The following is a 61,429-nucleotide window of genomic DNA, read 5'->3' as shown; positions in this document are numbered from 1 at the left end:
GACCTCAATGGTTTTATAAACCAATATCATTCCATTAAATTCAATTAAAAAAATAAGGTAGAAATTTTGAGGCAAGAGCAGTGATAATCTGGACTCTGATTACTTGGAGTATTGTGTATAGCAGCACCCAGGGGAGGGAGACATGTATGGAGAAGAAAGCAGACCAACAGCAGGTTGGCCAGAGACTTCTGGAGGTGCGAGTCAGCTGGAGGGGTAGAAGCGCAGCCTGAGGCTGGCCGGTGGCCATTTCCCTGCAGCCACAGTGCTCGTGTGGACAAAACAGAATAGCTGAGCCTCCTGTGGCCCAGCTACGCGAGATCGAGCCAGGGCTAGTGGGAAAAGCTGGAAGGTGGAGACAGAAGTTCCAACAGTCCTGTGATGGATTCCTCTTCTTGCAAACATCAGTGCTCATGCTGAGGTTACTGTAAAAAGGAAATGAAGGACCTCAGTCAAGGCGCTGGAGATCAGTGGGAAAATCATGAGGTCAGCAACCCAGTGGTCAGTGAGCCAGCATGTTCAAATGGAAAGAAGTTGTTTTTTTTTTTTAAGATTTTGTTTACTTTTTAGAGAGAGGGATAGGGAGGGAGAAAGAGAAGGAGAGAAACATCAATTGGTTGCCTCTTGCATGTCCTCATGCCCACTGAGATCTGGCCCGCAACCCAGGCATCTGCCCTGGCCAGGAATCGTATCGGTGACCTCTTGGTTTGCAGACCTGTACTCTCTCCACTGAGCCACACCAGCCAGGGCTGGAAAGAAGCTTTGACATCAATCAGCCCAACTGCCTCCGCTTTGTTTATGCATGGCCCATGACGTTCACATGCTCCCATGGGTCCTCGATAAGATGACCCAGGGTTATGCAGAATTCTCAGTGCACTCCACATAACCCCATCCCTTTTTTTCTCACTCAGTAAGGCAATGTGAATTCCAGGGACTGGGGTTTATCCTATTATAGAAATAATCTTGAATCTGTTCTAATTTAATCACCTGTGAGCTTCAGATCAATGATTAGGGACACGTTACTTGGTGCAATGCTCCTCGTAACTAACTGCCACATACCTGCTTCTCATCCAACCCTTTAATTTCACAATGGGGAAAACGAGGCCCAGAGAGGGAAAAGGACCATAGTCAAGTGACTATGAAGGATGGGAGCCAGGCGTCAGGCCTCCTATGACACTTTCTGTGACTGAGAGTTGCCTGTCCCCAACTTAGATTTTGGTGATGCGAGGGATAGGCTGGCGGGAGGACAAAAAAGGTGAAGGAAGGAAGTGAGTTGTGAATTTGCTGTGTTCCATCCAGGCTACGTCACCAGGAGATGTCTTAGTTCAACATATACTTAATGTTCCCCTTGGCTATCCCTGACGAGGTTTGGAGGTGAGCTGGGGCTGGTAGGGTGGTGGTATAGGTCGACCTGAGTACCCCAGAAAGGTATGCTGAAGTCCTAACCACCAGTAGCTCAGAATGACCTTATTTAAAAATAGGGTCTTTACAGAGACTTAAAATGAAGTCGTTAGGGTGGCCCTAGTCCAATGTGATTGATATCTTTATAAAAAGAAGTTTGGACACAGAGACAGACACACGCACAGGGAGAAGATGTGAAGATGAAGGCAGGTGAAGTTTCTACAAGCCAAGGAACATCAGATTGCCAGCAACCCACCAGAAGCGAGGGGAGAGGCAGGGAACAGATCTCCCTTACAGCTCCCAGAAGGAACCAACCCTGTCCACACCTCGATCTTGAACTTCAAGTCTCTAGAACTACGAGAGAGTAAGTGTCTGTCATGGAGACCCCTAGTCTGTGGGACTTTGTTAAAACAGCTCTAGGAAGTGAACACAGATGGGATGAAGCTTGCAGTCACTCTTCATTGGATATCTGCAGCATCACCCCCATCCCACTCCGTGTAGTCCTCTGTCCCCAATACACTACCCCCACCCTTAACCCCCCAGCCCATTTGCCATTGTGTTTGTGTTGCCATCAGTTTAGGACCCAACCCCAGCTTTGCCAAAGGTCCAAATGCCTGGGCCCTGGACTGACCACAGCCACAACAGCAAGCTCAGAGCTGATGAGCTTTGAGGGAGAGGAAGGATGCCCTCCTCACTCACCTCAACCTGTCTTCTTCTACCTTTATGAGCCAGAACAGGTAGGGAACACCAGAAACACAGGCTCGCAAGGCCCTCAGGATGAGCTGGCTCTAACACACCAAGCTTTAACCAACAGGTCTGGCCTCTCACCCTAACTGGGGGTGAATCCTTAGAAGAGAACATCAGCCTCCTGGATCACGCCCTTCCAATGCGTGAACAGCCTACTTTCTGCCCAGTCTAACTCAATCCCTTATCATAGTCGAAGTGAATACAAGGCTAGGCCCATGGGGGATAGAACTGTCTCCCTGACAATTCTTAAAGACTGACTGGGGAGCTGAAACAGACTCATGCTAAGCAGTGGTCCAGGTTCCTGAGAGGTACAGATTATCACTTCAGATGGGCTAGAGTCAGGGAGGGCTTCCAGGAGAAAGAACTTATGATGACCTTGCTGGAGAAGATGAGGTGAATTTTTTATTGCATGAGTTCTAGGAACCAGGCATACTCAAATGCTTTCTCTTATTTTTATTTCTTGTCACTTGTGAGGCCGGTGATGTTATCTAAATTTTATAGATGAGAAAATGGAGACCCAGGGAAGCAAAATGATTGACCTAAGACCACATGGCCTTGTACATGTCAGAGGCATCATTTACATTGAGGATCCTCTGATGTCCCAGCTCGTCATACTCTTGCTTCTGCACCCAGGCTCTGCCTTTTCCAGGGTCCAGTAGTGTTTAAAGGACTGATGGAATCTGGAAGTGTGTGGGAAGAGGACTCCAGGTTGACAAAGGAGCAGGGTGAGAATGTATCAGGTGAGCTTGGGGAGCCAGGAGGCGGCTTGCCTATTGGATCTCAGGGATTCAGAGGCAACAATGGGAACCAAAGCTGGAAGAATAAGAGGGCTGGTAATTTATCAGGCTGAGCATTCAGACTCGATGGGTAAGTGAGTGAATGAGCTCTGGGGTGAGGGATACAGAGCTGGCATTTTGGAGATCTACCTTGATGAAAGAGGGGCCCAGTTGCCAACCTTCTGGAGTCTCTCAAAGAGGAGCATGTGGCCATGTAAGATGGACCCCATTCCCTCCTCCAATCCCAGCTCCGGATCTCCCTGAGTAGGGGAGGATGACCAGCTTGCCTCCAAGGACCACTACCTGAGTGCTCCCCCTACCTGGGTCACCTGCCACATACATGGAAGGTCAGCTCTACCAATACAGGGCTCATCCTCAACATTCCTCCGGGTTTCCTAGAGGGCTCATCAGGCCCTAAGCACCTTCCACAACCGCCTGGTCCTTCCCCTCCTCCATGTGCCTTTGCACAAACTGTTTCCTCGCCCCAACACTCAGTGTCTTCTTCCCCTCCCCACCTTGACTGGTGAGCTCCTTTTCACCAGTCAAGGTCCAGTTCAATTGTTCATTTTTTTCCCCTGCAACTTTTGTAACTCAGAGGCAGAGATTTGATCCCTCCACAGTCCCTTCTACCTCTCTATACTGCCATTGTCTGTTCTTCCTGAGTGAGTTTTAGGTGCGTGGTGGGGAGATATGATGCAGGCCCTTGAGTTGCTCATTCTGATGGGCAGAAATGGCCAAGGTAGAAGGGGGCAAATGATCTAAACCTGCCTCCCGAATACCAAGAGGCCGGGATGAGGTGGGATGAGGTACAGGGCTCACTGGAGCAGGGCTCAGCTGGCAGGCTGGCTTCGGGAACAGGGGGCGCCCAGTGAGGGAGCACACTACTGGGGGCAGAGTGGCTGGGGCACTGGAGGCCATGGGACAGGGTGGGAGCAGACACTGCTTTGGCTACTGATTAATGGGCAGCTTGAGGGAGCTGGGGCAGTGGGGATGAAATGGGAGTGGTGCCCGAGGCATTTCAAAAGGCAGAATGTTTAGGACTTGGGACAGCTGAGAGGCAGGATGCATGAGTTTGAAGGTTTAAGGTGCTAGCCAGAGTTGGGGTTGCAGCGGCCAAAGCCAGATGATGCAGGATGGAAAAGAAAGCCTGGGGAGAGCGACTGCAGCCCTCAGCTCCCACCCTGATGTATATCACGGCAGCATCAATGTACACACCTCGCTTGTGTTCAAGTCCTGTTTATTTTAGAAGCATAAACAGTGGAACTAGGAAGGAGTGATGAGAAAAAGATGTCCCCTGACAGGGCCAGATCCCACACAGGCTCTGTGTGTAATCGAGGCCGACCCAGCAGCCTCGACCAGCTTTTTCCTGCAAGGACAGGGTGTGAGGGCAACCAGGGTGGAAGAGAATCTTCCATGATGGTGGGGGTGGAGTCACTTGGCTGCCGGTTCCTCCGAACCAAGTGAAAGAGGCCAAAGGGCCCACACCTTCAGCCAAGAGCACCCCAAGCTGGCTCTGTCTGTGCCTAGGGCAAAGCCAGTTTCTGGAGGGAAAACCATGGTGTCCTCTAGTGACCAGGAAGGCCCCAGTTGTTCAAGAACAACCTACAGCAAGGCCGTATGGCCAGCAAGCACTCACTTTCCCCAGCCCTAGTCATCTCTGCAGAGCCTTCAAGGAGGAGGCACCCAAGGCAGCCAGACTTCCCAGGCCCTGCGGCTGGGTGACTTAAGCCTCAGGTTCCTACAGATACTGCTTCTTGGAAGCATTGCTGATGCAGCTATTAGGGGATTTCTGGCTACCCTGGGGGTACGGGTCCAGGAAGGGAGGGGGCCTGGAAGAAGCCAGCCTCTCCTTAGACAGGTTGGCCCAATTCTGCTCACTGAATGGGGGCCCGCTATATGTGGGGCATGGCTCAGATGAGGGCTCCGGGTCCATGGGGAGGTAGAAGATCTGGTCCGCGTGAGGACCCGAGGCGGCATCGTGCGCTGGAGGGGCATCCTGGCCCTGCCGGGCCCTCAGTTTCCGGACGAGGTAGCGGCACAGCAGGTGCACCAGCTCCAGCAAGTTGAGCAGCAGGGAGATGAATCCAACCACCTGCATGAAGATGATAAAGATAGTTTTCTCTGTGGGACGAGAGACAAAGCAGTCCACATGGTGGGGGCAAGGTGGGCGCTGGCACACAAACACGGGCTTCATGGTCCAGCCGTAGAGATGCCACTGTCCATACAGGAAGCCCGCCTCCAGCAAGCTCTTGCAGATCACGCTGACTACATAAGTGCCCATCAGTGACCCTTGGATTCGCATGCGACCATCTTCCGTCACTGAAATCTTGGCCATCTGACGTTCCACGGCTGCCAGCGCCCGCTCCACGTTTGGGTCCTTGCCCATCAGTAACCGCAGCTCCGCCTCCTTCTGTCGCAGCCGCTCTTCGCGCCGAGACAGGTAAATGACATGGCCCAGGTAGATGAGGGTGGGCGTGCTGACGAAGAGGAACTGCAGCACCCAGTAGCGGATGTGGGAGATGGGGAAGGCCTTGTCGTAACAGACATTGGTGCAGCCCGGCTGGGCTGTGTTACACTGGAAATCCGACTGCTCGTCGCCCCACACCGACTCACCGGCCAGGCCCAAGATGAGGATGCGGAAGATGAAGAGCACCGACAGCCAGATCTTGCCCACTACAGTTGAGTGCTCCTGGACTTGGTCCAGCAGCTTTTCGAGGAAGCCCCAGTCTCCCATGGCTCCTGGGCCTCCTTCTGCAGGGAGACAGGGGACACCTCAGCATGACATCCTTCTCAGCTATCCTAGCAACAAGGCTGCAGTGAGGTCCGCCATGCCCTGTACAGCTACAGGGAAACTGAGGCTCAAGGCGGGGAAGGGACTGGCCCCGGGGCTCACACCCAGCAGGATGGTCAGGACTAAAAGCAGATCTTTGGGTGATGGCTGCCAAGCTCTGGTAAGGGTACAGCTAGGGCCCTGGCTAGTCACACATGTGTGTCCCTCTTGTTCCCAGCCGGAGTCCCAGGATGTCCGCAGCCCCCAGAAACATTCAGATCAAGTTGAGCCTCCTGAGCCTACGGGAACAGGGAATTTTAGGTACTTCTCCAAGGTCACACAGCTGTGCCATGTCCCTCCTCCCTTTTGCCTAGGACAGGCTGTCCCCAGACAGTGGAAGGGGGTGGTGGTACTATCTTCATCTTCTCAGGGGGTCCAAAGCTTCAGGTCCCTCCTCCCTTCCTCATATCTCCTTCTCCCCTTGGGGTTTGGGGAGGAGGGGTGCTAGACCCTAAAGGCAGCACCCTGCACTAGGTCCCCCTGCCAGCAATAGTGACCTGCACTTACTTGTGGATACCTGATCCTGTCCCCTTTCTGCATCCCTCCTAACCCTCCCATTCCTCCCCTCCCCCAGCCAAGTTGTTAATGCCAAATTCTAGACTCTCTAATTGTCATAGCAGGGTGGAGGCACAGGCCACAAAGTTCCCAGAACATCTTGGGGGAGGGGGCGTGGGGAGTACAGGGAAGAAGGAGCAAAGCTGTCTAGAGCCAGCCTCTGGAAGCAGACCTGGGTTCCAATCCCGCCTCCCTCTTACAAACTGGGACCTTGCTAAGTGACCAGCTCTTAGCACCTCAGTCTCCTCTCCTGTAAAATGGAAAGAATAATATTCCTTCCTTCTGGGGTTGTAAGAAAGATACAAATAAGGAATGTAGGACTCTTGCTTAGCACAAAGCCTGGCAGACTGAAGGGTGCGGTCGTGGTGGTTCTCCCGTCCCCGCCTCTTGATCCCCCCACTGCGCAGCAACCCTTAGCTCCTGTCAGGTGGCAGGTGGCGCCCCGGCTCCCCTCCCCGCCCCCCGCCCCCAGGAGAACTCACCGCCTGCCTGCCAGGCGGCCCAGGTGGCAGTAGGGACGCGCGGTGGCCAGGGAAGCCCTGCTGGATCGCGCCTCGAGCCTGGGGCGCCTTAAATAGAGCGGCGGGGCGGGGCGGGGCAGGAAGCGCGGCGGGAAGGCCGGGCAAAGCTTTTCAGAAGCGGGGGATGGGAGGAGAGGTGCCGAGTCCTTCTCGTGACTCTCTAAGAAGGGGCTGCGGAGGTTGGCCCTAGGAGCCGGGAGTTGCAGGGGGCTCTCTCCTCCCCGCACCGATATTCCAGGCGGCCAACTCTCTGAGCCGCTGCGGTTTCTTGGGTGATGGAACAGGACTTCTCGAAGGCAAAGTTTTTCAGGGCGGGGTGTTGCGGGGGTGGGGGTGGAGGTGGAATTGGAAAGGATAACAAGAATTTACTGATTCCTGCCACTGGCCTGAGGGGCTGTGAGGGTGGGCAGATGGTGATGAGGGGGAGTGTGGAGGAGGCTGTCCTAAGGCATGACTGGTGCCGGATGCTGTAGCTAGATGCCACCCCAAGGGAGACTGCTTCTCCTAAATCCCCTCGGAGACTGGGACGGACCCCTCCCCTACGCTCCACGCGGCTCCTTCCAGGCACAGCTGTTGCCCTGCCCCTCGCCAGTGCGTAAGGCCTGCGCCTTGCCTTCCCCCTACCGGCGGTGGGTCATGCCCCAGCACCGCATCCTTCCTTACCTGTCCTAGACGACACTTTAGCGACTGCCCTGAGGTGGAGGATGTCCACGTTCTCTTTCCCCACAAGAGGTGCCTCCTCCTCCTTTGTAAGTCCCCGTAGTAAACTCTTGATGTCGTTAATGCCGAGGTCTCAGAGCCGGCGGGGGGTGGGGGGATTTATGGAACGGGGCCTCCAGGGCAGGGCCTTCCCTTTGCCCTGTGGGTCTATCGTCCCAGGTGGGAAGAAGGGAGACCACTGTGTTAGGCAGCCGGTGTGCCCCGCACTGTGCCAGAAACTGGCAAGAACAGCTCATTAGGACTTGGGGAACCACAGTGCCCTCCCTGGAGTCTGGGGTGGAGCCCCGGTCTCAACCCAGGCTGTGTCCTTGCACGATTCTCAAACATCCCCCGCTCCTGGGCGGCTACACGGTCAGAGGCCGCTGAGCAACTCCCATGGGCCACTTGACACTGGGGAGGGGGGATTCTCCACCTTTAGCTTGGGTCCCATTTTCATGGCTCTACGTGGTGGTGGGGGGCAGAGCCCACCATCGTTCATCCAGGCTTCCCCCTGTTGATAAACATTCATGAGGGTCTGCGTGCAGCCTGCGCGGCCTCTGGCCACCAGCTCTCACTGGCTGGGGCAGGAGGTGGGAACGGAGCATATCAGCCCTTGGGTCACAGCACTATGGTCAGGGTGGAACGTTCTCCTGAGAAGGACAGGGCGACTTGGTTAAGAATGTTTCCTGGAGATTGCATTTTTAGCCAGGTTGGGGGTGGGAGTGAAGTGGGGGAAGAAGTTCTAGGCAGAAGCAATAGAAAGAGCAAAGGCCCAAGGACCTGGGGCTGCCAGGCCCCGAGACCTTGGCCATCACTTCCAGGGTGCTGAGCCTTCACTGCCTTGGTGGGTGGAAGCAGCAGAGCTGGAGCTGAGACTTTGTTGTTGACACTTGTGCCCTTAGACAAGCTGCATAAACCCCTGGGCCTCCGTTTCTTCCTCTGCAGAATGGGGATAAGCAGTAACATCGTGTAGGGTTGGTAGGAGATTGTACACAAGAAAGCCCTTAAGTGAGTGTTGGCTAAAAACATGTGACAAAAGGTCTGTGGCACAAAGGGTTTGTGAGTTGGTCTTGGTGGGAGCTGTGGACAGAGAACAAAGGGGGGAGGTTCCTATGGAAAGTAACCTCACAGGGTGATCTGACCATAAATTCCTAATTAGGCAGGACATGGTGAGTAGCCATATCTGAGGCCTATGACTTCATTAGTTAAAGGCTTATCTTTGCCTTAAGTAAGCCCTGTTCATTGTTTCTGTGAATCAAGGTTGATGCCTCTTCCAAATGCCTCTTTTCAGAGCCCTCCTCCCAAAGGGCGACCACTCTCCAGAGAGCACATAACGCCTTAGCTATGCTGTGATCTCATACTTACCTGGCTTGGCTTTCTCCCAGCTTTGAGTAATCTTTCTTAGGTTCCCTCCTTAATTCCAAATGCATTAAAAAAAAGAGCTGCAAACTGTCACGACTCGGAAGCATTTATCTTATAGTCTGTTGAGATCTTGCTTCCGGGCGTATCTTTTGTTTGACTCAAACTCATAAAAATTCTTTACAGGTTTGGACCTTTCTTCTGTCAACAGAGCAGATAGGGGCAGGGAGGCGGGTGGGGCAGGGAGAGGGAGCTCCTGGGCCTAGTGGTGGCAGGGATGGCTCAGGTTGGGGACAAGGCCTGGGGCTGGTGGCAGAAAGGTCCTTGTTGCTCCATGACAGGATTTAGTCACTGGACTCCTTGCGCCCCAGGGTCCCGGAGGGTTGTGCCTTCAGCAGTAGCAGGATTTTGGGGCAGCAAGTGGGGTGGGCTCAGCTCAGACCTCACAAGGATCAGTCTGAGCTGAGTCTTCTGGTTTCGCAAAGCTGTCAGCTGCACCCACTTGGTTGTGACCCGTGAGGGCGTGAGAACAGAGGTCCCTAGAGGCAGGCTCTTGTCACGCCCCACTGCAACCTCTGCTCCCAGAACTCTCCTGTGGTTGGGCCCAGGCTCTCGCAAAGCCTTTTGGATCCGTCGGCTGGGAAGGAGGGAGGAGTGAGTCAGGGTGCCAAGGGCGCCCTCACCCTGTTCTGCTCCATGAGACGCTCTAGAAGTCAGGGTTTGAATGATTCCGCCCCTTCCCAGGAAAAGGAAGATGAGCGAGACAGCAATCCCCGTAACCTGGCCATTGCCACTGGAAAGCATCCCCAGAACCCCACCTCTCCCTCCGCTCCCTCTGCCCTGACCCTGTTCAGGCCACCATCTCAGCGGCCTCCCAGATGGGCTTCCAGCCTCCAGCCCCACCCCTTCCAACCCAGCCTCCACCCTTCCCTGACCAGATAGCCACCCTGCTTAAACCCTTCTACGGAGTCCTATTGCCTCCTGGCCTCGGCCCCTTCTCCCGCCTCCTCCCTCTCCCCTTTCACTTGGTGATCCAGCCAGACTCGTCTGTGGTTCTCGGGGCGCTCTCCTGTGTCCGCACTGTTCCCTCCGCCTGGAGCCCCTCACACGCGGAAAGGCCTGTTCCGGCCTTTCTCTCAGAAGCCTCCTGGCTGTCCCGTGCGGGCTTAGGTGTTCCTTTGTGCTCCCAGGGGCTCCGGTACTGCCCCGGATGCATTTTTAAAAGTTTCCCTTATGTTAAGAAAAACACAGAATATTTACCATCGTAACCATTTTCAAATGTACCATTTAATAGTGTTAAGTATGTTTACATTGTGATACAACAAATCTCCACAGCTTTTTCATCTTGCCAAATTGAAACTCCATACCCCCTTGAACAAGTCCCCACTTCCCCTCCCCCAGCCTTAGTGCATTGCTTGCTTGTGTTTACCGCCGGCCTCCGTTAGACTGCACGACCCTTGGGGGCGGGCAGGGCCTTGTTTAAACCTCCAGGGCCTAGCAGGGCACCAGGCCCATGTATGAATTTGTTACCAAACGGAAGGGCCGGGGGAGGGGGATGGGTTGCCCAGATGCTATTACCGAAAAAACGACACCCTCCTTTCCCAGGATCCCTTGGTTGTGGGTCCTTTGCCCGCTGCCCTTGGAATTATGGCTCTGAATGGCAGTTTGGTGAAAAGGAAAGGAACTATTTATTCAAAAGTTATACAGGTTTGATTAATGGCTCAATGTCACCCTTAAACCTCAAAATCCCTTCAAAACAATCACCAGCACACACACTGTCCTGCCTTCCCCACTTTGCCCAGTTACGCCAGTCAGGCCAGTCAGGGGGACCGTCCTTCAGAAGGAAAAGAACGGAAGTCCGGGGCTCGGCTAGGCAGGCCTCTCGCTGGTCTCAGCACCCTCCGCTGTGTCGCTGCGCTCTCCAGCTCTTAATCCATAACCATGTGGCACCTTCCCATGGCCCACTAGCAAGAATCCTTTCTCCCCTTTTTCTTCCTGTGTGGTCTTCACACTGTTCCTCAGAGCCTGTGTCCCTTTGTCTCTCCTGCAGGCCCCTGTCTCCCCTCTTTCTCTCAGTTACATTTTGTATTGAGTCTTTTAAACCTTCTTGATTAGCTTTGGTGATATGTCAAATAATCCTCTTTGCAAATGAGGAAAGAAGCTATCCTGTTATTGACATGCAAACTGACTCTCAAAGGCCCTGCTCAAGGCTCCCATCCCCCATGGCGGCCCGCCCTGGGGTGGGGAGAATATATTTTTCTTGGACACCCCAATCTCTGGACCCTGTTACAAAATACCCTTTGTGGGGGGGCCTGGCTGTACCCTGTTACAAATTTATTAATGCAACAAATATGTATTGCCCCCTGGTGATGTGGCACTGTCCTAGGCACTGAAGAGCAGCAATCAGGGGACAAAAATCCCTGTCCTAGTGGATTTTAGATTCCAGCTGGGGGGAGAGATGAAATAAAATGTGGAAGCTGCTAGATGGTAATAAATGCTACGTGGCAAGTACAGTAGGGAGAGAAGATTGAGGGTGCAGGTGGCGGCAGTTTCTGTTCTGAAGAGAACGGAGGAGGCAGTCTCACCAAGGGGCTGACATCCCTTTGTTGAAAGCCCTGAACGGAGGGGAGCCCTGTGGCCCCGAGGGGAAAGAGCATCATTCCAGGCTAAGGAGCCCACAGAGCAAAGCTCCCGAGGCAGAAACGTGCCTGGGGTTTCCTACCTGGGGACCTGCAAGGAGGTCCTTGTGGCTGGGGCGAGGTGGGCAAAGAGAAGGAATGGGTTCCGAAAGGGAACAGCTGGGGTGTGGGCTGGCGTAGAGCTTGCAGGCGGCTGAAAAGCCCTCTGTGAGAAGCTTCCGAGGTTTTGGGCAGAGGCGTGACACAGCCTGACTTCAGTGTAGACAGGATCACCCTGACCGCTGTGCTGGGAATAGACTATGGGGGTGGGTGGTGAACAGTGGGTGCCCCCCTGTACTAAAGGCCTTGCTGGGCAGCCGTGCGAGGTCTGGTCAGCTTCCAGCTGTTAATGACAGGGGAGCTCAAAAGTGAAAGATTTTAGCTTTGCTGATAGATTTAAGTGATTATTGCATGTGGAAGTTTGTTGTTGCAGGGACTGGAGTGCAGGGACACACTGCAGAAGGTGACAAGCGGTTCAACCACTGTGCCCCAGGGGCTCTGCGGGCCCGGGAGACGGTGTCTGAGCCGCTGCATTCCCGGGAGGGGAAGGCCAGGGATGCGGATAATCGACCAAGGACCAACGGGTAAAGAAGTACTAGGGAAATCACCTCCAGACTGCAACTCTAATCCAATTAACCCAAACTCCTTACCTACCCTTTCTTCTCCTTATAAAAAGGTCAGCTTGAAATGAGATATTAAGACATACCGCTGCCTTTTCAGATCGCCAACCATCTGAATACAGCGCCCATCAACATTCAGTCCTTGTTTCTACTCGTGGGTTCTGGTAGCGACAGGCAGCTCGAACCCAGACTTCCCCCATTTCATTAGCACTTTCAGGCCTGCGTCCGCTGCCCCGGCGTGGCCCCAGGCCCTGCGCAAGCCCAACCCTGTGCGCTCAGTGCAGGCTTCTCTGAGAAACAGTCTTTGTCCAGACACAGAGCTCCCTGTCTTGTTGCTCAGTCTACTTTGTCCCCTTTCTGTTCACAGGTCTTACCCCCAGAACATTCTTTGTACTCTTAACTCTTCCCCAGAGTCTGCTTCCCAGGGGGGCAGGAGGGAGGCTGTTGCCACAATCCAGGTGAGAGATGATGAGGGTGCCCCGGTCAGCTCAGGCTATGACAGAGTACTACAGACTGGGGGGCCTCAGCAACAGAAATAGGTTTCTCAGCTTCCTGGGGGCTGGAAGTCTGAGGTCAGGGTGCTTGTATGGTTGGGTTCTTGGTGACTGCCCTCTTTCTGGTTTACACTGGGCTGTCTTCTCAACCTGATCTCACATGGTGGAGAGAAAAAGATCATCCTTCTCATGGATCTTTTTTTAAAGATTTTATTCATTTATTTTCAAACAGAGGGGAAGGGAGGGAGAAAGAGAGGGAGAGAAACATCTGTGTGCGAGAGAAACATCAGTTGGTTGTCTCTTGCCTGCCCCCAGCCAGGGACCTGGCCTGCAACCCAGGCATGTGCCCTGAGAGTCGAACTAGCGACATTTAAGTTTGCAGGCAAGAGCGCAATCCACTGAGCCACACCAGCCAGGGCTCCTGTCTGTTCTTAGAAGGATACTAATCCCATTCATGAGAGCTCCACCCTCACGACCTAGTCACCCCCGAAGGTGCTATCTCCTAATACCAACACATTGAGGGTTAGGGTTTCAACATATGAATTTTGGGAAAACCCAAACATTTAGTCCATAATGAGACTAAGACCACTGTGATGAATACAAAACAATCTCCTGTTCGCCTAAGGCTGCAGGGTGGCTGTTACATCATGCAGTAGATATAGACTTGAAGGACATGTATATGAAATCGAAATCTATCACATGCATGACTGAAGGAAGCGTGCAATGAATTCTCATGCAATAGGGGAGGAAGATATAGAGGTGTGTACCCTGAGCAGAGAAGACCAAGGGGACATGAGTGCTATCTTGTGGTAACAGTGATGTGAGCTGGGAACTCTGGGTGATGAACATTAGCCCAACACATACTGGATGAGAATAGTAAGCTGTGATGCTCAAAACAGCTCTCAGGCCAAAGGCAGGACGTCCAGGGCTGGAACATCCTCATCCATGGTCCTGGCCTTCAGCCTGGAGAAGCAGGGTCAGGTTGGAAGCTCAACCCATGCCGGGGTAGCCCATCATGTTCTCTGATTGCCCTGATCTCTAAACCCCCCTTGGCCAGGCAGCTGAAATGTCCTGGAAGATGCTGGAATGCATGGTGGTAAGTAGATAGAGATCACCTGTCCCTGAGACCTTTGCAACCATCTGTTCAATCGGGGCCTGTGGTACTACAGGGCCCCGGCAGCAGGCCGAGACTTTCCTAAGCATGGCTGTCTCTGGATATTTACTGGATATGTCAGTTCTACTAACGTTTTACCAACAGCATCTCCTTTTATTGCTACAACAGTCCGAGGTGCTGTCCTGACTGCTGGCACGGATATGTTCCCTTTGCCTGTCTGCTCTACTCTTCCCTCTGCCCCCCCCCCGCCCCCCCGCCCCGCCCCCAGCCTGCTCTGTGACTGGGAGGCTGACTGCTTCAATAGGCGCCCTTACCCTCTGGCTTCTGGTTGGGCTGGGTCAGGGGGAGCCACCAGCACATGAGCAAGAGATGAGAGAGTGAAGCTGCGGAGTTTACCTGGTTGCAACCCACAGCTCCTGTGTGGCAATCCTGTCCATTGCTGCCCTGGTGCCAGCCCAGAGATACCACAGTGACCCTTTGTGCGTTTTCTTAATCATGCCCATGGCTTCTAAAACAGTCTCACCCCGGAAACTCTTTAAAGTTATTTGGTTTGAATGTGTCACCAGTTTCCTGCCAGAACCCTGCTTGATAAGCTTCCCATTGTATTGGTGACAAGACTAAGGTTCTGCAAGCTTGCCAAGGTGTAGCACGGCAAAGCTGTGGTCGTGAAGTGGTTGAGCTACAATTCAGGCCTGGGGGCTGGGTGTCAGCCCAACCCTGGGCCCTTAAACTTGTCTGGCTTATTCATCTCACTAACGGCCACACGGAGAGCGAAGGTGAACCCGCAGCCTGTTCTCGCTGCATAATGACCCGACCTCTCCCTGCCCACGCTGGCTCTTGGCCAACTGCCTCCTGGATTTCTGGCTCCTGGCCTCAGCTTTAATAGTCACTGAACATTCCTCTAGGTCACTACAGGCTTCACATCTCTTTTTCTTTGTATCCTGGTCTGGACTTGGATGTCGGCGTCCCCTAAATTTCAGGTGGTCACAGAGCGCTGGGGGTGGGACTCTGAGCCAGTCCAGAGGGTTGTTAATGCAGATGAATGTGTTTCCGTCTCCTCCGGGCTGTCTGGGCTCCTCTCCTACTCCCGATGCAGTCCCAGCATCCTGCCAGGGGCCCGGCATGGAAAAAAATACTCAGGAAAAATGAGAAGAGTTGAATAATGCTTGGGTGAGGCTGGGGCTACCTGCCTTCAGGAGAGACAGCTGGCCTGTTGGGAGTGTATCTAAGACGTGAGAGTATGACTAACAGAGATTTTGTATACACAGGGTGGGAATGAGGTTGTGCTGTCAGTGACTGAGTTACAAAGGAGCAGGGACTGTGATTTGTCTATAACGATAAGACAGTGATTGTGTGTGTGCGAGGACAGCGTCTTCCCTACAAAGGGCTAGAAGCCTGGTTGTAGTGGGAGCGTAGCGCCCTCTTGTGACCACGCCTCCAATCACTGTAGGTTCCACCCCATCGCCGCCTGTCAATCCCAGCCCCAACCTAACTTCAGCCGCGGCTCCCCCTCCATCCCCCCCCCCGCCCCACGCCCTGGCTCCCCCCTAGCTCAGAGGGCTACCTTCCCTGCCTTCAGGGTCTTGTGGGTGGCAGTGTGGGAGAAGAGAGGACGGAGCCAACCTGTATAAAACACAGCCTTTATTGATTTCAAGGAAAACGGCTGTGGGGGTGTTCCTATCAGGACAATGACCCTGAGTCCCACCGAGCAGGGTTGGAAAGACTGGCACCAGATGGAGCACATTTGTGGGGAAAGACGGGAGCAAAGATTCCTGAGGCTGGCAGAGTGGAACCTGGGGGAGGGGGACTTTCCCTGAGAGCAGTGGGGACTCAGAGGGTGCCTGGGTGCCCCGAGCAGGGGGTTGGTATCACCAGGGGCTCCTCCTCAGCTTCCCAAGTCCATTCTCAGGACTCCAGGCCTCCCACTGCTTGGAGAATTCTTCCTCTGCACTGCAGGGATCTGGGTGCCTCTTCCAAGGGAAGGAAAATTCTTTTTGGTCTGGCACATCCCCCCCTCCCACACCCCCAAGCATCTCTCTTCTGGTGGCCTCCAGGCCTCTGCAGCTGCCATTCTCTCTGCTCCAAGCACTTCTCACCTCTCTTAAACATTGCAGCCTCAGGGGAGGCTGGCCTGATCACCCCCTCCTGGGTTAGGTTTCAGAAGCTCTGCGATGAGTGGCCTAAGCATCCCCTTGCATACTAGTTAATGTGCTTGTTTCAATGTCTGTCTCCCCTGAGGGCTGGCAGTGGGCCTGTGGTGTGGCCTCTATCTACCCAGGTGATCAGCACAGTGCTCAGCGCTCAAAAAGTTTCTGCCAAAACCAAAATTGGATCGCTTGGTGAATTCAGAGTGGGGGCACCCAGCACCTTTGGACCCCTCCACAGGTGCGAGACCTCCTGACCTGTCCCCCATCTGCAGACCCGGTGTCGCTTCCCAGCCTGTGGTCAGATGGGGGTCAGGGTGGGTGCTGAAGCAGGCAGCTTCTCACAGCCGGAGTCCGGGACCAACTCCCCAGCCTCTACCAGCTTCCCGTGGCAGCGGCAGGTGGAGGCCCGGCTGGCTGAGGATCTGGGGTTGCGGCTGCCTGGGGACCTGTTCTTGCGCATGCCTCTGAGGATCCTGTGGAAGATCAGGTAGCAGATCTCGCTGATGGTGAGCACGATGCAGATGGCAGAGGCGCTCACCATGAAGTAGGTGAAGACCTTCTTCTCCGTGGGCCGGGCGATGTAGCAGTCCACGGTATTGGGGCAGGGCACCACGGAGCACTGTACCAGGCGTGGGATGCTGAAGCCGTACCAGAGAGTGTGCAGCACGTAGAGGAAGAGGAATTCGATGGTGAGCTTGAAGATGAGGCTGAGCAGGTACGTCCACCACAGGCCGCCGTGCTTCTTGCCTGCGTTGTCATACAGCTTGGTGCACTGGTCCCCGTGCTTCTGGCGGTGCTTCCGCTCCCGCTCCTCACGGTAGGCCACGTGCAGGATGACCAGCAGCGAGGGGCAGGTGACGAAGATGAGCTGTAGGGCCCAGAGGCGGATATTGGAGATGGGGAAGAAGTTGTCATAGCAGACGTTGGCGCAGCCTGGCTGCTTGGTGTTGCAGTCAAAGTCCTTCTGTTCATCCCCCCACACACGCTCTGCGGCCACCACGTACACCAGCACCCGGAAGACGAACACCACGGACAGCCAGATGCGCCCAAAGGCTGTGGAGTACTTGTTCACGCCGCTCAGCAGGGCCTGGAGTGTCTTCCAGTCCATGGTGCCTGGTAGGGACGCCGGGGGCCTGGTGCCTGGTAGGGACGCCGGGGGCTGTGCACAACTGGTGGAATAATAGGAAAAACCATGTTAATGAATAGGCGACGTTTATCAAGCTCTTATTATGTACACAGCACTGTTCCAAGCTTTTTATGTGGATGGACTCATTTGATCAATGCAAAGACTCGATGAGATCAGAAATATTATGCTCCCTGAAGTATGGATAAATAGGCAGAGAGGGTAAGTAACCTGCCCAAAGTCACAGAGCTAGTATACCAGAAGGAAGGGAACGTACACTTGCTGATAATAACAATTACCAGTCATTATTCACTATGAGCCAAGCATAGAGCTAAACACTATGTGCAAGATTTCATTTAATCCCTATAATGACCCTTTGATGTAAATACTATTGGGCTTCTCAAATACAGATGGAGATAAGGGTTGCAAAGCACTTAGTACCTAGTAAGTGCTCGATAAATGCTGGCCGCTTGTGAAATGTAGAGAGGTCAAGTCACTCATTGAAAACTAGAGTTGGACACTCTGGCCAAGGAGCTCAGTTGGTTAGAGTGCTGTCCCAATGCACCAAGGTTGCGGGTTCAATCCCCGGTCAGGTCACACACAAGAATCAACCAATGAATTCATAAAGAAGTGGAACAACAAATCAATGTTTCTCTCTCTCAAATGATTTCATTAAGTCATTAATTAAAAAAAAATAATGAAAAACTAGAGTTGGATTCAAGGCTGGACTGTGGCTGCCAGGGCTGCGCCGCCCGTTACCCCCTCTCCCCGTCCCTGCTGGATGCCTGCCTCAGTCCAGCTTCCTGCGACTTCCCTCACTGACGCCTCGCTGCCGTCCCGTGAGGCTGGGGTTGAATCTTATTCTACACAGGATCCTGAGCCTGGGAGAGGGGAAATAACCTTCCCAAGGTCTCGCAGCCAGGAGGTGATGAAGCTGGGAGCCCATTTCATGTTGGGGGGGTGCGTGAAGGGTGGTAATGGTCTGGCTCTGGGGGAACACCAGATCCAGAGCAGTATCTAGATAGACCTCTCTGCTCCCTGTGCCAGGGCCACCCAGCCACGCTGGACGCCAGGGCTCTGTTCGCACCTCCAGATCATACATCTTTCTCAGTCCCAGCGTGACTCATAGGGTGTGGCTAGGTGGGTCTGCCTGAAAGAGACTAGTGTCTGCCTGCCGTAATGGGTGCGATGGCATGCGGCTCTCCACGTGCATATGAGGGTCTGCACGCACATGTGAGTGCTCCTGGGGCTGGTTGGTGATTCTGAACATGCCTGATGTCTGTCGGTCCAGCCCCTGCACGGCCACTTCTCACCCCTCTACTGCCACCACCCTGGTCCAAGCCACCATCAACTCTTGCTGGTATCATTGCCAGGGACTCCTCACTGGCCTTTCGATGTCTGCTCCTGCACCCCGAGAGTCCATGACATTGACTCATGTTACTCCCTTGTTTAAAACGCTCTACTAGCTTCTCATGCACTTAGAATTGCCCCCAGAGGCGACATTCTCACCCTTGTCTCTTGCATTGTCACCCTGCCTCTCTCTGCTCCGGCCACCGTGGGGACCCCGGGAGCCTTGCACTTTTCCCACTGCCTGGAATGCTCGTCCTCCAGAACCTCATGTGCCTGGGCCCTTCTCACCGCTGAGGCCTCTGCTCAGGCATCTCCTTAGAGCAGCGATATTCAACCTTTTCATCTCATGGCACACATAAACTAATCACTAGAATTCTGTGGAACGCCGAAATATATATTTTTTATTAACCAACAGCAAAAAAAAAAAAAAAAAAAAAGTACAATTTTTATTCATTCGCACCAAACAGCTAGCGTTGTATTGCCTGTTGTCTTTTTTAAAATTTGATAATCTAAGGGAAAAGAGGTCAGTGCCCTTGACTAACTAGTCAGGTATTGCATGTTTTTAAAATTCTTGCAGCGCACTGATTGAAAACAGCTGCCTGAGAGGCCTCCCCAGATAATCCTGAATCTGGGAGCCCATTCCCTCCCAGCCGCTCTGCTCCTGCCAGCTTTATTTTCTTTATAGCACTTAATCACCACTTGAAGTGAAAGTATTTACATTTTAAAAAATTATTTATTGCCTTGTCTCCCCGACTAGAATGTCAACTCTGTCTTGCTCACTGCTTTATTAGTGCCCAGTGCTTGGCACAGAGTAGATACTCAGTACATGCTGAATGAACCAACAGACGACTGCCGAATTGTTAGGCAGCTTGGAGGGAGGGGCTGGGAGGCGTAGGCAGGAGCCCTAAGGAGGGTCTGGACCAGGTGACTTGGGGAGAAAGACTTCCCTTCACTGGAGAGAAGGTGCAGTCCCTCTGGGCCCTTCAGCCCTCCTGGGACTCTGGGCCAGAATCGGGTGGCAGCGGAAGACCCCACTCCTGGACACCCTCCTAGCCTCCCCTTCCCTGCTCCCTCGAAGACCTGGCCTTCGGCGAGGGGCAGTGGGATGTGCATGGCGTGTGGAGTCGCATCTGGATTCAAGCCTCAACTCGGCCACTAACTGGGGGGAGGGGGGCGGGAAAGGGGGGACTTCCCAGAATTCCCAAAGCTCCTTGACTCCACGCCTTTATCTCTAAAGGGAAACAAGTCCTGCTTTCTTGGGCTGTTGTCAGAATCAGGAGATTGATTCCTCCCCAACATGCCACTCGCCTGGTGGAAGTTCTAGAAAACTGAGGTGGGGGTTGGAGCCCTGTCCACCAGCCCTTAGAGGAGAGGGATCCTGAGCGGTTTGACCCCCCGCCCAAGGCAGCCCACCCAGGGCAGCCCCCACTTTCCACTCCCCGGTCCTGTCTGCCCAGCCCTGCCTGACACACCCCAGGGACGAAACTCACCCGCAAAGAATTTCCCTCCACGTCCAGGCCCGGGACTGGTGGAGCCGGTTCTGGTTCCCCACCGCCCGCAGGGCCCCAGTATCAGCCGCAGCCACCCGCTTTCCCCAGCTCGCGGACCCAGCGCGCCCAGCTTTTGCAGCCACTCTGTCATGCCCGCGCCCCCCGCCCCGCCCCCAGGACAGAACTGCAGTTGACCATCGTGAACGACGTGGTGGGTAGGGGCGCCGACCCCGCGCAGTCGAAAATCCACGTGTAACTAACTGAAGTTGGCTCTTCGCTTTCGTGGATTTCCAACAAAATCCCAAACACTACCCACTTTCCCTCTGGCGACCCGCCTCCCACATTTTTCCTTCCATTGCAGGCAGCTTGGGAGCTTGCAGGCATAGGAGGGGTGTCTGGGAAACTTTCAGCGCTTGGAGCCCACTCCCGCCCAGAATCTAGGGGCGCCAAGGCAGTGGAGAGGATGGGGCGGGGCGGTCCCTTCATCACTCCGCTTCCCGGCGCCCCCATCCTCAGCCCGGCGGAGAGGGGGCGGTGCGGGATCAGGCCACCGCCCGGCGCCTGCTGCCCGCCGCCGCCAGGCGCGCAGGGCGCTGGGCGTCCCGGGGGGCGCTCACACCGGACACTTACCCACAGCGGCGCGGCCAGCGCGGGGCCGGGACCCCACGTCCTCGAGGCCCGCAGCAGAGGCTCTGCGGTGGCGATGAGGCACCGACAGCGGCGGGCACACCCTAGAGACGGCGGAGGAGGGAGGGTCGGGGGAGGAGCCCAGGCGCCTGGGGGCGGAGAGGGTCAGGTTCTAGCCCCCACGCTGCCGCGGGTTCCCAGGGCAACCTGGGCACCTCGGCTCTTTCTTGCGAGCGGGGGCATCGGTGGCCATGGGCAGGGCTGTTGCAAAGTCTCCAATGAGATTAGGGGCGTGAAGCACTATAAACTGTCAAGTGCTGTGCCTCAGGACGGACTGCAATCACGACTCACCCACGCGCGTTACCACGGACACTGCGCCCGCGCCCCGCAGGTCACCGTCCCCGCCCGGCCTGGGGCCCGTGTGGGCGCACCCTTGGGGGCCTGCCTTGCCAGCACGACGGGTCCTGCACGGCCGGCTGCCTCAGGCTGTGTCCTCCTCGAAGGAAGCGCGTGCACTTGGGAGAACCCGGGTGGGAAGGGGCGAAGCGAATCCTGCCGTCGCCTGGAGTTCCTCCAAAGGGCAGCTCCTGTGGGAGGAGGGTGGGGCGGGTGGGTGCCCCTGCCGAGCGAGGCAGGCCTGCAGCTGGCTGGGCTCTGCGGACGCTTTGTCTCATTTACTAGCGTGCCCTAATTAGGAAACCGAGAGGCCCTGGCGCCCCAGCCCTGTCGGAGGGAACCCCAGGGTTCCCGGTCTCCCCGAGGAGTCCGGGGACTTGAGTCACGCAGGGCTTCAGCCCTCGAAGTCTCAACAGCGACGATGTTGCCGGCACAAGGGTGACTCACTGTCCCCGGGAGTGCTCAGGTATGCCTGCCGCTCTGGGGTAACTAACGGCACACCCTTTACTCTCAAAAGTGCCCCCAAACTTGGGAAGATTAATCACACCGTCACCCTAGTCTTGTCATAGAGCAGCGATTTTCAACTGGTGTGCGGCGAGAATGTTTAAAACATGCGACGCCTCACTAGATAGCCCTGGCCACTGACCTCTTTTCCCTTAGATTGTCAAATTAAAAAAAAAAAAAAAAAATGACAACAGCCACCGCAACAATAGCCATCCAGTGTGAGTGAATCAAAATTACACTTTTTTTTTTTTTTTGGATCGAATTGGCGAAAGATACATATTTTGGCGTGCTGCCGCATTCTGGCAAGTAGTTTATGTGCCGTGAGAGGAAAAAGGCTGCAAATCGCTCTGATAGGTAACGGACGCCGCGCTGGGAGCTCGAGAATCCTGTGTGCCAGGTGATGTCCCGCAGGCTTTATTCTATCTTCACAGTGCCTGATGACGATGGTATGATCCTTCCCACTTTTATAAATGAGAAAACTGAGGCACAGAGAGGTCAGGTGACGTGCCCAGGGTCACCCAGATGATCAGAGCAGAGCCAGCTCCGGAGGCTTCCCGGCTCACGAGTCACGGCCTTGAAAATCACTGCTGAGACTCGGCAGGGCTGGGGTGGTCCGGGTGGTTCCATGCACACGCTGGCGTGGGGGGATGTGTGGGATGGGGTCCTGGCTCTGCCACCTGCTCCCGGCCACCTGCTGCTCTGCTGCATTTCAGAGCAAAACCGGATCCCCACTTCCTCACGCCCTGGCCACTCTTCAACCCGTTTGAACAATGTTTCTGTCCCTACCATGTCACTAAAGGATCCCCGTGATGGATCTTGATGATGATAAATCTAATAGTCACCTCTCTGTTCCTATCCTCTCAGAACTTTGGAAGCACCTACACAGCTGAACACCCCTTGCTTCTCAAGAGACTTTCTTCCTTTGGCTTCCTTGATACCACATTTTCTGTTTCCTTGTACCTTGGAGGTCTGCCATCCTGGTCTCCAGCGTGGGCGCGTCCCAGGGCTCCGTTTCCTGTCTCCTGGGTGAGCTCACCCAGCCCTGGGGCTTCCATACCACCTGTGCGCTGATGAATCCCACACGTCCAGCGTGACTCCTGACTTCTCCCCGAACACCAGACTATGTGGCCAGGGCTGCCCCTTGACCACCACGTTTCCAGTTACTTGTTTTTCCTTCCTGAGATCAACTGTGCATCTTCGACTACAAAGATATTCTTCTTCATACATTTATCCAGTGGAGGTATGCTATGCACACATGCTGTAATTTACTGTTTTTTATTTGACAAAATATAACACATTGTCCTCTCTTAGTAGTTAGTGAACTGGCTCATTCTTTTTTTTTTTTTAAATAGCTGAATAATATTCTGTTTTCCATTATCAGGAGAGATAAACAAAACAAAACAATAAAAGCTCCCAAAAACCAAAACCAACAACAACCAAAACACCAGCTGAAGAGTATACGTACCATAATATATGTAATCAGTTCTATATTAATGAAAATTAAGGCTGTTTCCAATCTTGTATTTATTTCTATTATAAAATATTTTTTGATAAATATCCTTGGACAAGCATCACTAACACATTTTTTATTATGTCCATTAGATATATTTCTAGAAATGGAATTTTTTAGTTAAAGTTGTAGACTCATTTAAGATTTTGCTAAATATTGCTAAATCCCCTCCGTACATGTATCTGTTTATGCTGCCAGTAGACATGAGAGGGCTTGTTTTCTCGTATTCTTGCCAAATAGAACATTATAAAACTGAATGATCGTTGGCAGTGGTATCTCATTATATTTTCCATTTGCATTTCCCCTCTTCTGAGTGAGAATGAACATCTTTTCATATACTTAAAAGCCACCTGTGTTTCTTTTTTTGTGAACTGTCCTTTGCCTTCACCCACTTTTCAATTGGATGAGTACCTTTTTATTATTTATTTCTTAGGAGCTCTTTACATATTAAAGAAAGAAGCCTTCTGTCAGTGGTACACATAGAAAGGATGTCTCTCTCCCAGTCTGACACTTGTATTTTGACATTGTATAGAATTAAACTTCTCATTGATGTAGTCAAATGTATCAATCTTATCTTTTATGGTCTCTGGGTTTGCTCATAACTAGAAATGCCTTCCCCACTCTGAGAACTAAAAAAAAATTTTCTCTCTCATGGTTTCTTCTAGCTAAGTAGTGCATCAATGATATAGGTCAGATCATGCCATTCCCCTATTAAAACCTGTGGTAACTTACCATTGCCTTTATACTAACACCCATTCTCCTGGCACTGGCTTGCAAAGCCCCAAATAACCTAACCCTGCCTCACCTCCTACCACGTCCCCTTGATCACTGCTGTCTGGTCACACTAGCCTTGTTCAGTCCAGCCTCTGGCCTTTGCATTTGCTGTTCCCCTCGCCTGACCTGCCCTTCACCTGGCAGACTCCTCCTCCTCATTGCGGTCTCAGCTTCTTGTAGAGTGTTGGCTGGTCATCCCACCTGAAGCTATCTCGCCCCACTTCCTCAGCAGTCACTCTCCAGAACCACCTCTGAAATGACCTCCAGGAGAGCAGGGAGCGCGCTGGTTTGGCTCCCGCTCCATCTCTATCTCCAGGGCCTGGAAGTGGCCGGCACCCAGTTATTATTGATATCTGTAAAGTAAATGTTGGCTGCACAGAAGGTTACAAGTGAGAGCTGTTTGTATTTGGAATTGGGTCCTGTGTGTTAAAGGGGCAACAGGGGAGTGGGTGGGTATGTTTGGTGTGTGTGGTGTGAACAGGTATGGTTGTGGAGGTGGCTGGCAGGGTTTTGTGAGGTTGTGGCTGTGCATGAGGTGGTTGTGGGTGGTGCTGGTTTGTGTGCACCTGGGTTGTTCTGCTCTGGGGACCAGGTGCTATTATTGCCTAGGTCCGCGCATTTGGACCCTTCCAGATGATGCCCCCTCACTCCTGACATCAGGCAGTGGCCCCAAAAGTCGGCCTCCGCCTGTTGTGGAGAGAGCTGGAAGTCTCCATTCCAGGAAGAGGCTCTGAGGCCCTGCTGCCTCACTTCAAAGTCCTGCTGCCTGAGCAGGGTGATCGATGTGTGGGAGGCCATCTAGGCCGTCCCCCAGCCTCAGGGCAGGGCTGGGCTATCCGTGGGCCTTGGAAGCTGTTGCAACCACCCCCACTTCCCTCGGGATGATACACACCTGCTCTCTGGGGGTGGCAGGTCCTTAGCCTGCCACTGTACCTCTTCCAGCCCAGGCCTTGGCCCAGCCTGGTCTTGCTTTCGGGCTGCCCCCTGTGTCTGCAGTTCTGCCCAGGCCTCAGGCAGGAGCTTCCCAGGAAGGGGCAGGGCCCCTCTCTCTGGCTGGGATGGTCCCTGTGTTTGTGCATATGCAGCAGGGGCCTTGACCCTCTCTTCCACTGAGCAGAGAGGTGGGGCAGGTAGAACCCACTGGAAAACAGGTCAGGTGGAGGGATGGAGACATCCATCCAGTCCTGCTCCAGCATGTCTGGGGCTGTGACTAGGGAGGAAGAGATATCCTAAGCCCAGGCTATAATGTTGCTTTCCTTCCAAGAGACCCTGAGTCACTTGCAACTTCTGCCTGCACAATTTTATCCTCGAATGAAGGAGGTAATACATGAGTTTTCTGAGGTGCTGGCAAGATTCGACCATTTTGCATGCATGCCGGACTCTGCCCCTCTCTTTCTCCTCCCCACCACTCTCCTGCTCTTCTTTCAGTCTTTCCCGTTACAACAAATGCGTTGGTATTTTTCCATCCTAAGAACCAGTAAACAAACCTCCCTTGACCCTTCTTCTAGCATTTGCCCCATTTTTCTCATTCCTTTATAGCAAAACTCAAAAGAGTTGTTTTGATTCATTGTCTCCTTTTTTTTTTGTTGTTTTTTTCTGTTCTCTCTTTTTTTACAGATTTTATTTATTTATTTTTAGAGAGAGGGGAAGGGAGGGAGAAAGAGAGGGAGAGAAACATCAATGTGAGGTTGCCTCTCACATACTCCCCACTGGGGTCCTGGCCCACAACCCAGGCGTGTGTCCCGACTGGGGATCAAATGGACGGCCTTGTGGTTTACAGGCTGGCACTCAATCCACTGAGCCACACCAGCCAGGGCATCTCTGCTCTCTTGAATTCACTCTAATCAGGCTTTTGCTTCCCATAGTCCATCCAAGCTGCTCTCGCCAAGGTTCCCACAGCTAAACCCCCTGTCAAGTTTCGGCCCTCATGTATCCCTGCGCTCCCAGCAACTCTTGGCCACTGGGACATCACGCTGTCCTGGCTTTTCTCCCCTTCTGGCCCTTCTTTCTCAGTTCCCCCTTCTTTGCTGGTTCCCCCAGATCTCCCTGACTTCTGAATACTGGGGTGCCCTGGGCCAAAGGTCTAGGACTCTCTTTTCTGTCTTCATCCAGTCCCTTGGTAATGTCGTCAAGTCTCAGACTTGAACTATAAAAATTAGGCCGACAACTCCTACTTACTTATCTTCAGCCCAGACGTCGCCCTGAACTCCAGACCACTGTATGCGTCTGCTTCTCAACCTCCCCTGTGGATATTTAGTAGACATCATAAACTGACCTTGTCCCAAATTAAGTTCCTTCCTTATCAGAGTTGCCAGATTTAGGAACAAAGCAAAGAAAAACAACCCCCCAAACCAGATGCTCAGTTAAACTTGAATTTTGGATAGTGTGTGGGACAGACTTACGCTAAAAAGTTATTATGTGTTCTTAATCCGGAATTTGATTTAATTGAGGGTCCTGTATTTAATCTGGCAGCCCACTCCTTATTCTCCTCTCCAACCTTCTCTTCTCCCTTATGCTTTGAGTAAATGGCAATTTTACTCATCTCCTAGTTCAGGCCCTAGACCTCAGAGTCATTGTTTACTCTCTTTTCTCATACCTTGCATTCAGGGTCAGTGAATCAGTTCAGTGGTACTTTCAAAATATTTTCAGAATCTGGCCACTTCTCAGAGATTCCATTCGTGTTATCCCGGTACCATTAAAGCCGTGAATCATTCTTCCCCGCGTTATTGTGTAGCCTGTAACTGGCTCCCCTGTTTTATCCCTTGCCCCTGCTCATCTGTTGCTAACACAGCCTCCAAGGACACCACACCTCTTTTTGTTCAAAATGCACCACTGGCTTCCTGCTTACTCAGAGTAACAGCCAAAGGCATCAGCATGGCTTGAAGGAACCTATGTGAGCTTGTCCCTCTCAGACCTCAAACGAAAGTTCTGGCCTTGTTTTCTGTGCCTCTTGGCTCTCCCGCTGCCCCGCCTCATTGGCTTCCTTGCTCTCTTGGGTGCACAGGGCCCTTCCCCAGCCTCGGCGCCTGTGAACTTGCCCTCCCTTCTGTCTGGCTCACTTCTCCCCCAGATCTCTTCCTGGTTCACGCCTGGCCTTCCCATCTCAAATCCTAGTTTCCGTCCCAACATGCCTTCCTCCCTTCCTGTTTTATTTTTTTTTCCTTAGCATTATAATCATGTAACGTATTTTATATTTTGCTTGTTCTTCTTGTTAATTGCCTTCCCCATCGCTAGGATCTACGAGGACAGCGAGATTTTTGCCTGTTGTGTCCATGGGTGTCTTCCTAGAGCCTAAGGCAGTGCCTGGCACCTCGCGGACAAAAGTACTTGCAGAATGAGTGACTGAGCCCCGCCAGGCACACTAAGCTCCTGTCCCAGGCCAGCACACAGCTGCAGTTTCCCCAGTTCCCTTCTAGCTTAGCGTCCCACCTTTGTCCCCTCCAGAAGTTCCTCCCTGACCACCTTCCCTCCTCCGGGAGGTCTTTACTGACTGAGCCTCATCTGTTTTCCCTCCTTGCCACCAGGCCCAAAGCCTGGCACTAAAGGATTGGTTGTCTGGCCTCGCCCAGCCTTTGCTCTCCCCCGGGTGGGAGGAGGCTATTCTCTTGGGCTGTCCTTTGAGCTGCCAGGGTGTGGGGTATCAAGGTGGTTGAGAAAGCCAGCTGGGAATGAGGCATATGCAATGCGCCTGAAATCAGCCTTCCATCTGCAGTGTGGGAGCTTCTGGAGCCTTGACCCTGGCCTGAGGCAGTGACAGGCACTGGGGTACTGGGGAGCAGAGCCTAGACTGGGTCTGGGCTGCGGGGCCGTGGTTCCTGAACTCTCCATTCTTGTGCATTGGAGAGGTCCTCACATAGGCGCCTTAGGAGATGGTTTGCCACCAGCTGAGCTGGGGAGCACGAGAACAGGAGCAGGTCGGAGTGGCAGAAGAAAATGATGGGGTCGTTGTGCCTGGGGTTCACTAAATGATACGTGTGTCTGTAAATGACAGTCTAATCCAGACATTGGGGCAAGGTCATCAGGACTTTCTGACATGACCTGTAAAAACCCTTTCTGATGACACAAGTGCACAATAAGCAGTTTCGCCCCATCCTACACTCCATCCCTGAGCCTCACCTAGAGCCCGGCACGTGGCTTCCCGGGGGAGCCTCGGGTGTCGGGTGTGGCTCAGGCCTGGTTGTTTTCACAAGCCAGATTGTCTCTGTATCCAAATGCCCGGCTGGGGTGGTCTGAGGATGTCCAGGGGCAACTGGATGCAGGGGACTGGGCCTCCGGAAAGAGAGCAATGGGTACCCTTGTGCACTGTGGGCACAAATGCAAAATGGTGCAGCTGCAGTGGAAACAGTTTGGCGGTTCCTTAGAGAGTTAAATGTGGAATTACCATATGGACCTGCAAATCCATGTCTAGGTATATACCTGAAAGATCTGAAAAGAGGGATTCAAACCAATACTTGTGCATGCATGTTCATAACAGCACTGTTCCCCATAGCCAAGACAAATGTCCGTCAAAGGAAGAATGGATAAGCAAATGTGGTGAATCCATGCAATAGACTATTACTCAGTCATAAAGGAGAATCAAGTTCCGATACACCTTACAACATGGATAAATCTTGAAAACAGTATGCTAAGTGAAGTAAGTCAGACACACAGGCACAGACAGTACATGGTTTCACTTACATGAAATACCTACAGTAGGGAAATTCATAGAGACAGCGCGTCATTGGAGGTTACCAGGGGCTAGGTGGGGAGTGGGCAGTGGGGGTCATTGTTCAAAAGGTGCAGAGTTTTTGTTAGCGGTGATGAAAAGTTCTGGAAATAGTGGTGATGGCTGTACAACATTGTTAATGTAATTAACGCTACTGAATTGTAGACTTAAAAACGGTGAAAATGGTAACTTTATGTTATGTATATTTTATCACAATGAAGTTTTTTTTTAAAAAGACAGAAGAGGGATGGTTTGGGCGTCAGCAGTGTCCAGCTGGTAACGAAGGCCACGGGAGACGACAGACTTACCAAGGGAGGGTGTGGAGACCAAGGAGAGGGACAGCCTGGGACAGAGCCCTGAGGGCCTCCCCAGCGAAGGGTGGCTGTGGGGCACTGAGGGAGAATGGGGGGATTTGACATGGCACAAGCCTAGAAGAGTGGTGTCTGTGAAGCCCGGGTGTGTTAATCTGTGCTCTTGAATGCAAAAGACAGAACTCCAGCTTGGTCAGTTTGGGCACAAAGGGGAATTGATTGGTTTGTAGAAGCATGGGAAGGGCAGGAGCACCTCAGGGCTCCAGAAGTACCTGGCTGGAGACAGGTCTGGACGTGTCTAGGACCCTCCCCTTCTTGCCTCACCGGTTGGCTTCCTTCTCTCCAAGTACTGATGGGCTTTTGCACAAAGCTTTGTTCATGGTCACCAGCAGCTATGAGCTCACACCTTCCCAAGGTTTGCGACCACATACTTTCTGATTAGAAATGACTCGAGTAATCTGGGGGAGAACCCTGAGCAGCCTCACCTGGAGCACATATCCACCCTGGGGTCAAGGGGCCAGGGCGCATGACCGGTAGTTGCTTATAGCACCTCAGTTTAGAGGGAAGGAGAAATGCTGGGTGGACAGAACACATATGGTATTGATAGCACATGGAAGAGGCCCAGAAAGGAAGGCCATCTACTGTATTAAATAGCTCACTGCACAAGAGAAGGACTGGAAGCACTCACTGGGTTTAGTGACAAAGGAATCATAGGCATGCTGAGTAAGGGCAGGGTGGTTTGAGTGGGGTGGTGGGGCAGATAGCTGGTAGGGTGAGTGGAAGGCGAGGAAGTCACCATAGTAAGTGCAAACGCAGACCTTTGTTTCAGGGGGCACAGTGGTGAAAGCCAAGAGAGATAAGGAGGGAACTGTGGGACACATGAGGTCAGGAAGGGTTTTTTGTTTTTTTGTTTTTTTTGATGGGACAGATGTGAGCATGTTTAAATGCTGAGAGAGCTGGAGAGAGTTAGAGGTTGAAAAGGCCAGAGGGTGTAGAAAGGTGGGGAGAGATGGGGCCATGAGCACAGGTGGAGGGATTAGAGTATTGGTAGGAGTGGGCTCAGCACTTTCTACCGTGAGGGAAAGGAGGGAGGGCTGGTGTGGGCACTGATTGGCCTGTGGGTCTGGTGGCTGTTGATGGGAGAGCATTCTTCTCAGATAGCTTCCACTTTCTCTGAGAAGTGGGATGAAGTCAAGATGGAACTGTCTAGAAGGTTTGAGGAAAGTGCAGAAGGTCGAGAAGGTTACCCCTGTGGAAAACAGCAGAGAGATCAAAGCAGGGAAGGATGAGGATGGTCAGGCTGTGCCGGAGAACACGAATCTGCAGCGGCCTCACTCTGACTGTGTGATTCACACTACAGAACCCAGCACATGTGGATATGGGAAAACGCTGTTGGATTGATCTGGGCCTGGAGTTTTACTAAGCAGGAGGGACAGAGGGACAATGGGGCTGTTGGCTGGATGGCAATTCATTCCAGTCATTATATCCCAGCAATTATTTATTACCCTTTTGCTGCATGCCCAGCATCATGCAGGGCCTGAAGGTACTGTTCCCGCCCTCATAGAGCTTGCACTCTAGTAGAGAAGGCAGACATCAATTTCAAAGTTCCCATGTGAAATGGGAACATCTCCCAACCTGGTGGGAGATGGTGGAGCCCAAGTTCAGGCTGGATACAGAAGGAAGCACATGGAGGGGTCTGGCAGACTGGGAGAAGGTTGCAGGGTCGGGTCTGGAGGTGCCTACATAGGAGGTTGCCTGTTGCTCTGTTGAACAAACAAGAACAGATATTGAGGAAAGAGCCAGCTGGGAGGGTGGAGGGAAGCTGTGGTTGAGAGTGGGAAGACCTGCACCTGTCTCACCGTTTCCTCCTTCCCACCTGTTAATGATAACCCACCCGCGGCTTTCCTGTTGCAGCCTGAGCCTCCATCTGGGCTCTGCATCTCATTTCCTCTGGTTCTCTTGGGGCCCTTGTCCTTTTCCCCCCTCTACTGAATTTATCTCACCACCATTTAAATATTCCCAACTCTCTTTCATTGTAAAAAAAAAAAAAAAAAATCTCGACCACCTCCATTCCCCTGCAACTAACACCCTTTCATTTTCCATACTTCTTGCATCCGCCATTTTCCAATCAGTTGTCCACACTTGCTGTTGCTGTTTGCTTGGCCCTCCTTGTCCCCTCATTTCACTGGCACCTGGTTCACTCTGACCATAGTCTTGTCATGGACGTCAACGACCATCTTTGTTAATCAAGTGAACACTTTTCAGTCCACCTGATTTGAGCCATGGCAGTTGGGCCCTAATGATCACGTTCTCCTCTAGAGACTCCTCCTCTAGAACCGCCTAGTTTTAGAAACTTCTCTAGAACACTTGCCTCTTGGCTCCTGGGACATCGTATGTCCCCTCTGGGACGACATATTCTTTTGGTGTCTATGATATCCGTTTAGGCCACAGTCCCCTTTTTGCTGGCTTTTGCGCGCTCTAGCTGGCCTTTCAGCCTACAGCCTAGAGCGCGCCCTCATCTCTCCCACCAAGTCCCTGCACAGTGTCAGCCACTGTCAAGGCTTAAGGTGCCGCCTACCACGGAGGCCCGAATAGAAGGCGACTCCAAATAAAAAGCAGCCCCTATATTCCCTCCAATAAGGAGATGCTCCAAAAAGTTTGGGGGCTAATTTGAACACATAAACATTAGTAGGGTTGAAATAATTTATTAACTTAGTTAACTATGCATTAAAAAAAATCACATTATATAAACAGTGTAGTGAGATGTATTATTGGTTCTCCACTCGTAGTTCATGAAGCAATTTTATTTAAGCTTTTTAACATTTTTCTTGAACCTGCGTCAATATCATTAGAGTTTTATTTGTCAAAGTTAACCTTTTACAGAACACACAAACTTTATTTTTGCCCAAATATTTGTGACATAACACTTTTTCAATCTGGGTATGATGCCAGGAACTTTATTCTTTGCCCCAAAAGCCTGGTTGCATAATATTAGGTTTGCATGAATTAAAAACAAATCATCTGGTAGGTGTGTATCTGTCATCTCCACAACATAATCACTTCCTTTATTGTTCAGGTGATTTTTTTTTTTTAATGGGCTTGCTGAAAAAGACAATACTTGCAACACACCCAGGAATAATGATGGAATCTCTGTGTAATGTGTTTGCTTCCACTTTTTTTTTTTTAATTCTGCCAAGAGACCCTCCATGAAAATCCAAAACCTCATTGATTGAGGTTATTTCAGGCTAATGAGTTTCCCCCAAAGAGCATTTTGTTGTTCAAAAGGCAGTAATTGAGAACATGTATCATAATGTTGACTTTATAAGGACTTCAATATAAGACAAATCCTCCCTATCTGAGGGGTAATTTTGAAGAAAAATCTTAGCTTATATTCAGGCATTTTGCTGACAACTCCCAGATCCATATCTCCTGTCCAGCCCTTTTCCCCTTCTTCCCAACAGCCTATGACACATTTCCACCTGGGCGTCAATCACCCAGTCAGTTGATACATTTTCATGGGGTGCCCACTATGCTCTATGTCAAGCACTGTTCTAGATGCTGGTGGGTAAAGGAGGAATGTGACAGAGTCCTGTTCTCAAGGAGCTCATCCTAGTGCAATGACACAGAGAATAAACATGTAAACAAACAAGAACATTTCATATCCTAGTAAATGGTACCACGAAGATCAAATGGGGCCACATGGTAGAGTGGTGGTGTGTGACGTGTGTGCTTCATCTGGGGCGGGTGGGTCGGTGACGGTCTCCTGGAAGAGAGGGTGTCTGAGAGGAGGCGTGAACGCGGAGGGGACAGTTGTGTGAGTGTCTAGGGCAAGAGTGTGGCCAGCAGAAGCCAGTGCAAGGACCCTGGGATTGGACTTTGAACATATTCTGAAATTATATTTAACATGACTTGCTAATTAATGGTGGATGTAATTATGAGGCCAGTGTGGGCGGGGTGTGTGGGAAGGGGAGAGCCCAGGGAGATGAGTTTGGAGGAGTAGCCAAGGCCTAACCATGTATGTCCTTGTAAGCTGTGGAGTTTGGTTTATTTTCATTCTTGTGGCCATGATGGGAAGTCACTTGGAAGGTTTATGCCAGGAGTGAATTGAATGACCCGATTTACATGACAGAAAGATTTCTTAGGCTGCCACATGGAGCAAGAATTGCAGAAGATCAAGAGTGGAGGCAGGGAGCAGCAGGGGCAGGTATCCAGGTGTTCAGTGCGGTGGCTTGGCCTGGGACAGAAGCACTTGGAGATGGTAGGAAGGGAATGGACTTTGAACATATTCTGAAATTATATTTAACATGACTTGCTAATTAATGGTGGATGTAATTATGAGGAAAGGGACACGTAGGTTTTTGAATTAAGCAGCTGGTGGATGGGGATGTCATCTTCTCAGGTAGGGAGGGCAGGGAGAAACATAGATCTGTTGGGAGGGGGGTGCTTAGGAGTTCTACTTTGGATGACCAGTAGGAATTTGTATACATGAGTCTCAAACTCATGGGAGTGCTTGGGTCTGAACATATGCAAATGGGAGTCATCAGTTTATAGGCGGTTTTATAGAAGGTACTGGACAAGATCACAGAGGGATAAATATAGAGAAGAGAAAAGAAGGTAGAGAACGGAGCCCTGGGGCATCCTGCATTTAGGGATCAGCAAGAGGGAGGAGAGGCATCGATGGGAATCAAGAAAGACCCATCAGTGAGGTGGGAAAAAGGCCAGGAGAGGGTGCTGCCTGGGATCCAAGGGAAGCCAGTGTTTAGGAGGGAGCTCTCAATGGCCAGATGTTGCTGAGGGAGCAAGAGGAGGGTCAAGAACTGGTCATTTCAATTTGGCAGCTTGTTGGCCATGGGTGACCTTGACAAGGGTAGCCCTGACTAGAATAGGTACCTGTGATGGTGAAGTGGAGACAGCAAGTACGCAGGGGTTTCAGAAGATTTTATTTTCTGTAGAAGGGGCAGTAGCTGGAGAAGGATGTTGTGTTAAGAGAGGATTGAGTAAAGGGAGAGAGGAAAACATTATAGCATATTTATAGGAAGGGGATTGTGAGGCAACAACTGTGGGACACAGTCCAGAGTAAATGAGAGGTGATGGGGCCCAGTGTCCAAGCAGAGAGGGGAGGTACCCAGGGCAGGGAAACCCCATCCACGTGACGGGGGAGGGCAGAGTGAATGGGCGCTTAAACCCCAACCAAGGCTGGCAGGTCTGCGGTCTGAGGTTGGCAGACTTGGTTGGGAGGAGGGGAGATACATTAGTGCTTGCCTATTGCTTCTACTTCCCAGAGGCATAAAACGCCTGGCTGTCAGCTGAAATGGAAGATTAGGAGAATTGTTGTTAGAGGTTTAGGGAAAGAGGAGAAGGCATGATACAGTCATCTGTGAGAATAGTGTTAAAGTGTTAGGAAAATTAAGAATACCCCAATTTGTGGTCAGAAGTTTCCATCAAAATCGTTCTGTCCTGTTGTACTATTCTCCAGGTGCTCTGGGACAGGTGCCGTGTGGAGAGGGGGGCTTAACTAGAGTTAGGGTCCTGTCTGGTGAGTAACTATAGGAGCACCACTGAAAGGCAAAGGAGTGGAGGATATCTACAAGTCAGCAAGTACATGGGGGCCCCTGGAGTCCAAGGTGGGAATGGAAAAGAGGGCTTGAAGGGAGTGACGAATGGGGAAATAGTGATGGGTCAATAGATGAGGCAGAAGGATTGCTAGAGTGGGAACCAGAGTGAGTGTGCCAGAGAGACAGGCGATGATGCCGCTCTTGGTGCAGAAAAGGTCTAGGGTGTGCGCACTCATGTGGGTCAGTTCAATGGGTGGAGAAAAAGATTGTTAGAAGCAAGGAAGTCAAGGAACCGAGAGGTCAAGGTGTTGGATGTGAAGGCATCAAGAATGATAATAAGTATCATAGTAAAGAGACACAATGAGCTGAGGGCTGAGGTGGTCCATGAATGAGAGGAAATCAAGAGGATAGCTAATTTGTAACTCAGACTCAACCCTCTCTGAAACCTGCTCCTCCCTTGGGTAAATGCACCACCACCCAGAGCCAGAAACTTGGGTGTCTTTGATTTCTGTAACTAACTGATCCTCACACCCAATCAACTCACCAGCTCTTTTTGATTTTATCTTGCAAACATTTCTGAAATCCAGCCACTTCTTTTCATCCCTGCTGCGCACACCCTACTTTACACTATCGTTGTTTCTCACTTGGATTATCAGTGTCGGATTCCAAAGAGGCAGCCCGGCTCTGGCTCCTTCCTCTGCGCTGTAACCACAGACACCACAAATTGTGTCATGTTACTCTTATGCTAAATCTCTCCGGGACTTTCCATTGTCCATAGAATCAAGTCCAAAAGCATTAACAGGGTTTTACAAAGAAAGCACTACGTGATGTAGCCTCTGTCTACTTCAGCCCGACCCCTCACCTGGTTTACTCTCCCTTTCTAGGCCTTTCATGGGCTACCCCTTCTGCCTGGAGTCCCCTCCCTCCTTTGCTTGGCAAAATCCTCCTCTTTCCCTAGGTGTCAGCTTAAGAAGTCTCAGGGAACCTTTTCTTCGACGCCTGGTGTTGGATCCACCTTCCCCCTCTCCCAGGACCCCCTGCTTCCCAGCACACCATGAGTTTAGCAGATGTTTTCCTCATGGAATGGAAGCTCCATGAAGTCAGGGACTGTGTCTGATTGTTCTCAGACGAATCCTCAGCATCTAGCCCGGGGCTTATCACATAAAAGTGAACAATCAATATTTGTCGATTTGAAGCAAATGGAAGATTCGAGAAGGGGAGCAGTTCTGGGTGAAGACAAAGTCCGGGGTGTGGTCCTGTGAGTGGGCAGCTAAATGGAGAGGAGGAGGCCGCCATGAAAGAAGAGGAGTGCATGGAATGAAAAGGACAGAGTGACACAGAGGTGGCTGCCCTGGCCCCGCGAATACGGGAAGATTCTGAGTCAGGTGCTCAGGTCTCCAAGGAATGAGAAGTAGGTGGCAACAAAGGGATCCGGCAGAAGGGGAAGAGAAAGATGGCAGGGGCCTAAGCTGAGCAAAGAGTTTTCAAGGCGGTGGAGGTCGAAAGGTCTGAGAATGGTCCCGCGGGCAGGGTGGGGGTCCTGAGAGTGTGGGCGGGGCTGAGAATGAGTGGGATGAGGGAAATGTTTCCTGGAGGATTATCCAGCTCCCTCCAGGGCCCCCTGGCTGGTCAGACAGCGTTCAGTCTTTGTCTGGCTCGATGGCTCAGGACTCCAGACCTCTGGGAATAGCGCATCTGAAGAGGACTGCCGCGAGAGTATTCAGGGCCTGGGGTGCTCTCGCCCTGGAGTGGGGGATCTAGGATCTTAGAGGGAGCTGACTCTGGCTGGTCCACCGGCCCACACGTGGGAGCTACCTTGGTCTGAGCAGCGTGGGGTCATCTGGTTCTGCACTGGTTGTTCTCTGGGAGTGGAGGCAACGTTGCCCTTGGTTCCTGGAGTTGCATAGATGGCATAGATGCATAGATAAGCCCACATCCTCCTTTCTGGGGGACACCCGTTCCCCAGCTGCTGTGAATGTTCATCACTCATGGCTTATAGCTGCCCCTGGAGAACTGATCCTGAGTGGGTGGGAGCCACCAGCTCCTTCCTGCCTGCCCCACTGTTTTCGGGGTGGCCTGAAACCAATGACTGACTGATTTGGGAGTTTCAAAGCCTGATGCCCTTGCATCCAGAGGGACATCTCTATGGTGGGGTTTATTATCCAAAGGCCCTTCCTCCCATGGAGCTCAGGCCAAGGCCGAGTTTCCCTGAGCCCACGCTCTGCCCCTTCCCTATCCTGCTTCCCTTTGCTCCTTCCTTCACATGCACACGCATTCCTGCTGCTGGCTCTGCTTCCAGGGACCCTGACCTATGACAGGGTGACTCTCTGATCTTGTCCCATAATCAGAGGTGAACATGGAAGCTCTCCATGGACCGCGGGGGCCGCAGTCCCCACAGACTTAACCCATCTGTGTGGATTTGGGAGGTCCCCTCACCTTAGGCCAAAGTTTCCTCACCTATAAATAAGACCTTTAGGCTGGACTTAGTTAATAAAACAACAACAAAACATACATACAAACAAATAGAGAGAAAACACTTTGCTGAATTCCCTGTGCTAGGTGTGGTGGACAATTCAGATCAACAAGGCTCAGCCCCCTCCGCCAAGCAGCTCACAGCCTATTTACTCAGTTAACAAGCATTTATTGAGGGCAGCCAGGCCCCGATGACTCAGCGTCCTGCCCTGCCCTGCCCTGCCCGTGAAGGGCTTCCCGGCTGATGGGGAGAAACAACCACTCTGATTTGGTGGGAATAACAGAGGCACGAGCAAGGCTGGTACATGGAGAAGGTGGCTAAGGTTGTCCCTGGGGTCCTAGCAGGGGCCCAGGGGTGGGAGGAAGGGCATTTCAGGCAGAGGGAACAGCATGTCTGTAGGCACGTGGCACGACACAGCAGGATGTGTCTGGTTGGGGAACGATGAGCCCTTTGGTAGGATGAGTGGGTACAAGGAGGGAGGAAGCAGAAGGTGAGATTGGGGAGGGCAGAGGGGTCCAGGTTTGGGCAGTGAAGGGTGGTGGTAGCAGAAGAATTTTCAATGCAGAAGGAACAACGTAGTCAGATTCGTATGTAGAAAAACCATCCTGTCCTTATAGTAGAGGGCAGACGGGAGGGGCCCCAGGAGATGTCCAAACTGTGGGGTGGGAGAGGGGGGGCAGACTCAGGAGGCATCTGAGGGGCTGGGCTTGGGGGGGGTTGCTGCTGCACTGGGATGAGGGGTACAGAGGGCTGGGCGACAAGGAGGTCGGGCCAGCTCCTGGCTTGGACAGCCGGGTGGATAGCAGTGCCATTCACGGGGCGGGGCGCGATCTGTGAGGAGGGCAGGTTTGGGGGCTGCTGGGCGGGAGATGCCGGGGGCCTCCTGGAGGGTGGTCCGTGGACAGCTGGTGGGGGCGCTGGGACTCAGGCAGGTCCAGGCTAGAGGTGCGGTTTGGGACTTGCCAAGGTCTGAGTGATGGGGTGAGCGTGGGGGAGGATGAGGGAATGTGTATCCAGTAAAGAGAAGGAAAATTCCTCAAACCTGAGAACCCACGAGGGACCCTTTGACTCAGACACTCTCCATGGGCCCCTGGCTTATGGGGACATGCCTCCTAGCCACCCTGGTGCACGCTCATCCTGGACTTGTGCTCAGCACCCTCCCACCTCCACTGGGCCTTTGCCTCCCACCCTCAGAGGGCGCTCACCCACCAGTGACTTCCGTTGGGCAGGGTCAGGGAGGCCCGGAGGGGGCAGGCAGGGGCCGCCTCAGCATGTTGCTTCCTAAGCAACCCTCGCTGAGAACTGACACAGGTCTCCCGGGGTCCCTCTCCTGCCTTGGCCAGGTGGTTGCAGAGTCTAGAAACCCCTAGAGCAGCCTCTGGCTTTGGGTACTCCCCATCACAGCCCAGGGCACACTCTGTGTGTGTGAGTGTGAGTGTGAGTGCGCGCGCGTGTGTATGGTGTGATGGGTGAAACAGGATTTGACGTTCTGGGCCTCAGGTGCTCAGGGTGGTCCATTGTACACCCCCGGCTTTCCTACCCCTCATTCCCCACCTTATCATCAAAGTACTGAGAAAATCATATTTATTAAAGTTTTTTGACATACCGTATTACCACATATAAAATCCTTGCCATTGAACCACCTTCCCCTGGGGCTCAGGACCCTGAGAAAGAACTGTTCCCCAGTACTGGCCCCTGAATAGGCTTCCTGAGCACCACAGCCACTTTCCTTACATGCTCTGCTGCAGAAAGTGCCACTGCCCTGCTCTGGCCTTAGGGAGCAGGTAGGGGACATGGTGGTCCAGTTGCCAGCCTCATAGGTCATGGATACCCACCTGCATCCACCGAGGCTGAGCTGGCCTTCATTAGGACCGAGTTCCCATCTTGGGGGTGCTCCACCTGGGAGAGGGCATATGGTGGGCATGAATCACGCAGGCGACTCTGGCGCCGAGACCACTGGCGCTTGGAGCTAAAAATCTCCAGGCACCTCTTGCTCACCAGGTAGATGACCTCACTGAGGTTGAGCAGGATGCAGATCACGGCTGTGGCCACCATAAAGTAGGTGAAGACCTTCTTCTCCGTGGGTCGGGAGATGTAGCAGTCCACTGTGTGGGGGCAGGGCGACTCGGAGCAGGCCACCACGCGGGGCATGTCGTAATGCCCCTGGTACAGGATGTGGAAGGCGTAGAGAAAGCCAGAGTCCACGGCAGCCTTAAAGACGAGACTCAGCAAGTATGTCCACCAGAGCCCGCCCCGCTTTTTGTTTGGGTTGTCATACAGGGCCGGGGCGTTGGGTCCATGTTTCTGGCGGTACCTCCGTTCTCGCTCCTCGCGGTAGGCCACGTGCATGACCACCAGCAGCGAGGGGCATGTGACCAGGATGAGCTGCAGGGCCCAGAGGCGCACATGGGACACGGGGAAGAACTCGTCGTAGCAGACGTTGGGGCAGCCCGGCTGCTTGGTGTTGCAGACGAAGTCCTTCTGTTCATCGTCCCACACGTCCTCAGCTGCCACCACAAACACCAGGACCCGGAAGATGAACACCACGGACAGCCAGATGCGGCCCAGCGCCGTGGAGTACTTGTTGACCCCACTCAGGAGGCCTTGCAGGGATGCCCAGTTCATGGTGGTGGCTCCTCACGTGGGCAGCGTACGCCGGTGTGCGCCCACTCAGGCCTGGGGGCCACGAGGCCGGGGAGAACCTGGAAATGGGTGTCCTTTAGTAAAAGTGTGATTGGCAAAACCACTTCCCAACCACTGTGTCATCATGCCTTTATCCCCAATGCCTTGGTGGGGAAGAGGTTGCCATTTTTTCAGTTCTACCCGGGGGTGAGCTAAGGCCCAGAGAGGCACCTGCCAAGGCCCCACAGCTGGCAGTGGCAGAGCTGGTCTTGAGCTTCTGTCTTTCAGTTCCAAAATCAGGGAATATTTTATTCTATAAAGTTATAGACACATGTGAAGAATAATTATTCTGCATGGGTGTGCCTGCCAATCTCTTTGATGCTAAGTTTTAGCCCTGTGGGTCACCGACTTCTAAAGAAGTGGTAAGAAGGTGTGGATTGAATGATCCACTCCCATTGGCCACCAGGCCTGGACCAGCGTAGGAAGGGAGGGGCGTGTGTCTTTGTCCTCCAGTTTCCCCCATCTTTTCTGAGTGCCCGCGAGAGCCAGGCCCTGAACTGGGTGCGTCCACATCAGCCTCTTAGGCAGACGCCTAAGTGCTGTCTATTCTCATTCCTCCTCTCTGGCCCCAGGACATCCCCTTCTTGACTTTCCTTCCCAAACCAAACAGACTCTCTCCTCGGAACCGCGTGGGCTGGTATCCTCCTGCCCGACTCCTCTCAACCGCCTGCCATGGGTGCCGGTTATGGTCACTGACTGTCCTGACCGCAGTGGGTTCCTCTGGAATTCCAAACATCCTGGCTTTGGGGAGGGACCAGGGCAGCGTGAGAGGCAGAATTCTGGCTCTGACATGGTCCTTCCCCCATTCACTTTTCTCCCAGGGACACCCCCCTTTCTGTTTGCTCAGTGGCTGTTTGCCAGTCAGATCTATCCTTTCCATTCAGGCCCCTGTCGTGTGCGCTCTCTCCACCACACCCCCTACCTGGAGAGCCGTCCTGGTCCATCTCGGACCCAGGCCCCTCTTCTGTCCCTGACTCGATCTCAGCATCTTCAGGCCTTGTGCCCTTGGGGCATTTTTCTGAGCAACTTCCTCCTCCTTCCATGCATCACTGATACTCCAGTCGTCTGTTTCCCCGTCTTCTGTGCCCGACTGCGAGCTTCTGGAAGGCAGCCCCTTGGCTCATCCCCTGTTTCCCCGGCACTCAGCCCTGGGCGTGGCCCACTTAGCACACCAGAGCTGTTTGCTATATGGAATCAAAACCTCGCATCTCCTGATCCTTCCTCTTTCTGTCTCTTCTCTGGTCCTCTGACCTCCGTTCAGTCTGGAAGGACATTCCTTCCCCCCTTTGGAACTTCCCTGGGTTTTTTCCCCCCAGTGATCGCAGTGGGGGTTCTCAGCCTTTCTGGTCCCTGCTTCCCAGCCCAGCCTCCTGCCCAATCTGATCCTCACCTTTCTTGGGTCCAGCAGCCTCCCTCTGGTCCCTGGTCTGGTCTGTCTGTTTGAGGGCCTCCCAAAGGCAGCTTTTGTTCTTTACTTCCCTGCTGGGTGGGGCTTTCTGAGCCAATGAGCCAAGGAGAGTGAGCGGGTGGGCAGGCTGGCGGGCGGACTTCCCCGGGCACATATTCAGAGCAAACACCTGCGGCTCTTCTCTCCTGGCCTACGCCTTCTCTCTAGCTGGGCATGGCCAGGCCTGGCTCCCTGGTCTGGCAGGTATGTGGGTGAAACTGCAGTGAAGGGGGGGCAGGACCCTGGAGCCCTCATTCCCCAGGCCCAGGTCAGCAACAATGGCATTGCCTCTGTCCCCTTCCCTCTGTGCTATTGCCCTCTGATGCCCTGTCCCTGACTTTTTCTCTGGAAGCCTGGTTCTGAAGCCCTCAGCAGCTGACATGTATGGAAAGGAGCAATCTTGATTCAGCCCAGGGTCACAGCCCACCTGGTGGGGACCTTTCTGGTTGCTTATGAGCTGTATAGGGGATAGGAGGGGCTGACTATGGTTCTTTTAGACAAGGGAACCCCACTGCCCTGATGGAGACAAGGTCGGCAGCATGAAACGCCCCAGGCGGCAGGGGGCCAGGCACAGCCTCACTGTTCGTCCTCTGTGGGCCCGGCTCTCTGGGGCAGGCCTCCGGGGAGGTCAGAGTGTGACTCAGGGGGTGCTGCAGAGGGGCCTTGGGGCGGTGAAGGTTAATGTGTAGCCAGGGAGGGACTCCTCGGCCTCATTTCCCACAAGCATTTCTCTAGCTCTTCCTAACACCAATGATTAACATTTATGTGGCTTTTCACAGCCGGCTAACCCCGTCCACAGCCATGAGCTCACCAGGTCCTCGCTACAGCCCCACAGACTCAGTATTAACCCATTTTAGAGAGGGACTGAAGTCACTCTCCCAGAGACCCAGGGGATCTTGGACTTGGGCAGGCGTTCAAACTCAAAGTCCATGGACTCTCTGCTGCCAAATGCTATTCCCCAGGTACTAAGACCCATAGTTTTTGCAGACAACCCACAGGCCTAAATTGCAACCGAGGATAAAGGCATGAGCAGGCCACATGACCCCGGGAGTGCTGGGGACCCTTTATGGAGGAGAGGATGCCCCTCACCCTGCTGGACCAAGTACAATCCTCTGCAGGGCAGAGAGAGTGACCCGATGACCTGCTAAGGGTCACAAAGGCTGAAGGACAGAAGGGCACCTTGAATCAGTAGAGGAGTTAACATTTTCTTTTTTTAAATCCTCACCCGAGAACATTTTTTAAAAAGTTTTTATTTATTTAGAGAGAGAGGAAGGGATGGAGAAAGAGAGGGAGAGAAACACTGATGTGCTACGTCAATCAGTTGCCTCTTGCACACTCCCAGCTGGGGGCCTAGCCTGCAACCCAGGCATGTGCCCCTACCAGGAATTGACTGGGCGACATTCTGGTTCGCAGGCTGGCACTCAATCCACTAAGTCACACAAACCAGGGCTTGAGAACACTTTTTCATTGCTTTTAGAGAAAGAGGAAAGGAGGAAGGGAGGGAGGAAGGGAGAAGAGAAACATCAGTGCAAGAGAGAAGCATTGATTGGTTTCCTCCCATTGGTGTGCCCGGACCAGGGGTTGTATGAGCCTGGACTGGGGATCGAACCCACAACCTCAGTATGTGCCCTGACGGGGAATTGAACCCTTCAGATATGGGACAACATTCCAACCAACTGAGCCACACCAGCCAGTGCTGGAGGAGTTGACTTTTAGTAACTCTGACCATGGGTTCCACACATAAGTTGCTTACACATCTGTTCTCTAATTAAACTCCTTCTCATAGCAACAACCCTATGAGGCAGACCTCACCATCTCCATTTTACACAAATGGAAACTGAGGTGCCCAAGGCCACACAGTTGGGGCAGGTGGCAGGCGCTTCCCGCCCCTAAGACTGCACCCGTGAGAGATGCCAGGCCTTCCCAACCCAGGCCTGCCCCGTCGGCTCAGGGCAGGGGCCCTCACACAATGGTTCTCTTCATGTAGTTTTGAGGGCGTTCTGGTAAGAGAGGGGGGTGAGTGTCTGAGCCCAGAAAAATGAGGTCTCCTGAGAGGAGATCGTCCTGTTTGCAGGAAGAGACGCAGGTGGCCCTGGCTTTCCTTGCTGCCAGGCCCTCGCGGCACCTCTTGATCACCAGGTAAGCCAGCTCCACGAGGTTGAGCAGGATGCAAACGGCGGCCGTGATGACCATAAAGAGAGTGAAGATGTTCTTCTCTGAGGGCTTGGAGATGAAGCAGTCCACCGTGTTGGGACACGGAGCCTCGTGGCACTTGACCACAGCGGGGAGGGTGTATTTGGGGTAGAATGAGTGGAACACATAAAGGAAGACAACGTCTACACTGGCCTTGAACACCAGGCTGCAGACATACGTCCACCAGAGCCCACCTCGCTTCTTGCCGGGGTTTGGGTAGAGGCGCCCACCATACTCCCCCACTGCCTCTTGGTGCTTCTTCTCCCGAGCCTCCCGGTAGGCCACGTGCATGACCACCAGCAGCGAGGGGCACGTGACTAGGATGAGCTGCAGGGCCCAGAGGCGCACATGGGACACGGGGAAGAACTCATCGAAGCAGACGTTGGAGCAGCCTGGCTGGCGGGTGTTGCAGTCAAAATCCTTGCGGTCATCACTCCACACACGCTCAGCAGTCACCAGGTACACCAGCACTCGGAAGATGAAGACGAGGGACAGCCAGATGCGCCCGAAGGCTGTGGAGTACTTGTTGACCCCGCTTAGGAGCCCCTCGAAGATCGTCCAGTTCATGGTGGACCCAGGAGTTGGCTGCAGCTGCAGGGGAATGATAATAATTTCCTACATTTATAAAGTACTCACTCAACATTTTATAGAAACGTGTCATCGTATTTAATCCTCACAGCTACAGAGGAGCTAGGTTCTATCATTGAACCCATTTTACAGATGGAGAAAACTGAGGTATAGAGGGCCTTTACAAGGTTACCCAGCTATTAGGTGCAGAGCTGGGATTTGAGCATAAGTAGTTAAGTCCAGAACCCAACTCTTACCCATACAGCGGGTGAAGGCAGGTCCAGGGACCCACTCTTTCCTCCCAGGGCCTGTGGCTCTGGTCTTGCAGTCCTGCAGAGTGCAGGCTTAATGAGGTCGAACATTCTGCCTTCTGCCTCCTGCCTCTGTTTCCACCCTGGCCCTCCTCCTCTGGGGGCTGCGCCTTGGGAAGACTTCTTTCCTTTCTGCATATTGCTCTTTCCCCTTAGCTCCTCCCAAGAGGAATTCGCTCTTTGCTTTTTCTTAATATTGAGGATGGGGTTGGAGAGGCTGGAAAGTTATCCCCAAACTCCCACCTGGTCTAACCCTCAGTTAAACTATCCACACAGTGTCCTGCTCAGGTGTGGCTCACTTGAAGCAAAGCCAATGGCAATCCAGCTGAAAGATAACATAGAGGGCAATGGTTCTCCCTATACAATAAACTTTCTAGAGTAATGAAAGTTTACCTCATTACTCTATCTGGTAATGCCTGGTGATGCAGTGTTTCCCAGACTGGTGTTCCATGGAGTCCTATTCTATAGGCTGGCTATAGTAGTGAGAGAAAAAGAATCCATGTTCAAAAAAGGTAGGCAAACATTGTGTTTGGCAAAGTTAAATAGGTCTCTTTACTTGACCGTGCTAATGACTTTACATTGTGAATCTCCAAAAGGGGAGGCAGAATATGTAGTATTGTCCAAACTCCTTTGACCACAGAACCCATTGTCATCATTGTGTGGGAGAGCTTTGTCAAGACACCAACATGGGAGATGCTACTTTCATTACTTCTGCTGGTGAATTCACTGTGCTAAACACACGAGAATCAGATTTACTTCCATTTAAGGAATGTGACTGCTTTTCAGAGTTGGGGTGCCCACTTCCTCTCTTGGAATTTCTCTGGCTGGTTCTTAGGGGGAAAAGACCCATTCATCAGTCCCTCACTGCTGGGCCCCCAGGACCGGAGGGAGTCTGTCTACACAGCTTCTTGCTTTCAGGCATTCCTGATGCCCTTCTGACTGCTGGTCCCATCTGAAGGTCACTGCGCTGTCCTGACCCCCTGCAGCAGTTGAGCAGGGTAGAGGCAAGAGCCAATACTTGTTGGGCGTTTATGCAGTGCCAGGCACTGTTCTGAGAGCTTTGCATGAATCAGTACAGCAGCAACTGTAGAAAAGGGTGTGATATTTTTTATTCCCAATTTACAGATGAGGAAAGTGGAGCACAAGGGGTTAATTAATGCGCTCACAGTCATAGAGCTAGTAAGCATAAGGGCTGGGATTTGAACTCAGGCAAGCTAGCTCCAGAACCCACACTCTGGGCCTGGGCATCTGTTCTGTGCCCACTCCCTCCTATAGCAGGCGGGTCTTGGCTGAGGGAGGCTAGGGAGGCTGTCTCTGCTCCCTACCCTATCTACACCGCCCTTCACTTGGACGTGGGATCCTGCTCTGAATCATCAGCGCGTCTTTGCTCAGTCCTGCCTAAGGTGGGTGGACTCCTGGCAGCTTCTCAGGGAACAATCAGGGAGGCTCCAGCTCTCAGTTCCCAGGGGTCTAGGCCCAGCCCACCTGGGGTGGGGCAGCGTGGGGCTGAGCAGGCCCGGGCAGAGCGGCTCTGCCTGTGCAGCTCCACTTTCCCCTGTGAGTGCCCTTCTATTCAGTCCCTGGCGTCCACCTCTGCTCAGCAGGGGAGAGTGGAAAAAACTCAGAACAGTGGAGGGAGGAGCCCTGTATTCCTCCACCATCAGGACTCAGGGTAGCGGATGTGTCCAAGCCACCTCCTTCCACTTCCCCTCTCCACCGGAGACGTTTCCCTCTCTCAGGTGTACCAATGGACAGAGTTCATTTAGAGAGAGATGACCTTACCTGAGTGGCTACTCCTCAGGGCTCTCTGGGTGCTGGCTCCTGACAGCTGGCAGTGGGCTTAGCAGGCACCTGGAACTCATGTCCAAACCAGAGAGGGTGTTTGGGGAAGCCCGATCCTGGGACAGAGCTTGCAAGTGAGCCTCAGCCTGGGCGTGTCACTGGCCTAGGAAGAGGAGGAGCTGCACTGAGCACGACCATTGGCTGGGCCCCGGCCTTCCCAGACTGCTTCTGATGCCCCAGGAAGCTTGGGAGTTCCCTCCTCACTGGGGTGCTGGGCCCGGAATCCTGGCATCCTCTCAGGGGAGAACCACAGGTCCACTCTGACTGCCTGCTTGTCCTCCTATCCCTGGCCTTGTGTGGGAGAAATCCAAATTCCTGAAATTCCAGAAACTCCCCATGGCTGCCTCTTAGCGCTCTCTGCCCTCCAGGCTCTCCTCTCTCCCTGGTCCCTTCTCGGTTGTCTTCCATTCTTAGGGCTTCCGTTACCTTTGGAAATGCCCAGAGTCCCAGCTTCTCTCCCCAGCCTAAATGCCTTTGCTCCATCTATTGCCCCCACTTGGATACCTTTCTCTTACTCTTCTCCTTACTGGCCTACTCCTCCAAGAAGCCTTCCCTGACTGTATCACTGCAGGTGGCTTGGTGTCCCATCTCTGGGTTTCCACCGCCTTGAGCTTCCACATCACCGTTAGATTGTATTGGCATAACTGACCTTAACTGAGCTTGTTCCAGGTTGGACACTTCTGTTGAATGAACAAGTCAATCCGCACCAATGGGCTTTTTTTTTTTTAGGGGATTGTTGTGGGCATAGAGTGGACCAGTCCCTGACCTGTAGGAACTCACCAACTTGGGCTTGATTACCAGCTCGTAAGTTTAATACCAGCTGTACAGCTTCTCATGATGGCACAGAGGTCACGGAACAGCCTCCCCATGTCCCACCATCCTGTTGCTGCTAGACTCTAGCTCTGACTTTGCACCCCAACACTGGATGCACAGTGATTTTCACAGAGAACTACCCTCTCTCCTGCATACGCAGCCCCGCCCCTCCCCAGAATATGCATACCAAGCCCCTCCCCAAACCCTGCATGGATGACTGTCCTTCCCCCGCTACGGGGCTGCTCCTTACTTCCAACACCACATACACTGGCCTTTCCACTAACCTTTGTTTTAAATTCAAGAATCATCTCTGGGACACTGCTCTGTGCCAGGTGCTGTGTTTAGTTCCGGGCTACACAGATAAAGAGAGGATCAGAGGAGGCTGGGGGGGGTCCCCCAGGTACACAGGTGAGGGGTCCAAAGTCACACTCATGAAGTAAGAAAGGCCTTGAGGGTAAGCTCCAGGGGGAAGAGGCTGAACCGTACAAGCCTTGCCCAGAGAAGGTGCCTCTTGTTTGATTGGGAAGGCATTTCAGGGAACTTCCTTAAGGCAGGGGACCCCTGTGCATCGGGCCCAACAGCCTGCCTCTGCCGTCTCATGCTGCTGGATGCGAATCTCGCCTCTGTTGCTTTTAGATCTGGGCAATCGCCCTGTTTCTCTGCTGTGAACGAGGCCTGTTGTGCCCGCGAGGGGTGTCCTGAGAAGACGCGGAGCGTGACGCAGTACAGCCTTGTCGGGCTGGCGTCGGGTCGCCCCGGCCAGCGGAGGAGCAGCGCGAGGACAGTGCCTGGCACAGAGGAAAGCCTTCCTATGACTGCCCCTGGTGTATGTAACCTGTCCACACACCGCTGACACATGGTGGGTACTCACAAAACCAGACCTTCTCCCCGTTTCCCTGTTCCTATGCCTTGTCTTGCTGAGATGTCAGGTGGCAGAGAAGGGAGGGGGAGACAAATGTACTCACCAGAGAAAATATCACGTGGATGGATATTGTCTTTGGGTTAAAAAGGTAAAACCCGGGCGAGACATTGACTGTTGGACAGGTGGGGAGGGCGGGCAGGGGGCGCCCAGGGAGAGTTTCTCATGAGCGTATAGACACGGCCTTTTGGCCCAATTAACTCTAAGATGCCCTTTATCTGCAGGACACACGAGGCCAGAATTCAATGGACAGTGTGTCTAAGAGTCACAAACACCACAGGTCCCCAGCACGCATAGTGCAATCCCACATGTGTGCACTCCTGGACGCAGGCCACCCTACGGGCACCGTGTTGCACACACGGGGGCAGTGCCTTGTTTTGTTCTCTGCTGTACCCCCGGTGCCTAGAATGGGGCCTGGTAGCAAGTCAGGTCTCCATTTGTGTTTACAGAATGAAATATGTGTGAAATGCACGGACCCTACAAAGAGAGTCACACACATCTATTCCCCCTGTACATTCTTCCCAAAACACTATTACCAAGTACCAGAGAGAGAAAACATATGAATGGATCAGGTATGGCATTGTGAGAGGTGTTATAAGAGACGTAACACAGGGAAGGGAGTGTCAAGGTCTGCGAGAGTGAGACCCAGACAAGGTGACACTGAAGCTGGGTCTTGAAGGCCTGTAGGCGATCACCAAGAGGAGTCAGGGAGAGGTCTTTGCAGTGGAGGGCACAGAGGGCCTCTGTGAAAGACAATCAAAAAGCTTTTGGCAGGGAGGCTTGTTGGGGTGAAATGGGGGCACCAAAAGACAAGGTGTCTAGAAGGTCAGCAAGGACCGTCTTGACCATGAAGACCTGGAGCTCTATGCTAAGGAGTTCGGGTTTATCTTGCATGCAGAGGGAGGCCTGGGGGAACAGTCAGATCGGTACAGTCGATTCTGTTATTCATGGTAGTTATGTTGTGTAAAGTCACGACAAGCACTGCATTAGGAAATACTGAAGCTGTGCCTGGGGGAGAAATACAGGGTTAGGTTCTTACGAGCCTCTGTTTGCAACATTTTCATCAACTGAACAATATATAACCATGTTTTATGTGTGTTTCTATTTCATGACACCTTATTTAATATACAGTATATTGTTAAATCATTAACCCTGAACTCATGGCCAATAGCACTGTGACTCGCGCCTGAACCAAGCTCACTCACACGTGTATCTTCTCCCTAAGGCACATCACAGCCTTCCTGTGCGTAAAACCACTCGACAGCACTGCAGCACTATGCCCGGGAGCCAGGTTAAACAGCAAAATCACTTTCTAAAAGAGAAAAAAGTGTGAAAAAGTGGCAAAAAATCAACCTGAAATAGAACATTTGTTTGCAGTAGGAGAGCTGGGACAAGAAGGTAGGGTGTCACCTTGTTCCTCCTTAGCTGGGATCTTGCACATCAGATGACTTGAATTTTTCACTGCTCTGTGCATGCCCATGAATGACTGTGAAAGCACCATGACTATTGATTTAGGGGTTAAGCAAATTCATTTTAGTGAGTATACAAACCCACTAATATGGAAGCCATGAATGAGGATCACAGTATGTTTAGAAAACTCCCTCTGTTTGAGAGGGAAGGTAGGCACGACCACCAAAAAAGTCCCTGCCATGATTTAGACAGGAGATGAGGCAGAGGGATGGGTTTGGAAAAGTTGGTAACTACAGCTGGAGGTGTTCGGGGTCTGACTGGATGCAGGGGTGAGGGGGCAGTAGGAGGAAGACCCAGGATGGTTCCCAGGTTGCAATAGAGGTGAATTGGCGGGGGGGGGGTGTACCACCTTCTGTACCTGGGGGGACAGAAGTAAGGACTACAGAAGGGAAAGCAGGTGTTTGAGGGGAGAGGGTAAGATGATGCATAGGTTCCTCTGAGGTGTTCTGGAGTTAGTGAGTTCAGTGTCACATGTGCTGAGGGGGGGTGCGGAGGACAGCCATGTGGACTGTCCACGGCCAGTAGTTGGCAGCAATGGCTGGAGTCCTCAGCCCCAAAGGGGTGGTGGGAGCCACCAGAGGCGGCATTGGGAGAGTGTGCTGAGTGAGAAGAGAAGAGGGTCCAGGCAGAGGCCTGCGGGGCACTGACATTTTAGGAAGCCGTCAAGAAAGAATTGCCTGTGGAGGAGAACAGCTGGTGATAGAGAGACCAGGGCGGGCGACCCACCGGCAGACAGGCCCATTGAGGTCCCTGGTGACTTCTGCCAGAGTAATTCAGCAGAGTGGTGGGGACAGAAGCTAGAAGGCAACTGGCAGAGAAAGTGCAGCTGCATCTTGCCAGGGAGGTAGAAGTGCAGGGCAGTGGGCCGAGGGGTCAGTGTGTGCCTGGACACTCACCAGCGTGGAGTGGGTCTGCCTCAGGCTGGCCCAGAGCATGTGGATTCCTGACCTCATGTGGGAAAGATTTCGCAACATGAGTCCAGGTGATTTTGAGAGTATGTTTCTTAAGGCTGGGGTCAGTGAAACAAGGGAAAGACTTGGGGTGGAAGAAGTAACAGGAGAGAGCCTGGGCAGGGCAGCTGTGGCTCCCCAGAAACGTTATAGCAAAGGAGTGAGCCAAGGCGGGGCTGCTGCCAGCTCACTGGGCAGTGAAAGTCACAGAGACAGAGGATGTAGGGTAGAAGAAATGACAGGAGAGTCTAGGCGGGGCTGCTGTGGCTCCAGAAAAGTTAGAGGGAAGGAGTAAACCAAGGCAGGGCTGCTGTTAGCTCACCTGGAAGTCGGAGAAAAGGGGGCGTTGGAGACAAGATCGGGGGTGAGCCCAGGTTGAGCTGCCACTGCCCACTGCTCCCCTGGCAGCACGCCTTCTTGGGACACTTAGAGTTTAGGAGGAAATAAAAAGGACAGGGGCAGGCTAGAGTGATCCCGTAATGCTTCTTTGTCCTGAGGGCTTTTTATCTTTTTATCAGCTTTCCACGTAAAATTTTAATATGCTGATATGTCCAAGTAAGTACATTGAGGGGGTTGGGAATATTCTTCGGTCCACTATCCTGTTTTACTTTTATCTTGAGTCTCTCTGGCTTTTAATGGGGTTTTTGTTATTTGTTCCCCTGACTTCATCTGTCTTTGGGTTTAGGTACTCTTTGGTTAGGGAGAAGATGGATAAACTGATCACTCTCAAGTGGCCTTGAGGAGTTAAGTTCTTGCAATTCGCTAGCTGGTTATAAGTTGCTCAAACTGTTTGGCCTTGTTTTATTTTCTTGTCTCAGTTTCCTCATTCCACTTGCCCAGGCATTTTCTTGGCTTCTCATTCCCCGGCCTCAAGGGCTGACGATGATTCCTTCTTTCGCTCATCTAAGTGTGCTCAGGCGGGAGGGAAGGGGCCACTGGAGAGCCGTTTGTGCTCTGTATGTCTTCCCAGTTCTCAGCCTAGGCATTTCTTTCTTTTCCTTTTTTTTTTTTTTGTGGTGTATGTATACGTTTTAATTTTTTATTGTTCAATTACAGTTGTCCCCATTTCCCCCCCATTACTCTCCCCTGCTCTGCCCGCCCCCCACCTTCTACTTTCAATCCTCACCCCCACCCCGCCATTGGCTTTGTCCATGGGTCCTTTATACATGTTTCTTGACCTGACCCTTCCCCTTCTTTCCCCTGTTATCCCCCTGCCCTCTGGTCTCTGTCAGTTTGTTCTTTATTTCCATGTCTCTGGTTCTATTTTGCTCGCTTGTTTGTTTTGTTGATTAGGTTCCACCTATAGGTGAGATCATATGGTATTTGTCTTTCACTGCCTTCATCATCATCTTTAACATGTTCTGGCTTAGACTGACTTCTCTCAGCCCCAACTTCAGGAGAAGGTCCTGGCCTTCCCGCTTCCTTCTTGTTCTCCCTGTTAAAGGGTGGAGGTGAGGGTGGGGGTCGGACTCTCTCTGGAGACCAGGCCTCCCCGCATGCTCCCTTCTGAATGCAGCAGGCCAAGGACAATTCAGGCACTGTGGCCTGGCACTTCAGCAGTTAACCATCAAAACTACTGTCCCCAAAGAAGAGGAAACTTTTGGTCCTGGGGAAGAAGCCATGCTGGCCTGTGGGGCCGAGGGGGTTTCCATTCACTCTACTCAGGAGAGAAAAGTGAATTGATGGCACACAGGCCACAGTCTTCATCCAATGACCGACTGAAGTTAGGGGGTAAAGCCTCCAGGCTCTCCACCCTTCAGCTGCGATAACTGTGAGACCCACGTCCTACTCTTTCCCAGAAGTCCTCAGCAGGATGCAGCTCAGTTGCCCATGGCAGTAAATCGCTCCATTTGCACACCATTTGTCAACTTCCTTCCCTTCCCTGCCTCATTTTCCACCTCCTTGCTGCTGTTTCCTGGGATCACCTCCCACGTAAACTATTTTCATGCGAATCCATGTCTGATACTTGGCGTTTGTAGACTGAGTGATTGATTTATTGATTGAATTTATTGAGATGGCATTAGTTAATAAAATTATAGGGGTTTCAGGCATATTATTCTATAATACAACATCTGTATATTGTATTGTGTTTTCACCACCCAAGTCAAGTCTGCTTCCATCACCATTTATCCCTCCTTTACCCTCTTCTACCTTCTCCCACATCCCTTCATACTGGGCTTTTGAAAGAGCCCAAACCAAGACATCTTTTGTTTGACAGACAATCTCATTTCCTGCAGAATTCTCCCATCCTTACTCTAACCAGCTGCATCTCACAGAGCTTGCTCTCTTGTTGACTGTTGACTGGCCCAGAGTGGGAATGGCCCCAAATTGAACTAATCAGTTATACTTCCCTCCCTCAGTCGATTGGTCCCATATGACAACACAACCCACACTAATCTACTAAGGGTACTTCCCTGGGACTTTTGAACATGGAACAGAGAGTGTCTGTCTCATGATAAATGCAGTGAGAAGTGAATCTCTGGACCTGCTGGTGGCCTGCTGTTTGGACATGCTGCTCTGCTGGGTGAGACAAACCCTTCTGGAATGGAAGGGGACACAGACATAAGAGAGGAGCACGTGAGTGCTCAGAAGACATTTGTGTCCCCAGCTCCATTTATCTTTGGAGCCCAGTCACGCTGATTTCCTTGCCATGTGTGGGTAAGCCACTGCATTGTCCCTTTGACTAAGCCTGTAGAATTTAGGTGTCTGTCACTTACAACCAAGGATGCTCTGTGTAACCTTGAGTTTATCATTTAACAGAGCCTGGTGCATAAGTATGGTGGGTGGCCAGGGCCCCGTGGCCGGTGCCCAGGGAGGACTGCATGGAGGTGATGTTGATGGGAGTAGAATGAGAGGCATGGCTTGGGGAGACTCTTTTTTTTTCTTTTGAAAGAATCAGTGAGAAGGGCAGAGAAAGGAATTAAAGTTTATTGACTGTTATGAGCCTGAACCAGCCCAACTCCTCACATACATCAGAGTACAAAGTGGGGACCTAGAGGCAAATGTTTTAGCCTTCACGAGGCTAAAGAAACATTTCAATTAATTGCTGACTTATACAAATCTGGAGATCCCACATGAAAAACATGGATGGGGGCTGCACTTGAAAAAATGGAAAATTCTGGCAACACAGGACCCATATTCCCCATGGCATCAATAGCTGGAGTGACAGACGACTGTCCCTTTTGATGGGGCATCCACGCTCCAGTTTGCTACAGACCCCACCAGGCCCCTCCACGCAGGTATGTTACTAGCCTGGCCCTTAGTCATTTGAGATTATAATCCCGGACATTCTCAACCTACCTACTCAGCAGCCTTGCAAGGTGGGTACCCTTAGCCCCATTTTATAGATGGTAAAACTGAGGGTCAGGGGTCAGGTCACGCAGATAGGGAATAATGGAGCTGGGGTGGTAGCTCAGTTCTTCCTGGCCTCAAAGTCCATTCTCCTGTCACAGCATGGGGACTGTTTGGCTGCATGTGGAGGGAGCAGGAGGAGGTGGAGAGGTTTTATCAGTGATGGGAAGTGGGGGGGTGCTGTGGATAGAGGCAGGGAGACTTGAGGAGAAGATGATCTAGTCATACTGGGACATTGCCAATTTGAAGCGACCAGAGGCTGTCCAGGTGAAGGGATCCCGCCCCTGGATAACTTTTAGCCCAAGGAAGCTGGGCCTGGTGGCCCGAGGTAAACAGAGAAATGAATGGTTGTGGCTGATTAGCCAAGGGAGAGAGGCAAGAATGATGTCTGTGTCCTGCTGGGAGCCTGGGCAGTGGGTGCTTCAGGAGACCAGGGGTGGGGCAGGCAGAAGAGGAGGGCAGGGATGGGGGAGGCAGGCATGGCAGCAGGGATGGCGTGTCCAGGTTTGGAGGCATTGGGTTTGAGGGCCCATGGTTGTACGGGGGAGGTGTTCTGGGGAGAGCTGGCTGAATCAGGCTGGAGCGCAAGTGAGAGCTCCTGGCTGGGGACAACGGTCTAGGGAAGAAGCTGTGATGTCCTAGACAGATGAAAGGACCTAGACGAGGGGATCAGGACCCTAGTATTGGGTAGAGGGCAGAGAGATGCCTCCTACTCACTCTCTCTGACCTTCCACAAGGTAATGAGGATGCCCACCCCTCCTCACCCAGCGGGCCCCTCCATAATCGGCTTCGCTGGGGATGTTTGAACGAAATGGATGAGAGTGAGGCAGGCAGGAAAGGAGGGAGGGAGAACTGATTATCGCTTCCCCATGGCTCCAAGTGGATAATTACACAGTTTTCTCAGTCCCAGGACTGGGCCAGGCGGCAATCCATAAAGACAGCCTCTCAAAATTAATGGGACTCCAAGGGGTTTGGGATGGGGGAGAGCTATGGCTGAGGGAGGCTGAGGCGAGATGAACTAGAGAGAGGAAGACACTGTGTCTGACAGAAGGAGCCTGAGATACAGGGTCTGAAAGTGAGATGGAGAGGGATGGAGGGAGAGGGCAAGGAAACTGAAGTCCAGAGAGGTTAAGTCACCTGCTCAGAGTCACACAGCAGTGAAGATGACCTTTGGCCCCGTCTACCTCCTGAGCACGTAGGCTTAACTCACTCAGAGGTTCAGCCTTTGTCTTCCCTGTCAGCGGGAAATGGGCCTGCAGGAAACCCCAGGCTGCTACCCTGGGGGAGAGTATTGACTTCTGGAGATGGTGAAGAGGGAAGGGGGCCCGTTCATTACTGGTCCTTCAAGGCTCAGCTCAGACTGGGACCTCCCCCCCCTCCACCGCCCCCCACAGAACCGAGGACTTCCCCTCAGCCCCACCAGCGAGCCTTCCTTCCTTTGTTCAGATCTTGTGGAATGGTAATTATTTTATTTTCATATCTCTTCTCCCCAAGCTGTGAGCCCTTGAGGGCAGGGCTGGGCCTGCAACATCTCTATTCCGGCACAGATCCTGAACAAATTTAAAAATCAGGCAGAAAAGGGACATTAGTGGAGTTGGAATACTTCTGGAGTTTGGTTTAAAGTACTGTGCCAATGTTAATTTCTTGGTTTTGATAAATGTACCCTGGTTATGTAAGAGAGTAACTGTAGGGGAAGCTGGGTGAAGGGCATACGGGAGCTCTCTGAACTATATTTGTAATTTTACATGATCCCAAAGTACGTTTATTAAAGAAAAACACCAGAGCAGATTTCAGCTGTTTTTTGAGGCCAGAGAAGGGGGGCCAATAAGAGCGGGGCAGAGGTCAGGTCCCCAGAGGGAAGCTGGGGTACAGAAAGTTGACTCAGGAGCCTGACAGCAGTATTTTCACTGAAATGGAGGCACAAAGGGGCTCGTGGGACGAAGGGCAGCCCCGTCAGGGTGGTGCCACTTACTCAGGGCCCCAGGGCCTCAGCTGAGTCTAGAGTGCGCTCACCCAACACTCAGTTCCGCTGGACGGTGGGGATGGGAGAGGAGCTCCAGAAATATCCTGATAGAAATCTACCATTGGCCTCGCACCGAAGCTGCTTCACACACAGTATTTATTTGAATTCTCACAAAACTCCATTTCCTGGAGGAGAAGTCGTCTGAGGCTCAGAGAGGTTAGGTAACTCGCCCAAGTTCACACAGTATGTTCAGCCAAAGCTAGTCTGATAGCCAGATGGGAGACTTTTTCAAGCTTTCCCTGCACAGGGGACTTATTGTAGGTACAGCAGAGTCAGTCTCCGAGGATCGGAGAGGCTGGACCGCCTGGCCTCCAGCAGCTTGGAACTGGAGAGATGGCAAGATCGACGCTGTCTCCAGGTCCCTTTCCTGGTAGCCTCTTCTTGGTCATCTCATTTTGTCTGCATTGCTGCTCTGTCCTCTCTGACACCTGGCCCTGAAGGCTGTTTTCCCCTAGTACTTCATGGTGACACCTTCTGTTGGCCTCTGTGCCCATGGGTCCCTACCTGGCTGAAGGAACAAAGGAGTTAGCCAGCACCTCCTCCTGAGGACAGCACACTCTGGGGCCCAGGTGGCTGTGGTCTGGATGGGCAGGGCACACTGGCTGGTGTGGCTCAGCCTGCACCCTGCTGATGGATCGAATTCCACTTCCTCCCTGTGTGACCTTGGGCAAGTCACTTCCCCTTCCTGTGCTTTCGCTTCACGCTTGGAGGTTATAATGGTACACGCCCCAGGGGGTTGCTGTGAGGACTGGTTTTAGGAGAGTGTCTGGCACAGAGGAAGCACCTCCTCCTACATTACATTATAGTTATTACATTATAGTGTGTCTATTTGGCGGGGCTGCTTGGGTGTCCTCAGGACGTGGCAGCTGGCTTCCCCTCGAGAGAGGGATCTGTGAGGGAGACGGCTGGCGCGGAGGGATCCGCAATGCTTTCTATGCCCTATCTTGGAAGTCACACACGGTCAACTTCTGCCATATAATTCTTGTTAGAAGCGAGTCACTAAGTACAGCCTGCTCTAAGGGCCTTTTGGGGAGGGAAATGAAATTCTACTTTTTGAAAGCAGTGGACATATTTTAAAAGGACTTGTGGATATATTTTAAAACTGTCACACTTGGCTTCAGTGAGGCCGTCCCTGACCCCCAAGTTCTCTCCCCACTGCCATCCTCCTAGTGCTCTCTCACACATCACTTGGGGTGTCACCATATGAAGTTACCTGGTTCATTTATCTGATTGTTCATCTGCCCAACTAGAAGGTACGCTCCACGAGATGGGGATCTTTTCTGTCTGTTCACTGTGGTTACCCCAGGGCCTAGCATAGAGTCAGGCACCTATGAGTCTCTCTGTAAGTATTTGGTGAATGAATGAGTGAACAAATGTGGGAAATGCAGGAACCACTTCAAGCAGGTGGTAGAGAGGGTATATGTGGAGAGGCTGAAGCTGTCCTGCAGGTAGCTGTCTTGGGGTGGCTCCCCCAAATCCAGGAGTGTGGGAAGAGGAGAGGGAAGTGGTAAGAGGATGAGGCTGCAGAGCCGGCCTGACCACAGGACATGGGATTACTTTGTGGGCAGAAGCCTCAGATTATAGGGTCTGGCAGGAGAGCTAGACATGGGCACAGGTAAATTACAAAGTGTTAAGACAGATGCATAATAGAAGGGTGTTAGGACTTATTAGGTTGAATCCTGACACTGTCACCGCAGACTGAAGCCCTTGCTTTTGGCCCCACCTTTGGCTGGACCTTGCTCACCTCCGATGAGTCCTGGGGAGATGGGCTCCACTCCTGGGTTGCGGCAAAACCAGCTCACCTGCCTGTGCTGCTCCATTCAGCCTCTAGACGGCAGCAGAGGCCCAGGCTTGGCCGCAGCCCCCGGCTCCTGCAGCCTCCTCCGTAAGCGCGGAGAAGCCTCCGCTGCCAGCTCCAGCTCGGCTGGGTTGGGTGGAGGGGCGCTCAGGCTAAAGGTTTAGGGTGTTTACAAATCTTCTTTCTGGAAGATGAAAGTGGGGGGGAGGGCTTGGGGAGATGCAGAACCTGTCTGACTTTTATAAGGGAACTTGGACTTTACCTGAAGAGCAATGGAAAGTTTACTGAAGTGTTTGAAGCAGGGAAGCAACACCATCTGGTCTGTGGTTTTAGAAAGGTCACTGGCTGCAGGAGGAAGGATGATGGCAGGTTGGAGTCCAGATAGAAAACTGGCAACAGTCCGGGTGGGTGAAGACCAGGGTCCGCTAGGAATCGCCTGGGCCTCTAGGCAGGTGGTGAGAAGCCTCCTGGGGAACCGCATGATCGGGGTGGTCCTGGACCACAGGACGATCTTGCCTCTGCTGTGGTGGCAGAGGGCTCAGGACACGGGATGGGGGCGGCCTCCAGTTGCACGGGGACTGGCTTGCTAGGAAGGGTGTCAAATCAGGACCAGAGGCCAGGGACCCACAGCTGGAGCACAGGTGAGGTGTTGGCCTTGGCACTGGGTTGAATCCCTGATCAGACCAGGCTCAGGAGGGCAGCTGGCCTTGTGGTTCCCAAAGGCTGTTTCCCCTGCTGATGCACCCCAGAGGTGCTGTTGCTGGACATCAGGGGAGATGTGGGGAAACCGTAGGATGTTCATTTGGGCTTGGCCCTCATCTAGAATGACCACAGTCCTAAGCTTTCCCACCTGGCGTTGAATTCATGGGTCCCACAGCCCTCACCCTGCCTGGCCTCAGGTTCTCCTTCAGGGCCCGGGCTGAGCAGGAGGCTGGCTGTGTGATCACAGGTGGTCTTGTGTCTGGAGACTACAGTTGGGCCGCCTTTGGCAGAGCACCTGGCTGCCTCCCGGGGTTCAGGGAGGGGGCTGCTCCTGCCGCCAGCTTGCAAGCTCTTGCCTTGGAGGATGAAGGCTTCATCTCCGAGCCTCTTGAAAGGTTTGGGGTTTGTCTACTTTCTCTCCTCACACGGACTATTACCTATGTCTGGAACATTCTCCTACTGCTCCCTTTTACCTGACCAACTCCTATTCATCTTTTATGTCTCAGTTTAAATGTCACTTCCTTGGAAGCAATTTTAGTTCCCCAATTATTCTTGCTCAGTGCACTCTTTGCTTTTTCTACAGTGCATTTATTACAAGTTGTTATACTTTTATTTGTGTGTGTGTGTATGTGTTCGTTAATGTCTTGATCACTTGAGTAGGCTAGAAATCCTCTGGAGGGAGGGAGCATTTGTCTTTTACTTGTCATTATATCCCCAGACTTTAGCTCCATGCCTGGGACATTGTAGGCGCTCCCAAGATATTTGTTGAAGGAACGAATGAAAGAAGGAGGATGTGAATGCATTATGGATGCCCCCGGGGGGCACCCTAGGTGTGTTGAGAATTCATAAAGTCACAGAGTAAACCTAGCATCTCCCTGGGTCCTCAAATTTACTTGATGGTAAGGAGTTAGAAGCCTCACATTTACTTATTAATTGAATATTTTACATTACAAATATTAATACATCTTCCTGGTCAAAATTCAATCAATAGGTATTTTTTTTAAAAATTGAAACAAACCCAGACACATTATGGAGTAGAAGGCGAAGTTCACCTGGCTTTCAAAGAGAACATAGAAGGCTTCAGAGACATTTCGAGCTTAAGAGGGCCTGTGGTCCAGGCCCCTGCAGGTCTGGGGCCGCGTCCGTGGATCGGGCATTGCGGAGGTGCAGTCTGAGAAGCTGTTGTCAGGCAACTGTGCTGCTGTGGGTGTTGTGGCTGCAAAGCACCGAGCGCTGACTCTTGGAGTGAGCCTGCGCCTGGCCGGACTCCAGAAAGCAAATTCTGGTCTTACATGATGCGGAATCTATCGGCCACATTCGGGGCAGGGCCTGGAGAAGAGTGTTCGCATGAGGTGGGGATGTAGGGAGGCACCATGGGGGATTAGGACAGAAACCTCCCTGGTGGGGAAATAAACACCTTGCAAGCAGCCCAAGGAAGAGAGTTCACTTACTGGGACGTGAATGAGTGAATGAGGCCACCTATTTCCGAGGCGCAGCGCTGGCTGCCCAGGCCGGGGCCCGCAGAACTGCAGAGAACTGGGATGGAGTGTGTGCGTGCGGGTACCACTGGGTTGGCTGGAGTGGGCAAATGCAGCCAGTCTGAGAGACCGGGAGTAAGTGAGCCGCGGAGAATGACAGGGTTACATGCAAAATGCAGAGTACGGAGTGGAATAAAGAACGTGGACACAGCTCCGGGCTCAAATCCTGGCTACGTGACTTTTAGTTTTGTGGCTTTGGCCAAGCACTTTCCCTCTCTGAGCTTCAGTTTCTCCACGTGTAAAAGGGAGAATCCTGGTCTCCATCTGTAAGGGGTTTTGAGGGCTACATTAAGGCTTCCTCTGTGCACATTAGAATCACCCGGGTAGTATTTTAAAAAGAGTGATGCCTGGGCTGCAGCCCAGATGAACTGAATCAGAATCTCTGGGAGTATTTCCCAGCATGGAGGAGGATTTGAAAGCGCCCAGGTGGTTCTCCGTGCAGCCAGCGGGGAGAGCCCTCTAACAGTTGATCCGCCCATAGCCTTGTAATGTCTCCAGCAGAGGAAGCAGTGAATGTTTCCCAATTAATCCACAGCAGTCTTCCCAGACGCTGTGGTCAGTAAACAAGCTGCTTTGTGCTTCTAATTGGGCAGCTCTCCTTTTCTCAGCTGTCCTCTCTGTGTTTGCATTGGAGCTGTTGGGGACAAGGAACAGCAAATGAAGTGCTGTCACGGGGATGCAGCTGCCTCCTGTCCAGTGGCCTCGGGTGTGACAGGCAGACATGGACCTACAGGGAGAATGACACAGCGAGAGACCAGGCCGAGAGCAAGGGGCCCCTTCCATCCTTCTCTCTCAAGAAAGCCGGAAGGAGATTGGCTTAATGCTTGAACTTGACCTGCAGAAGCTCCCAGCCACCTGGAGGGGTTCATAGACACTCAGAATGCAGGGCCCTACTCCCGAAATTTTGGGATTCAGACTGTCTGGGTATTTAAAAAAAAAAAAGAAAGAAAACAAAACTCAATGATGCCTGTTAAAGAACTGCAGGGAGGACTTTATTCAAGGTGAGGGGGCTATCACGATTGGTATAGGGACCACTGTAATGGGATTTTGCAGTGACGGGAAGAGATTGTGCTGACCTCCAAATACTATGTAGCCAGGTGGGAACTTAGAGGCAAGGGGCAGGGTGGTGTCAGTGGATGGAAGGTCACTGAGAGGAGGCATCTGGGGTAAGGGGGGTTCTGGCTAAACCGACCTAGTGGGATCCTTGCTGAAGGAGACCAGGGTGATCAGACATTCGGGGGGGGGGGCGGCGGGGGGCGGAAGGGGGAGGGTGGAAGTTGATGAGGAACCGATCAGATATCGAGGGTGATCAGATGTCGAGGGTGGGGCATTCTGGCTGAACTAGGTTAGTAGGATTCTTGCTAAAACTGGACAAGGCGAGAGGTAAACATGGAATCAAGGCCTAGCTGGAATAGAGCTCAGAGGACCCCGAGTGGAATTTGGTTGAGGAGAAATCTTTGTAGGGGTGGAATCAAGAATGCACATTTCTACCACATTCCCAAAATAATGCTACTGGCCCTGGGGCTACACTTTGAGCATCACTGGCTTAGAGAGAGGCTTAGAGAGAAGATAGGCGGACGGGCAGACAGACAGACAGACTCTGAGAGAAACCCGGATGCCACTGCCTCCATCCCATTCACACATATTCAGAGCTGAGAGAGAGTGAGAGGGCAGAGAAAGAGAAATATTAGAGGGGAGACAGATTGTATGGTTGGGTGGAAAAGGTGAAGAGATTATGCAAAAAACAAAACAAAACAAACAAAAAAACCCCCCTAAACCTCATAGATACAGACAACAGCGTGATGATTGCCAGAGGGGAAGGAGGGTGGGGGAGGTAAATGAGGGCAAAGAAGGGATAAATGACAACGGAAAGAGGCTTGACCTGGGGTGGCGAAATGAACACAATACAATATGCAGATGATGTATTACAGAATTGTACACCTGAAGCATGTATAATTTTATTAATCAATGTCACACCAATAAATTCAATAAAAATTTTTAAAAAAAGAAAAAAAAACAGGCCCAGAGAAGTGACACACAGCCCCACAGACATGGCCTGAGGCAGAG

At 52.4% G+C, this 61,429-nt stretch overlaps 4 protein-coding genes across 4 annotated transcripts; all 4 read right to left on the bottom strand.

Moving 5' to 3' along the window:
• Positions 1-4,124: 4,124 nt before the first annotated feature.
• Positions 4,125-6,844, bottom strand: GJA4 (gap junction protein alpha 4). The gene is made up of 2 exons (XM_054571545.1): positions 6,789-6,844; positions 4,125-5,672 (listed from the first exon to the last, which is right to left on the bottom strand). The coding sequence occupies exon 2, from the start codon at positions 5,653-5,655 to the stop codon at positions 4,660-4,662; it is 996 nt and encodes a 331-aa protein (XP_054427520.1). The 5' UTR covers positions 5,656-5,672; positions 6,789-6,844; the 3' UTR covers positions 4,125-4,659.
• Positions 6,845-15,394: 8,550 nt separating this feature from the next.
• GJB3 (gap junction protein beta 3) lies at positions 15,395-20,652 on the bottom strand. The gene is made up of 2 exons (XM_054571543.1): positions 20,532-20,652; positions 15,395-17,107 (listed from the first exon to the last, which is right to left on the bottom strand). Exon 2 carries the CDS (start codon positions 17,044-17,046, stop codon positions 16,237-16,239), a length of 810 nt encoding a protein of 269 aa, XP_054427518.1. The 5' UTR covers positions 17,047-17,107; positions 20,532-20,652; the 3' UTR covers positions 15,395-16,236.
• Positions 20,653-38,517: 17,865 nt separating this feature from the next.
• On the bottom strand, positions 38,518-39,381 carry GJB4 (gap junction protein beta 4). The gene has a single exon (XM_054571542.1). The coding sequence runs from the start codon at positions 39,379-39,381 to the stop codon at positions 38,578-38,580; it is 804 nt and encodes a 267-aa protein (XP_054427517.1). The 3' UTR covers positions 38,518-38,577.
• A 3,466-nt stretch (positions 39,382-42,847) lies between these two features.
• GJB5 (gap junction protein beta 5) lies at positions 42,848-43,659 on the bottom strand. Its single transcript, XM_054571541.1, has one exon. It carries the CDS (start codon positions 43,643-43,645, stop codon positions 42,848-42,850), a length of 798 nt encoding a protein of 265 aa, XP_054427516.1. The 5' UTR covers positions 43,646-43,659.
• Positions 43,660-61,429: the final 17,770 nt, after the last annotated feature.

This window comes from Pteronotus mesoamericanus, unplaced genomic scaffold (assembly GCF_021234165.1).
Source record: "Pteronotus mesoamericanus isolate MK-2021 breed Mesoamerican mustached bat unplaced genomic scaffold, CSHL_Meso_final contig_221, whole genome shotgun sequence".
In the NCBI taxonomy this organism is placed as follows: Eukaryota; Metazoa; Chordata; class Mammalia; order Chiroptera; family Mormoopidae; genus Pteronotus; species Pteronotus mesoamericanus.
Note: the sequence above shows the minus strand (reverse complement) of the source record. Positions and strands in the feature narration are given on the sequence as shown.

Bases quoted from the DNA above. Each gene is read 5' to 3' on its own strand.
- GJA4 (XM_054571545.1), bottom strand. From the start codon at position 5,655: ATGGGAGACTGGGGCTTCCTCGAAAAGCTGCTGGACCAAGTCCAGGAG.
- GJB3 (XM_054571543.1), bottom strand. From the start codon at position 17,046: ATGGACTGGAAGACACTCCAGGCCCTGCTGAGCGGCGTGAACAAGTAC.
- GJB5 (XM_054571541.1), bottom strand. From the start codon at position 43,645: ATGAACTGGACGATCTTCGAGGGGCTCCTAAGCGGGGTCAACAAGTAC.
- GJB4 (XM_054571542.1), bottom strand. From the start codon at position 39,381: ATGAACTGGGCATCCCTGCAAGGCCTCCTGAGTGGGGTCAACAAGTAC.